Below are 72089 nucleotides of genomic sequence, written 5' to 3'. Positions count from 1 at the left end.
TCTTGATGAAGTCCCAAAAGTTCATTTTTGCTTTTGTTTCACTAGCTTTTGGAGATGTATCTTGAAAGAAGTTGCTGTGGGCGATGTCAAAGAGGTTACTGCCTATGTTCTCCTCTAGGATTTTGATGGATTCCTGTCTCACATTGAGGTCTTTCATCCACTTTGAGTTTATCTTTGTGAATGGTGTTAGAGAATGGTCTAGTTTCATTCTTCTGCATGTGGCTGTCCAATTTTCCCAGCACCATTTATTGAAGAGACTGTCTTTTTTCCATTGCATGTTTTTTCCTGCTTTGTCAAAGATTATTTGACCATAGAGTTGAGGGTCCATATCTGGGTTCTCTATTCTGTTCCATTGGTCTATATGTCTGTTTTTGTGCCAGGACCATGCTGTCTTGGTGATCACAGCTTTGTAATATAGCTTGAAATCGGGCAACGTGATGCCCCCAGCTTTGTTTTTCTTTTTCAACATTTCCTTGGTGATTCGGGGTCTTTTCTGATTCCATACAAATTTTAGGATTGTTTGTTCCAGCACATTGAAAAATGTCATTGGAATTTTGATTGGGATGGCACTGAAGGTATAGATTGCTCTGGGTAGCATAGACATTTTAGCAATGTTTATTCTTCTGATCCATGAGCATGGAATATTTTTCCATCTTTCTGTGTCTTCTTCAATTTCTTTCATGAGTGTTTTGTAGTTCCTAGAGTATAGATCCTTTACCTCTTTGGTTAGGTTTATTCTGAGGTATCTTATGGTTTTGGTGCTATTGTAAATGGAATCATTTCTCTAATTTCTCTTTCTACAGTTGCGTTGTTAGTGTATAAGAAAGCAACGGATTTCTGTGCATTGATTTTGTATCCTGCCACATTACTGAATTACTGGATGAGTTGTAGTAATTTGGGGGTGGAGTCTTTTGGGTTTTCCACATAAAGTATCATGTCGTCTGCAAAAAGAGAGAGTTTGACTTCTTCTCTGCCAATTTGAATACCTTTTATTTCTTTTTGTTGTCTGATTGCTGTTGCTAGGACTTCTAGTACTATGTTGAACAACAGTGGTGAAAGTGGGCATCCTTGACGTGTTCCTGATCTTAAGGGAAAGGCTCTCAGCTTTTCCCCATTGAGGATGATATTCACTGTAGGTTTTTCATAGATGGATTTTATGAACTTGAGGAATGTTCCCTCTATCCCTATACTCTGGAGAGTTTTAATCAGGAAAGGATGTTGTATTTTGTCAAATGCTTTTTCTGCATCAATTGAGAGGACCATATGGTTCTCCTCCCTCCTCTTATTAATGTGTTCTATCACATTGATTGATTTGCGAATGTTGAACCACCCTTGCATCCCGGGGATAAATCTCACTTGGTCGTGGTGGATGATCCTTTTAATGTACTGTTGGATCCTATTAGCTAGGATTTTGTTGAGGATTTTGGAATCCATATTAATCAGGGATATTGGTCTGAAAGTCTCCTTTTTGATGGGGTCTTTGCCTGGTTTGGGGGTTAAGGTCATGCTGGCCTCATTGAATGAGTTTGGAAGTTTTCCTTCGGTTTCTATTTTTTGAAACAGCTTCAGGAGAATAGGTATTATTTCTTCTTTGAATGTTTGGTAGAATTCCCCAGGGAATCCATCAGGCCCTGGACTCTTGTTTTTTGGGAGGTTTTTGATCACTGCTTCAATCTCGTTACTGGCTATTGGCCTATTCAAGTTCTCAATTTCTTCCTGTTTCAGTCTTGGCAGCTTATAGGTTTCCAGGAAGGCCTCCATTTCATCCAGATTGCTCAGTTTATTGGCATATAGTTGTTGATAATAATTTCTAATAATTGTTTCTATTTCCTTGGTGTTAGTCATGATCTCTCCCCTTTCATTCATAATTTTATTAATTAGGGTCTTTTCTCTTTTCTTTTGGATAAGTCTGGCCAGTGGTTTATCGATTTTATTAATTCTTTCAAAGAACCAACTTCTAGTTTCATTGATCTGATCTACTGTGTTTCTGGTTTCTAATTCATTGATTTCTGATCTAATTTTAATTATTTATCTTCAAATGCATGGCTTAGGCATCGTTTGTTGCTTCTTCTCTAGTTCTTTAAGGTGTAGAATTAGTTGGTGAATTCGGGATTTTTCTGGTTTTTTGAGTGAGGCTTGGATGGCTATGTATTTCCCCCTTAGGATCGCCTTTGCAGTATCCCATAGGTTTTGGACCGATGTGTTTTCATTCTCATTGATTTCCATGAGTTGTTTAAGTTCTTCCTTGATTTCCTGGTTGACCCAAACATTCTTGAGCAGAGTGGTCTTTAGCTTCCAAGTGTTTGAATTTCTTCCAAATTTTTTCTTGTGATTGAGTTCCAGTTTTAGAGCATTGTGGTTGAGAATTTGCAGGGAATAATCTCAGTCTTTTGGTATCGGTTGAGACCTGATTTGTGACCCAGTATAAGGTCTCTTCTGGAGAAAGTTCCATGTGTGCTTGAGAAGAATGAGTATTCTGTTGTTTTAGGGTGGAATGTTCTGTAAATATCTATGAGGTCCATCTGGTCCAATGTATCATTCAAAGCTCTTGTTTCCTTGTTGATTTTCTGCTTAGATGATCTGTCCATTGCTGAGAGTGGAGTCTTGAGGTCTCCTACAATTAACGTATTGTTATCAATATGACTCTTTATTTTGGTTAACAGTTGCCTTATGTAGATGGCTGCTCCCATGTTGGGGGCATAGATATTTACAATTGTTAGTTCTTCTTGTTGCATAGACCCTTTAAGAATGATATAGTGTCCTTCTGTGTCTCTTATTACAGACTTCGGTTTAAAATCTAATTTGTGTGATATAAGAATTGCTACCCCAGCTTTCTTTTGAGGTCCGCTGGCATGGAAGATGGATCTCCATCCCTTCACTTTCAGTCTGGATGTATCTTTAGGTTCAAAATGAGTCTCTTGTATCAGCATATGGATGGGTCCTGTCTTTTTATCCAATCTGCAACCCTGTGTCATTTTATGGGAGTGTTTACGCCATTCACATTGAGAGTGATTATTGAAAGATATGAATTAATTGTCATCATGTTGCCTGTGAAGATGATGTTTTTATAGATTGTCCCAGTAAATTTCTGTTGTAGATCACTCTTGGGGTCTTTCTCCTTTTATAGAATCCCCCTTAATATTTCTTGTCGGGCCAGCTTAGTGGTCACATATTCTTTCAGTTTCTGCTGGTCGTGGAAGCTCTGCATCTCTCCATCCATTCTAAATGAAAGCCTTGCCGGATAAAGTATTCTTGGCTGCATGTTCTTCTCATTTAGTACCCTGAATATGTCTTGCCAGGCCTTTCTGGCTTGCCAGGTCTCTGTGGATAGGTCTGATGTTATTCTGATATTCCTCCCTCTGTACATAAGGAATCTCTTCCCTCTAACTGCCCTTAAGATGGTTTCCTTGGTTCTAAGATTTGCAAGCTTTACTATTACATGCCGGGGTGTTGGCCTGTTTTCCTTGATCTTAGGAGGGGTCCTCTCTGCCTCTAGAATGCGAATGTTTGTTTCATTCTCCAGATTAGGGAAGTTCTCAGCTACGATTTGCTCAAATACATCCTCTAGTCCTCTCTCTCTCTCCACTCCCTCCGGGATTCCAATTATTCTGACATTGGAATGCTTCATGGTGTCACTTATTTCTCTGATTCTATTTTCATGGATTCTGAGTTGTTTTTCCCTGGCCTCCTCTTTTCCCTTTTTATCTATTATATTGTCTTCCAGGTCGCTTATTTGCTCTTCTGCCTCAGTTACCCTAGCTGTTAGATTATCTAGATTGGATTGGATCTCATTGATAGCATTTTTAAGCTCTGCCAATTCACCTTTCATTTCTGCCCCTAGAGACTCTGTGTTGCCATTAATTGATTTCTCCATTCTAGCCATTGTCTTCACAATTGCTAGCCTGAATTCCATCTCCGACATCTGGGTTGTATCTGCATCCATTTGTAAATCTGCAGCATAAGTCATAATCTCTGAGTCTTTTCTGTTTTGGGGGCTCCTCCTCCTAGTCATTCTGTTCATGGGTGTTTGAGGGAATGTACAGAGTCCAAATTATTGACCAGAACTCAAGCAAGATGCACCTGTTTTCTTGGGACCTTAGGGTTGCTGGCCTCTTGTTTTCCCAGCCTGTCTTCTGTGGGAGGGGCCTGCCACGCTGTTACTCTGGCAACCCTGTTTGGGCGAAGTTGCCCTGCACCCCTGTGGCAGGGGATGGGCTCAGTGGGAATCAGTTTTGGGGGCTTTTGTTCTCTGGCAGTTTTCCCTGGCAGCTTTCCACGTCTCTTTCTCGAGTCAGAGCAGAAGAGACCATTTCCAACCCTCTGCCTCAGAGCAGACAGACCACAGTCTGTTCTTCAGTGAGCTCTGCAGGCCACGCTGTCTCCGTTTCTGTCCGTGCTGCTATAAACTGCAGCGTCCTGGGTTGTGCACGCCTCCGCAGCATCCCCAGTCCTGCCTCCAGGTCAGGGCATGTCTCTGCCCTCTGTGCTTCGTAAAACCACCAGCCGCTCCCAGTTCGCGTGTGAGCGACCCCGCTGCTCTGGGTTTCCGTCCTGGGGGCTGCCCTGAAGTCCTTTCCCCACCGCTACCAGTCTGCGAGTCTGTGCCTGTCCCCAGCGCGTGAGGCTGTCGCTCACCAGTGGTGTAGGATCCCCACAGCCAGGCACCCTCCTGGTGCCATTTATCCTCCGATATCTGCCCGCGGAATCATGGCTCCCCACTTCCTACTTCAAAACCAACTACCTGTGATATTCTGTTTGTAGAGATCCAGATCTTCTTACATCTCAGGCTGGTTTTGTGGGTGCTCAGAGTGGTCTGGTAGATATCCAGCTCAATTCCAGGAACCAGTTGAAATAGGGTCCCCTACTCCTCAGCCATCTTTCCCCCTCCGAGCATCATTGTATAGAATAAATAGTCAGCACTCTTCAAGAGTATCAAAGTCATGAAAATCAGTGAAATATGGAAGAAATTATCCCAGAGCAGAGAAGGTCTAGGAAGCAAGAAACTATGCACAGATGCAACACATGCTCTAGATTGGATCTTGTACCAGTAGAAGGACATTTAGTAGGATGTCTGACAAAATATGAATAAGATCTGCAAATAAAATGTTAATTTCCTGGTTTTGATCATTACTCTCTAGTTATATGTTAATATTTTAGGACGCTGTATGAAGGGTATATGAGAATTCCTTGGGTTCAGTTTGCAACTTTCTTGGTAAGTCTGAAGTTATTTCAAAGTGAAAAGTTAAATAAAAAGTTTAAGAGAATAAAGCAAGTTTAAAATTAATGTAATCAATATGGGTGCCTGGGTAGCTCAGTCGGTTAAAGCGTTTGCCTTTGGCTCATGTCATGATCCCGGAGTCCCAGGATCAAGCCTGCATCAGACTCCCTGCTCAGTGGGGTGTCTGCTTCTCCCTGTGGCCCTCCCCCATCTCATGCTCCCACTTGCTCTCTCAAATAAATAAATAAATAAATAAATATCTTTAAAATTAATGTAATCCATATGATCTGACCTTTATAAAAAGAAAATACCCATTAAATATACTAAAGTATAGTTAACACATGAGTATTCAAGCACATGAGTATTTAAGGAGACTACAAACTCCACCAGTAACACTAGCTTCATGAAGAGACTGTGTTCGGATGGAGACAGAGAGAGGAGATGGGAAGGGAAAGGAGAGATTAGTCACTTTTTCTCTAAACACTTTCTGAGTAAAGGACTAATAAAATCCATTCTCCTTCTCTAAGGACAGATTTACTTTGGACTAACTTTCCAACTCTGTTCCAATGGAAATCTTACAAAGGTGGTGTGGCATATAAACTCTCAGGTGGCCTCCAATTATCCCCACCTCCTGGTTTTCACACTCTTGTGTAATATCCTTCCACTGAGTATGGGCAAGACTTGCAACTTACTTATCATCATGTAACACTATAAATTTCCCCAGAAACACTGCTTTAGCTCCATCCCACAGATTTTGATGTTATGTTCATTTTTCATTCCGTTCAAAATATGAAAATATTTTCCTTCATACATCCTATTGGTAATAAATAAATAATAGATTGGAATAAATAACTAATTTCTTTTTAGCCAAGAAATTTTTTGAAATGTACTATTTAATTTCTAAGTACCTGAAAATTTTCTGGTTATATTTTGTTATTAATTTTTAGTTTAACACAAATATGGTCAGAGAATATATATAATTTGCACAATTTAAATTATACATTTGTTAAAATTTATGTTATGATGCATGAAAAAGTCTTTATTGATGAATGCTCATTTCCACTTGAAAATAATGTAGATTCTGCTATTGTTCAGTAAAGTATTCTGTGTCAATTATATCTATTTAGTTAAGAGTGATGTTCAGTTCTTCCACATACTGATTTTCTTCCCCCCAGTTGAATCCATTACTGATAGAGGTTTTAAAGTCTCCAATTATATTTGTGGATTTATTTACTTCTCCTCAATTCTCCTTGTTTTTGTTCCATATATTTTGAAGCTCTTTTTTACGTACACATATATTTAGGAATTTTGCACCTCTTAGTGAGTTGACAATTTTTTTTGTGTGACCTAATGTGATTTATACTAGAGAATGTTCCATGTGCAATTGAGAAGAATGTGTATTTTGCAGATTTGTGATAGAATATTTTGTACATATCATTTAAATCCATCTAGTCTAATGTGTTGTTCAAGGAAAATATTTCCTTATTAATTATTTGTCTGGATGATCTATCCACAGATCGTAAGTGGACTGTTAAAGTCCTCTACTATTATTGTATTAATGTTTCCCCTTTTGCATCTGTTAATATTTGATTTATATAATTAGGTGCTCCTATGTTGAGTCCATGATTATTTATAAGGGTTCCATTCTCTTGTTAGATGGATGCCTTTATTGTCATGTAACATAATTGTTTGTTACACCCTTTGTTTTATTTTTTAAAATTTATTTACTATTTAAATTTTAGGCAGTTAACATACAGTGCAATATTGGTTTCTGGAGTAGAATTCAGTGATTCATCACTTACATAAAACACCCAGTGCTCATCACAACAAGTGCCCTCCTTAATACCCATCACCCATTTAGCCCATTTCCCATCCACCTCCTTCCATCAACCCTCAGTTTGTTGTATATCATTAAGAGTCTCTTATGGCTTTTTTCTCCTCTGTCCTGTTTTTCTTTTCTCCCTTCCCATATGTTCGTCTGTTTTCTTTCTTAAATTTCATATATGAGTGAGATCATATTTGTCTTTCTCTGACTGGCTTATTTCAATTAGCATAATACACTCTAGCTCCACTCATGTTGTTGAAAATGGCAAGATTTCATTCTTTTTGATGGCTGATTAATATTCTATTGCATATATATACACTTCTTCTTTATCCATTCATCAGTTAATGGACATTTGGGCTCTCTCCACAGTTTGGCTATTATTGATAATGCAGCTATAAACATCAGGGTGCATATATCCTTATGTTTTTGTATCCTTTGGGTAAATATCCAGTAGTACAATTGCTGGGTCATAGGGTAGTTCTATTTTTAAGTTTTTGAGGAACCTCCATACTGTCCTCCAGAGTGGCTGCACCAGTTTGCATTCCCACCAACAGTGCAAGAGGGTTCCCCTATCTCTGCATCCTCTCCTACATCTGTTGTTTCTTGTGTTGTTAATTTTAGCCATCCTGATAGCTAATGTGGTAGAAAAAAACAACATCCCATAGTGTGAGATGGAATCTCATCATGATTTTGATTTGTATTTCTCTGATGATGACTGATGTTGAGCATCTTTTCATGCGTCTGTTAGCCATCTGAATGTCTTTTTTGAAAAGTGTCTATTCATGGCTTCTGCCCATTTCTTAACTGGGTTATTTGTTTTTTGGGTGTTGAGCTTGATAAGTTCTTTGTACATTTTGGATACTAATCTTTTATCTGATATGTTATTTGCAAGTATCTTCTCCCATTCTGTAGGCTGCCTTGCCTTTTAGTTTTGTTGATTATTTCTTTTACTCTGCAGAAGGCTTTTATCTTGATGAAGTCCCAATAGTTCATTTTTGCTTTTGTTCCCCTTACCTGTGGTGACATGTCTAGCAAGACATTGCTATAGCTGAGGTCAAAGAGGTTTCTGCCTGTGTTCTCCTCTAGGATTTTGATGGCTTCCTGTCTCACATTAAGGTCTTTCATCCATACTGAATTTATTTTTGTGTATGGTGTAAGGAAGTGGTCCAGGTTCATTCTTCTGCATGTTGTTGCCTAGTTTTCAAACACCATTTGTTGAAGAGACTGTCTTTTGCCCATTGGATATTCTTTCCTGCTTTGTCAAAGATTAGTTGACCATGTAGTTGTGGATCCATTTCTGGGTTCTCTGTTCTGTTCCATTGATCTATATGTCTGTTTTTGTGCCAGTAACATACTGTCTTGATGACTACAGGTGTGTACTATAGTTGAAATCTGGAATCATGATGCCTCCAGTTGTTTTTCTTTTCAGAATTGCTTTGGCTATTTGGGGTCTTCTGTGGTTCCACACAACTTTTAGGATTGATTGTTCTAGCTCTTTGCAAAATGCTGGTGGTATTTTGATGGGGATTGCATTTTTAAAAATATTTTATTTATTTGACAGAGAGAGACAGCGAGAAAGGGAACAAAAGCAGGGGGAGTGGGAGAGGGAGAAGCAGACTTCCCACTGAGCAGGGAGCCTGATGCAGCTCTGAGATCACCCTGAGATCATGACCTGAGCCAAAGGCAGAGCCCAACAACTGAGCCACCCAGGCGCGCCGGGATTGCATTTCATGTGTAGATTGCTTTGGGTAATATAGACATTTTGACAATGTTTGTTCTTCCACTCCATAAACATGGAGTGCTTTTCCATTTCTTTGTGTCCTCTTCAGTTTTTTTCATAAGTGTTTTGTAGTTTTCAGAGTATAGATCTTTTACTTCTTTAGTTAGATTTATTCCTAGGTATCTTATTGGTTTTGGTGCAATTGCAAAGGGATCGATTCCTTGATTTCTTTTTCTGTTGCTCCATTATTGGTGCATAAAACTACAACAGATTTCTGCACATTGATTTTTATATCCTGTGCTGAATTCATATATGAGTTCTAGCAAATTTTTGGTGGAGTCTTTCAGATTTTCTACATAGAGTATCATGTCCCCCACGAATAGTGAAAGTTTGACTTCTTCCTTGCCAGTTTGGATGCATGTTATTCCTTTTTCTTGTCTGATTGCTGAGGCTAAGACTTCCAGTACTATGTTAAATAGTAATGGTGAGAATGGACATCCTTCTCTGACATCTGAATGTAGGGAAAAGGCTCTATTTTTCACCATTGAGGATGATATTGGTTGTGGGTCTTTGTATATGGCCTTTATGATGTTGAGTTATGTTCCATCTATCCCTACTTTGTTGAGGGTTTTTATCAGGAGAGGATGCTATATTTTCTCAAATGCTTTTTCTGCATCTATTGACAGGAACATTCGGTTCTTATCCTTTCTTTTATTAATATGGTGTATCACATTGATTGATTTAGGAATATTCAACCATCCCTGCAGCCCAGAAATAAATCCCACTTGATCTTGGTGAATAATTCTTTTAATGTACTGTTCAGTTCAATTTGCTAGTATTGTATTGAGAATTTTTGTATCCATATTCACCAGGGATTTTGGTCTTTTATTCTCCTTTTTACTGAGGTCTTTGTCTGGTTTTAGAATCAAGGTAATCCTGGCTTCTTAGAATGAGTTTGGAAGTTTTCCTTCCATTTCTATTTTTGGAACAGATTCAGAAGAATAGGTATTATTCTATAAAGGTATTATAGAATAACTTTATAGGTATTATTATATAAAGAAGATATATATATCTTCTTTTAAAATCTGTTAGAATTGCCCTTGGAAGCCAACCAGCCCAGGACATTTGTTTGTTGGGAGATTTTTTATTACTGATCCAATTTCTTGGCTGGTTATGGGTCTGTTCAAATTTTCTATTTCTTCCTGTTTCAGTTTGGTAGTTTGTAAGTTTCTAGGAAGTTGTCCATTTCCTCCAGTTTGCCCAGTTTGTTGGCATATAACTTCTCATAGTGTTCTCTTATAATTCATGCATTTCTGTGGTGTTGGTTGTGCTCTCTATCATTTGTGATTTTATATATTAGGGTCCTTTCTCTTCTTTTTGATAAGTCCAGCTATGGGTTATCTATTTTATTCTTATGAAAAACCAGCTCTTTTTTGTTAACCTGTTCTACTGGGGTTTTTGTTTGTTTGTTTGTTTCTATATTATTTATTTCTGCTCTAATCTTTATTATTTCCACTCTAATCTTTATTATTTCCCTTCTTCTGGTGGCTTTAGTCTTTGTGTGTGTGTGTGTGTATGTGTTCCTTTTTTAGCTCCTTAGATGTTAGGTTAGGTTGTGTATTTGAGACTTTTCTTGCTTCTTGAGGTAGGACTGCACTGCAATATACTTCCTTTTTGGACATCTTTTGATGCATCCCAGAGGTTTTGGGATGTCATGCTTTCATTTTTATTTGCTTCTATGTATTTTTTTAAATTCTTTTTAATTTCCTGGTTAACTCGTTCATTCTTTAGTAGGATGTTCTTTAACCTCCATGTATTTGAGGTCTTTCCAAATTTTTTCTTGTGGTTGACTTCCAGTTTCATAGGGTTGTGATCTGAAAATATGCATGGTATGATCTCAATCTTTTTGTACTTGATGAGAGCTGATTTGCAACCCAGTATGTGATCTCTTCTACAGAATGTTATATGTGTACTCAAGAAGAATGTGTATTCTGCTGCTTTAGGATGAAATGTTCTGAATATATCTGCTAAGTCCATCTGGTCCAGTGTGTCATTCAAAGCCATTGTTTCCTTGTTGGTTTTCTGCTTAGATGATTTGTCCATTGTTGTAAATGGGGTGTTAACATTCCCTACTATTATTGTATTATCATCAGTTATCATTATGATAATACAATGAGTTTGTTTGTTATTAATTGATTTTTATATTTGGGTGCTCCCAAGTTGGTGGCATAAATATTTACAATTGTTAGATATTCTTGATGGATAGACCCCTTAATTATGATATAATGCCCTTCTTCACCTCTTGTTACAGTCTGTTTTAAAATCTAGTTTGTCTGATATAAGTTTGGCAACTCTGGCTTTCTTATGACATCCATTAGCCTTATAGATGATTCTCCATCCCCTCACTTTCAATCTGTAGATGTCTTTAGGTCTAAAATGAGTCTCCTGTAGGCAGCATATTGGTGGATTTTAATTTTGTTTATCCATTCTCATACCCTATGTCTTTTGAATGGCTCATTTAGTCCATTTACATTCAGAGTGATTACTAAGAGATATGAATTTATTGCCATTGTGTTACCTGTAGAGTTGGTGTTTCTGGTGATGTTCTCTGATTCTTCCTAGTTTTTGTTGCTTTTGGTCTTTTTCTCTCCACCCAAAGAGTCCCCCTTAAATTTCTTGCAAGGCTGGCTTAGTGGTCATGAACTCCTTTAGTTTTTATTTTTCTGGAAAACTCTTCATCTGTCCTTCTATTCTGAATGACAGCCTGACTAGATAAATAATTCTTAGCTGCATATTTTTCTCATTCAGTGTGCTGAATATTTCCTTCCACTCCTTTCTGGCTACCAAGACTCTGTGAACAGATCCACTGCAAACCTGATCTGTCTTCCCTTGTAGGAAGGACCTTTTTTGCCTTGCTGCCTTCAGGATTCTTGCCTTGTCTGTGTATTTTGTGAATTTGACTATGGCATGCTTTAATGATGGCCCACTTCTGTTGAATTTAATGGGAGTTCTCTGTGCTTCTTGAATTTTGGTGTCTGTGCCCTTCCCCAGATTGGTAAGTTTTCAGTTATAATCTGTTTGAATAAAACTTCTGCCCCTTTATCTCACTCTTCATCTTCTGAGACTCCTATGATATGAATGTTATTATATTTTACTAAGTCACTGAGTTCTCTGAGCCTACTTTCATGGTCCATTACTTTTCTTTCCCTCTTCTTTTCAGCTTCATTATTTTCCATTATTTCATCTTGTATATCACTAATTCACTCCTCTGTTCTGTCTATCCTCATTTTTATGGCCTCCATTTGTGTTTGCATCTTGGTTATAGCATTTTAAATTTCAGTCTGACTAGATTTTAGTTCTTTTATCTCTCTAGCAAAAGATGCCTTAGTGTCTTCTATGCTTTTTTCAAGCCCAGCTAGTATCCTTAAAATCATTGTTTTAAATTCTAGGTCAGACATTTTACTTTTCTCTGTATTGATTAAATCCCTGGCCAAGAGTTCTATCTCATGTGCTTTCTTTTGGGGTGAATTCCTCCATCTTGTCATTTTCTCCAGAAAAGAAAAGAAGAGAAAAAATAACATAAAAACAAAACAAAAATAATGAACAAACAAAAAACAAAAATGAAGCAAAAAAAAAAAATGCAAGGAAAAAAACACAACACAAGAAAACCAAAAAAATAAACCAAAACAAAACAAAACTAGATCCTTGGCATATTTTGGTCTGCTTGTTAAAAGAATCTAGATCCCCAAATAAAATAAATTAAAATGAAAGTAGACCAAAAAAATTAAAAATACATATGAAAAGTATATATGTGTGTGTATATATATATTTTTAAATTAATAATTAAAAAGGAATGGAAAATACAAGAAAATAAATGAAAAAAATAAAGAATAAATGTAAAAAGGAAGCCCAATCTTATTTCCTCTAGAGCTGAAGTTTTGCAGCACTTTAATCAATAAACTTGGTGTGATCTAGTTGTTTTAGCTGTTTGTGCTGGTCCTCTGGGGGAGGGGCCTACTGCGCTGATTCTCAGGATGACTTGTTTCAGTGGAGATGCTTCTCAAGGGTGGGGGAGACTCATAGTATGCACAGCTCCAGCATCCACTAGGTGGTGCTGTTTTCTCTTAAAGTCTTTCAGCAGTAATGGGTTGGATGAAAGTGGCTGCCCCCTGCTCTCTAGCCTCAGAGCTGAAAGATTCATGCCCCCATTCCAATGAGCCCTCACAGAAGAGCAATCAATCACCCAATTTGTTTCCCCAGTTTCCATCTGAACCCTGCCTTCACCCTGCTAGTGTCCCAGCCTTGTTATCTCAGGTGCATAACCGAGTTTCAAAACTCCAAATTTCAGGGATGCCTACAGCACAGACCCCCAGTGTTCCTCCAAGCGAGGGTCTCACCATGCCTGCTGGCCTATCCCAGGAAAGTTTTGCAGTTTATAGCAGAAAGCTGACACCAAGATCCTCTGCTCTCTACTAGCTTCCCAGATCCTATGCCTGGGAACAGTGCCACACCTTGGCGCCACCCATTCTTCCTATGACCCCAGGGATTCTCAGGCCACCCTGTCACTCCTGGGATTTTTGCCCCTCTTTGCCACCCGAGCACCTTTAATCCAGGCACAATCCCCATGGTAGTGAACTTTTAAAAGTTCAGATGTTGTGCTAGACGACTTCTAATGCTTTGTCGTAGCCTCCGTACACAGGCTCCCTCCCCAACACTACATCCACAGCTATGTCTCCTCCAGGTGAACTTCCACACCTCCTACCTTCCAAAAGGTGGCAGCTTTTCTACTTATAGACTTCCAGTTTTTGTTCTCTCAGATCTCTGATTGACTTCTTGGTTGTTCAGAATAATTTGACAACGATCTAGCTGTGTTTGAGGGACAAGACAAGCTCAGGGTCCTCCTACCCCTCTACCAGCTTAACTCCTCCAGTGAATTGACAATTTTATCATTATGTTATCTTTCTCTTTAAATATTCATAATTATCTTTGCTCTGAAGTGTATTTATCTTATATTAATATAGCTACTCTAACATTATTTTGATTAGCATTTCCACGCTATGTCATTTTCCATCCTTTTACTTGTAACTACCTATATCATTGTATCTCAAATTAGTTTCTTATAAACCACATTTAGTTTGGTCATGTTTCATTTGTTCATTTCTATGTTTTTAATCTGACAGTCTCTGTCTTTTTATTGTTGTAAAAAGCACATAACATAAAATTTTTCAGTGTACAGTACAGTAGCATAAATACATCTACATTGTTGTGTAACAGATCTCCCGAGCTTTTTCACCTTGCAAAACGCGAACTCTGTATCCATCAAATATCTCCCTTTCCCCCTCCTCCCATCCCTGTCAACCGCCATCCTACTTTCTATTTCTAAGACTTTGAGTACTTTAGATACCCCATACAAAGGGAATCTTTCGGTATTTCTTATGCCAATCTCTGTCTTTTAGTTGGGTGAGTTTAGGTCATTTCCACTTAATGCAATTATTGATATCTTTAGATTTGGGTGTACCATTTTTTAAATTTGTTTTATGTGTTTTTTCCTGTTTTTCCTTCCTTCATATCCCCAAATCCTGCCTTCGTTTGAGTTCTTAGAATATTGCTATTATTCCATTTTAATTCATCAGGTTTTTAAAAATAATATCTATTGGCATAGACTGCTTTAGGTGGTTACTAGGAAAATTACAATTTACATATTTAACATTCTATAGTCTAAATAGAATCAACACTTTACCATTTAAGTGGAATTTAGAAATCTTTCAACCACATGGATTCTTATACCCTCCTCCTCTTTATGTTATAATTATCTTATATATTATATCGGGATACACTGAAAAACCTCTGCAGATAATGTCACTATTTTTCTTTTCAACTGTCGAATGTATTTTTCAAGAACTCAAAAGCAGAATATGTACCAAGATATTTACCATTTCTCTTGCTTGTTATCCCCAATGTAACATTTTCTTCTGGTATCATTCCCTTTGTCTTTAAATACTTTCTTTAGCTAAAACAATAAAATAAAAAATAAAAATAAATTAATTTAAAAAATAAAAATAAATTAAGAAATAAAATAAGAAGAACAACAACAACAATAAAGAACTTCATTTAGCAATTCTTTTACAGCATATCTGGTGGCAACAAATTCTCTTAGATTTCCTTCATCTCAAAACACCTTCTCTTTACCTTCATTCCTAAAGGTACTTTTTGCTAAATACAGAATTTCAAGTTGACAGTAGGTCTTTTCTTTCAGCAATTGAAAATTATCATGCAACTGCCTTCTGTAGTTTCTGGTTAGAAACCCACAGTCATTCAAATTTTTCTTCCCCTACAGGTAATACACCTTTATTTTTCTGGTTGATTTCAATATTTTTTTTTTTTGTCTTTAGTTTTCAACAGTTTAATTATGTTTGGTCTGAGCATGGACTTTCTTTGGATGTATTCTTTTTAGGGTTTGTTCAGTTTCTTGAATCTGTAGGTTTATGTGGTTTGCCAAATTTAGGAAGTTTTCAGACATTATCTCTTTAAATACATTTTTTAGCACTGAACTCTTCATGCTTGTCCTTCTGATAATAAGAAGTTTTACCTTTTATTCTTCTACAGGTCCCTGAGGCTCTATTCATTGGTTTTAAGTCTTTTTTTTCTCTTTCTTTTCCATGTGGGATCATTTCTACTGATCTATTTTCACTTTCATGGACAATTTTATGTCATCTCTACTTAGGCTTTTGAGATCAGTCAGTGAGTGTTACATTTTAGTCACTGTATTTTTCAGTTCTAATATTTCCATTGGCTTCTTCTTTAAACTTCATTGCAGAGTCCTATGTTTCTATTCATTTTACAACTGCTTGTAATTGGTTGTTAGAATATTTTTAAATAATTGACTTAAAGTCTTTGTCAGATAACTTCAACATCTTTGTCAAGTGAGAGTTGATGTGTCTTGACTATCTTTTCCCAAGAGAATCAAGATTTTCCTGGTTCTTTATATACTGAGTAATTTTGAACTGGGATATCATGATTTCAGACTCTGAGTCTTTTTAAACATCCTTTTGAAAATGCTCATTTCTTTATTTTAGCAAGAAATGGACCGGATTCAGCTCAGGCCATATGTTCCATCCCATCTTCTATAGGCTGCAGTTTCAATGTCAGTGCAGTTTTCAAAACCTTTGCAAAGCTATTCAGATCTGTCCCATGTGTGCACCACCCAGTGGTAGTCTGCATTGGGCCAGAAATCTTTCTGGTAATTCAGTTTTCAAAGTCTTGATTGTGCCGATTAAGATCTGATCCAGTCATGCATAGTTTGGGAGTACATCTTTGAGTTATTGAACAAATTAATGGGATCTCTTTCCTCCAGTTCCCTCTCATCAAAATCTCCCCAATACATCTCATGTCTCCAAAGTGCCTCTTTTAGGTTCTGTGGCCAGAAGCATGGGGTCTTAGTTACTCTTCTCTGCTGCTCACTTTTGTGACTGGACCAAGAAGCAAGAGAACCAGAGGATAGAAAACATGGTAAACACACCACTGATTTGGTGGTACTTCAAATTCTGGTCTTCTTTCCAATCGTCCTGCTTGATTCACAGTGCAGGATCCTCTCATGGCTGCCCCATCCATTCTGTTTTATACTCATTTTCAGTGAGGGAGACAGGGTAGAACATGTTTTCCCCCCGTGCCTGAAACTAGTTCCTATAGTTATTTAATTACTTCTTTATTTTTGTATATCACCTACATCCAATCTTGGACCTCTAGTTTTTGAACACTTTCTGGTCTTGACTCACTTTCCTTCTTCCCTAGTCAAAGCCCAATACTCAGTCACTGTATTATTAAATTACTTGCATACCTTTGGGTTGTAACTACCTTGCCTAGGCCCATTCTGAGTTCAAAGGGCAGAATCACTGAGGTTTGGGGGAGGGGGAAATGCCTAATAACTATTTTCCTGCATCAATTACTCAGAGTATCAGCAAGATAATGATGGCAACATTTTATGGTTTCCCACAAGCATGAAAGTTTCACAGAAAAGTATTTTCAAGTTGAACTAAACAATTAAAAAACTCCCTGAAGAATTGATTATCTGCTAATTTATCCCCACTGGAGTCACTGGTAGGCTAGGAAATGAATTTGTTACTTCTTATTATAAGCCCAATGCACAGAGAATTTCTTTGTGGTAGCTACTTAACTCATGGTGTGCAGGGATGACAAGGGTACCATGCAGCCCTGGAGAATTCCCTGATAATGCTCTATCAACAATTACCACTAACTAACTCTGAAGCCACTTCTGCTTATGGCTCTCAGAGCCAGCTGACACACCAAGTAAGCACAAATAAATAAATAAACTTCCTCTTGCCTGTCACCCTGACTCTTTATTCTTTCTATCCCTACTTCCTACAAACGGCTCCATTCTAATAAGCCCCTCACTTGAGACCACAATTTCCCACAGCATTGATTTGCTTATACTCTACTTTGCTCCTGGATGTAAAACAGTTTTATTTCCTTAGCTTCATTTCCCTCACTGATAATCTTCTTGAAAGATGGACTTACACTTACTGGAAAAGAATTAAAATGATGTCAAAGGAGTGAAATATTTCACTGGGTCTCAAAGTGTGGTCCGTACACCAGTAGCAATACATCACCTGGTAACTTGTTATGAATGCGAATTTGTGGGTACTACCTACACTGTCAGAAACTCCTGGGATGGGGCCCAGTAATCTGTGTTTTTACAAACTCTTAGGTGACACTGATGCATGCCAAAGTTTGGGAACTATTCCAACTAGGGAGTTAATGATCACCTGGCCATGGCATAATGAGGAGAAAAGTGTTTCAGATGTGGATTGCTTATCAAATTGGAAGGATCTATTGAATTGGTTTTCTACTGTGCTTGGAAGAAGACTTATTGCTAGCACCCTGAGTGGTTCAGTGGGGTATAGGAGGGGAGGCAAAATATAAATGTTGAGTCAGATAGGCTGACAATGACAAAAGCCTTCATTCCCTCTCCACCTACCTGCTCCATCTGTTAGCCTGGATATTAATCTCTCCACCTACTGATAATATTTTGACAATTATCCCCAGTGGCATTTTTCTAATAAAAATTCACTCGTTATTTTTCCAGCATTTTTCTCCTTCAATGGTCCTGGGGGTAATTGACAAACACAGTTTTAATGACTAGGCTTCACAAATACAGCATTATCATGCTCTCTCTATATTACTTCAATAATGTACTTACACTTCTTGGCTTGCTTTTTGCAGTTCCTATCACATAAATTTGGATTCAACAACAAAAAAAAAGATTTTGTTGATGTATAGTTATTTCAGCATTATAAATAATCTGAAAGCTGAATCATCTCAGTAACACATGACACCATCTGAATTTTACAATTTAACCATTCTTATTTGTGTGAAATATTATTGCAGTTGGTTTTAATTTATATTTCCCTCATCATTAAGTACCCTGAATATTTTAATATAATACCAGCCATTTGTGTAATATCTTTTTGTGAAGGGACTCTGCAAATATTTTACCCAGTTTTCTTTTGTTCCATTGTTTTTTCCTTACTGATTTGTAGATTTGTTAGATTAAAAATAGCTTCTCCCACACTGTGACTTGCCCTTTCATTTCCTCAATGCTGTCTTGCAGTTAATAGAGATACTTAGTACCATTGTTTTTATGGTAAATTCTTTTGTCTTGGTCAAGAAATTTTTTACTTTCTCCCAAACACATTAAGATATTCTGCCATGTTTTCTTTTAGATGATTGTTATACTATTTACATTTAGATCTACAGTTCATCTTCTGCATTTCTTTTCTTTTTTCCTCTTTTAACTTTTTTTTTTTTTTTGTATGGTATAAAGAAAGGGTCAGGTTGTATTTTCTCCATTTGAATACCCACTGGCTATAACACCATCTACATTTATTGAAGGACTATCACTTCCCTACTGCATTAGACTGTCATCTTTGTCATAAATCTGCTGATGTATATTTTATTGCTAAGTCAAATAATCAGACAAAGAAACAAAAATACTGTATTATCTCATTTGTATGTGAAATCTAAAAACATCTAACTCATAGAAACTTACAGTGAAATGGTAGTTGTCAGGGGCTGAGTGGTGGGGGAAATGGAGAGATATTGGTCAAAGGGTGTGAACTTCCAGTTATGAAATGAGTAAGTTATGAGGATCCAAAGTATAGGAAGGTGACTATAGTTAACAATACTGTATTGTACACTTGAAAATTGCTATGAGAGTAGAGTTTTTAATATTTTTACCATAACAACAAAATGGTAATTATGTGAAGTGAAGGATGTGCTGGTTAACCTTACTGTGGTAAACATTTCATAATATGTGGGTGTATCAAATCATCACTTTGTACACCTTACACTTACACCATGTTATATGTCAATTATATCCCAATAAGGTAGGGAAAAAAGAGAATATTCTGCTGCATGAAACTTTTTGGAAATTTTGGAAACTCTTTTCACACCTTATGAAAGAGTGCATAAGATTTGTATCATTCCTCTCCTAAACAAAGCACTGAGATGTACCACAAGAAAGTGTTACAGTCACTAAGGACCCTGTGTCACTGAAAAATGGAAGGATAGAAATTAAGAGTATAAAGAACACCATTTAGTAGAAGGCCATAAAGTTGTAGACATGAAGAATGTGGCTTGAGGGTCAATGAGAAACCAGTGGAAACAGGATCCAAACACCCAGATGCTGAAGTTCCTAGGGTTGCCTGAATCTAGAATCACTCTCCACCTTCAGTGTCCTTGACAGCCAGGCCTATTGTGACTCCTGTTTCAGGATTTCTATGAATGAGATGCTACTTGTGAAATAAAACCCCCTCATTGACTATGATTGATAGGATTTCCATTCTTTTCAAGACGAAGAGTCAAACTAAGATGGGTATGAGGAGAAAGCAGAGCTGAACCCACCCAGCTCCTCTATTTTTGGCTGAATGTATCTTTCCCCAACAGCAGACCTGATAGACAAAGGTGAGGCATGCTTTCAGAAGAAGCCAGCCCTCTGAGGATGCAGCAGGTGTTCACCCTGGCAGTATGCCTCTTGTTCAGTCTGAGCACGGTCTCCCCCACTATGCCTGCACTGGCCACTTTCCTTCCCTGCCTTGTGGATTGCCTGACCTCCCTCCCAACTAAGGAAAAAGAGGCTGATAGATACCTCCATCCAATGCTGAGCAGTCCAGTCATACTGGGAGGCTGAAGAATTCCAAGTTATTTCCTCTGGTTCCTCAGAATTCTTCTTAGGAGCTTTATCTCCAAGAAAATAAGCTTTGTCCCCAAGCAGTGATAAGTGCTGGATAAGAAAACGGAATTTGATTGTGTTGTCAGTCCAGAGAACGTCTCCCTCTACCAATATCTTACAAAAGCTCTGATCAGCTGAGATCCCCAGAGTCACATGTGTGAAAAGAGATCAGTCTGGTTTACAGAATCTTAGGAATCTTGGACAGCAACCAATATAATACTAATTATTGGTGAGGTGATGTCTCAAGCCCAGCCAAAAGGATCCCATTTCCTGAAAGGGGATTATATAATTAGTTTTCTCTCCATTGCACAGCATTCATCTTCTCCTCTAAGTAGTTCCCCTCTATTAAGAGTAAAACTGCTTCATGTTGGGGCGCCTGGGTGGCTCAGTTGGTTAAGCGACTGCCTTCGGCTCAGGTCATGATCCTGGAGTCCCAGGATCGAGTCCCGCATCGGGCTCCCTGCTCGGCAGGGAGTCTGCTTCGTCCTCTGACCCTCTCCCCTCTCATGTGTTCTCTCTCTCATTCTCTCTCTCTCAAATAAATAAATAAAATCTTTAAAAAAAAAAAAAAACTGCTTCATGTAATAAGCTGTAAGGGTGTTATCAGAAGAGGCATGAACTTAAAAAGATGAACTTTGTCCCCATTTCAAAGGAGTTTATTTTGTGGGGGAGAGGTTTTTGAGGGCTCTTCCATGCTTTGTGTAAAATATTGACCTTGCAAAATGTAACATTCACCATTTCATTTTGGAAAGGTACTGAGATAAAGATACTTAAGAATCTTATGCTAAGGGGCGCCTGGGTGGCTCAGTCGGTTAAGTGTCTTGCCTTCGGCTCAGGTCATGATCCCGGAGTGCTGGGATCTAGCCCTGCGTTGGGCTCCCTGCTCAGCAGGGAGTCTGCTTCGTCCTCTGCCCCTCCCCCCCACCACTCGTGGGCTCTAGCTATCTCTCTCTCTCTCTCCAATAAATAAATAAAAAATCTTTAAAAAAAAAAAAAGAATCTTGTGCTAAAAACACTACTAAGAACCATACGTGTTGTTCCCAATACCTGGAGCATCTACACATCAGAGGTGAAACAAGCACAAGAAATCCTAATAGGAAAGTAGTAGTAGTGAAGGATCCAGATCCTTGCAAAGTAGTTTCACTTCTGAGATTTATAGATAGCTTTTCTACCTCTTTGTATCCCACCCACATAACTAAACTTAATTAATCATTATTTATATATATTAGGAGGTTCATTAAAAAGGAAAATATTTCTTTTTTCCATGCATGAATAAAAAAGAAAACAAAGAAGCCCAGATAGGATAAATTACTCTATACCTTCAGTTTTGCCTCGTGGTCCCAAGTTGGAAGTTACTAATACTACCATGCTTTTCTCACATGGAGAGATAGGTATTGGGTGTGATATTAATGAGACATCTAGATTGGAATTGATGTGTTCCAGGTTCCCAATGGCATTGTTGCCTTATTTTTATGGAAATTCCATGAGGGAAAATGGTTCTCAAAGTATTATTAGTGTACCAAGAGCTCCAACCTCAGCCTAGGGTTTGGCCTAGTGAGTGCTTCTCTCCATCCTGATCCCCACATCCTGTTCAAATTAGCATCCCGTACTCCCTCTCCCACAATATCATAGACAACAGATTTACCTTTCCTCAGGCCTTAACTTAGCCTTCTTCCTTAGGGATATAATACTAGAAGTTGGAACCTTTCTAGGAACAGACCACATTAACAAGATCCACTATAAACCAAAATACTCTTATTATCTAAATCATGAATGTATGTGTAGCCTAATTTGTCAAGAGTGGCTGAGGGATAGTGCGGCAAAATAATCATATTCTGCAGAGGAGAAACCATAAGCTGATGTTTGATTTATCCTTCCATGTTTGATAATCATAAATACAACTTTAAGAACTATCCCTTTTCTTACTCTAACTGGCTAACTAAAAACTCAAAGCACAGGACATGTTGGAAATGTCCAAGATAAATGAGATCTCAAGGTCATTAAAAAAAAAATAAAGAAATAGTGGGTATTGGAGAGCCACAAGGGCACTATCCAGAAAAGAGAAACTATAGGCCAAGGACAATTTGAAATATTTCTTGGCGCCAGCTCAACACCTTTTATGCTAGATGCAGTGTAGAGTTAGTACAGCCAATTTCTTTGAGGGTCCACTTTCTAAGCCTTGCCATCAAACCACAGGACAGGCCCTCTCCTTCCACCTTCCCACCATCATGTTGGTGTTGGGACTCACTCAGGTATGAAAGGTATTTCTGCACCATGAAGCTACCACTGAATAAAATTAAAACCCCATGCAAATGAGCCTTTATCTGGGCATTAAAATCTATAAATAGTCTCACTTTGCTCTAGCTTCTATAACTCATCTCCCATTATTGTTTATTTTCCCTCACTTCCAGGTTTGGCCTGGATTGAAAGCAGAGTGTGTGATGGACAGATGTTATAAAAGTGATTTTGTATGGAGTGCCTGCATGGCTCAGTTGTTTAAGCATCTGACTCTTGATTTTGGCTCAGGTCATCATCTCAAAGTCAGGGAATCAGAGCCTCCTGTCACTTACTGCCTACCCCCCTTCCCACCTTCAAGCGCACACGCTCTCTCTTTTTCTCTGTCTCAAAAATGGGGGATTTTGTCTATTTCTGGGAAGGTGGGACCCACATGGAAACTCATGAAAGTTTCTATATTTGCCTTGACCTTCTAAGATCAATATTAATCTGGGCAGATTCAGGCAGAACAAATTTCCAAACAGCTCCCATATGTACCAGGGTTGACTACAAACAGTTTGGGAGGTAAGTACTCTTCTATGGCTTGTGATGGGAAGCCAGAAGTCACAGAAGAATGGGTCTCCCTGGCCAGAGCAGCCTAGCTGAGATACCCAGTAAAAGCAGCTTTCCAGGCCAATGGTTGCTATGGATACAGCTTCTCCACTCTCAGGCTCACATCTCCTCTTTTGCATCTAGAAAGAATCTGGGTTCCATTTCCCATATTCTTTTTTATTTCTTATTTATTTATTTATTTATTTATTTATTTGACAGAGAGAGAGACAGCGAGAGTGGGAACACAAGCAGGGGGAATGGGAGGGGGAGAAGCAGGCTTCCCTCGGAAGAGGGAGCTCGACACAGGGCTCAATCCCAGGACCCTGGGATCATGACCTGAGCCGAAGGCAGATGCTTAGCAACTGAGCCACCCAGGAGCTCCTCCCATATTCTTTTTTAAAAGAGAGGCCTGCCAGGTTAGAGATGTTACAGAAACCACCTAGCATTCCCCCTTCTTCCCTGAAGAGGAAAAAATGTGTGCTTTCCTTTTTCAAGAAGATTGCTGGGCACAATGAAATTTTTTTATATGAAAATATGCAATGAAAAGAATCATAACGTTGGTGAAAGCGTAAATATAAATAGACCAGGAAAGGCAGACTTCTCCAGTATCTTCCCAAAAGACTCATGAAATCTAGAATATAATCCAGCTCTTTCTCACCATAAAATCTGTTCATTAACAACTATGCTCTGGCCTCAGTGCATACATCACATGTAGAAAACTGTAGTCTGGACTTTTACCTCAAATCAGTAGCAATATTCAACTTGGGATTTTAAAAACCCTTGGGAAATTGTCATATAATTTCCTTCAAAAATCTTGGCAGAGAACAGTGTGGACATCTGGGAGTCAGCATCACCACACACAAGCTAAGATAACTATAAGTTTTGCACCAGTAAATCTTATCCTCAACAGTGTGACCAATTAGCTATCCCCAGGATACTAGCCATGCCCTTACTTTCTGTCCCTGTCTCTTCAGCATCTAATAAGGTTTGGGGGCTTACACACTCTGCTCACTGGCTGAGTTCATCCTGCTTCCCAACCGTACATTCTGGTGGGAAAAATATCACAGAGCTTCAAACTTGCATGACACCAGCTTCTCATTGTTGATGCATTAAAACAAGGATGCTTCTCCACATGGAAAGGTGAGGATGTGATGGAGGAACATAGTGCTGTAGAAGGAGACTTGGAGCAGGTATACCCATGACATGAAGCCCTAAACACAAGGACCACTGCCTCAGCAACACCCAGGGCTAAACCTATAAGAAGATACCTGTTCCCATTAAGGGTATAGGAGGTGACAGCTATGTTGCATGTTAGGTGGGCTTCTATCCACTGGGGGAGGCAGAGCCAGAGCTTTCTCAGAACCGTAAGTTGTCTGGAAGTCCAGCTCTAGCCCGGAATTGGAGGCAGTGAAATATGGTTGTTTTAATCCATTTGATCCTTTCTGGGGTTTCAGTGGTCAAGGCTGCCCTGTAGCCTTGCTGTGCTATGAAACATTTGGGCTTCCTCAGCCAGAACACTGGCAGCATGGGCTGCATATTCACCCCACTCTGGGACAACAGCCTGTGATAAATGAGTTTCCTTCTCCTCTCCTTTCCACTCAGCCCAGAGCAAGCTCTTGATTTCTTAGAAGACAATAGCTGCAGGGGAAAGAAGCCCCATGAGGTGACTCATGTGTATGCTGGGCCTCATAGACCGTGGTGGCTTGGTGGACTTACTGGGGTCCACTGGCACAGAAGCAGAGGCTTCTTCAGGCTGTGCCACTCAGGGGTGAGCAGTTTGTTCATGAGTAGCACTTTATAGGACCTGGCTCTCACTAACCCACTCCCACAGTGGGTTAGTGAGAGTGACACATTCCACATTGCTGACCTTTAGCCTAGTATTGAGATACTAGAGCCAAACAGCATGGTGAGAGAAATCACTGATTGAGAGATCTGAGGAAAGCAAAATGTTCACTGAGCTTCGATGTAAGAGTGAGTGCATGAATGCCAGGTGCCCAGCACATACACCTAACTGAGCTAATTCCTATGACCTAATGTCGCTCCCACCTCCATCACAGGACAGCATGAACCCTGGGTGGGGTGGTGGTAAATCCTGGATTTACAAATTATGTCACGTGGTAGAGAAGCTCCCAATGTCTCTGATCTCCTGTCTCTTGTATAAAATGCTTGTGCTAATGTAGATGCTCCCTAAGCCTCATGCCATTCCCCAGGTCTCTAACTCATCAGTGATACTAACTAAGTGTAGAAACAATTAAAATAAAGCTAATTGTTCACTTCAAGTTTAAAGATCATCAACAATACATTTATTTCCCTTTTAAAGTATTTTGACACTGCATTTGGAAACAGCAGGGGCTCTGGAGCTGGAAGATCTAGGTAAAGTGCCAGCTATGTGAACTAAACTCTCTGGAACTCTCAAAGCCTCAGTTTCTGCTTCTTTATAAGAAGCGGTTCATGGTTATTGTGAAGAGGAATAGAAATACTGAATTTCAGTGACCAGCATAGTACCAAGCATAAGTCCTCAACAAATGATGGTGATCACAATTTGCACCACAGAATGTTTTGCATTATTAAAAAGGATATCCAAGGAGAATATTACTAACATAATTGTTATGTTTACAAATTGATAATATTATTAAAAAGAAAATGTTGTATAACTAGAAAAATGTCACTACTTCTGCTGACTAATGATGATCTACTAAGCATTATATTAATGATCATAACATTATAATGAGACTCTGAGGAACACATAGGAAACATTGGCATCATATGCCAAGTGAGTTACATGCTTTACCTTACTTAATTCTCACAAGAACATGAACAGGTAGATCCTATCATCTTCATTCTATAGAGGGTGAAAGTAAAGTTCAAAAAGGCTAACTTTCCAAAAATGACCCATCTCTCATGAGTTAGAACTCACTATTGAACTAATACTGAACTCAGGTCCTTCTGATTCAAGAACCAATTGGCTAATCCACTTTACTATCTGCCTCTCCACCTTCTCTGATAGTCAAATAACTTAATCATATGCTCCTCTAAAACCTTTGTGTTTCCTGATGTCTTCTTCATTGTAGGTTAAGACCAGCAGTGATGCTGCTGTGGAAAGACATGCCCATGGAAATGGGGAATGTTACAAATGTCCAAGAATTCACTTTGGAGGGGTTTCCTGCCATCCAGCACCTGGGAAAGGTCCTCTTCCTGGTGTACCTGCTGGCTTACCTGGCATCCATTGCAGGCAATGCTGTCATAGTCACCATCACCTGTGCTGACTCCCGGCTCCACACACCTATGTACTTTTTCCTCAGCACTTTCTCCTTCTTGAAGTGTGGTATCATAAGTGCTGTTATTCCTAAGTTGCTGGTCATCTTTCTCTTAGGCAGACAAACCATTTCCTTTCTTGCTTGTTTGATACAAGCTTTTGTCTTTTTATTTCTGGGAGCAGCAGGTTTTCTCCTCATAGCAGTGATGTCTCTGGATCGGTATCTGGCCATTTGCAAGCCTCTGCATTACCTGACCATCATGGACCTGAAGACTTGCTTCCTCCTGGTCACTGCCTGCTTCGCTTTGGCCTTCCCTCTCATCACTGGTCTGGTAGTAAAGGTTTCCCAGTTACCCTTCTGTAGCCCCCATGTCATCCCCCACTTCTTCTGTGACCTTGGCCCCCTGATTCATCTCTCCTGTTCTGACTTCAGGTCTGTTGATATGTTGGCCTTTGTCCTCACTTCCTTTATCCTTTTGACATCCCTTATCATAACCATCATTGCCTACGGCAACATAATAGTCACGATCATGCGACTCCCATCAGCAAAGGAGAAACAGAAAGCTTTCTCCACCTGCTCTTCTCACCTCATAGTCCTCTCTCTGATGTATGGCAGCTGTGTGTTTATATATGTGAAACCAAAGCAAAGGAACAGGCTGGTCTCCAACAGGGAGGCCGCCCTTGTGAACACAGTGGTGACCCCGCTGCTCAACCCTGTCATCTACACTCTGCGGAACAAGCAGGTCCACAGGGCTCTGAGGGAGACAATGTGCAGAATGAAAATATCAAGATATAAATCACATGGCCCTGGAGTGGAAGGCCTAGAGAACCATTTGTCTTCATTCTGGCCAATGTAGCAGTCCACAGAGTTGTAGTGTAAGGTCTCTGGCAGACTTCACTTGACCCTGCACATCCTTAGCGAAATGGAAATCTGTTTTTCAAGGCCACATCTTACCTTGAGTGCATGGCTAGCTTCTTCCTAAATATTCCACATATTGATGATAATGATTAATTGCAAAATTCTTTACTAAATTTTTCTTCTCCCCTCTGATAAACCATGTGCTTGAAATTTCTAAAATTTAGTAAATTTATACATTTACTATTTCACTTCTCTCTACCCATGAACACGGCTGAACAGAATTAATAAATATTTACCAAAAGTCATTTATATATTCAAACGACAGAAGGTTGTAAAAAGGCTGTGGAATGTAGGAAATAATGGAAATAGTACCAATGCTTGGGTCCACATTCCCTCCATGCCTAGACCAAGGAAATAATGGTCATAGTACCCTTCACCTTGGAATACATTTGGTTTGCATCAGGTGTGCTCTTAAATGCTGTTCTTGGCCCTTAGCTTAGCTACATATGTATGTACCAATCCCATGCTGGAGAAACAGAATTGTTCTCAGTCTTAGAGAACAAAATTCTAAGGAGAGGGAATAATCATAGCATCCCATGGCTGACCAATACTCCTAGTTCCTAAATTATTTATTCTAGCTCCAGCCTCTCAGATGCACAATGCACACTTCTGATTGGTTCCTATCTTAAAGTTCTTACCACAGAATGCTTGTGTATATCAGTGGATGGGAGCACTTATTTCATATTTCTTTAATTTCTTCCAAAGATTTAAGTTGGGGAAACTGAAGTTATTTGCTTATCTTCTTCACATTACTGATGAAAATAAACAAATAAGATTTTTCCTCATTGACTGGTGTTATCATCTATAAGGTTATCTTCTGATTGATAACCTACTTTAAAACCAGCATTGTCATGATCTCAATCCTTAAACTTTGTGTACCTTTATTTTCCAGCAGGGTATGTATATTTTTTCTTCAGAAAAAACATCTTTAAAAAGATTAAGAACAGGGTAGAGGAGTTAAGGTGGCAGAGTAGTAGGGGGACCCTGAGCTTGCCTAGTGCTTCTTTTTTTTTTTTTAAAGATTTTATTTATTTATTTGAGAGAGAGAATGAGAGACAGAGAGCACGAGAGGGAAGCGGGTCAGAGGGAGAAGCAGACCCCCCGCTGAGCAGGGAGCCCGATGTGGGACTCGATCCCGGGACTCCAGGATCATGACCTGAGCCGAAGGCAGTCGCTTAACCAACTGAGCCACCCAGGCGCCCCTTGCCTAGTGCTTCTAACACAGCTAGATCAACATCCAACTATTTTGAACAACTATCAATTTGATCTGAGGATTAAGAAAATTATCTGCACAGTTGAAGGGATAGAACATGGCAGATGGGAGTTCAGAGTCCTGAATTAGGGGAGAGGAAAGCTGCAGGCTTCAAAGGTGAGGGAACTCTTTTCATGGAGCAAACTCTGGAAGAGGGGAAGAGCAGGAGAGAGCACAATGGGTAGGGATCGCACAATAAGGCTTGGTGAGGAGATTCCCTGTGTTGCAGTGGAAGAGATTACTCCCCTTCCCAGAGTACATTTGGAAGAGTGTATTTTGCCTCTTCAAGGACAAAAGGCCAGGTGGGAGCCATTGAGCGGTGCTCAACAGCAGGGACAGAGGTGTGCATAGAGGGCAGATAACCTTGTAGCAGATTTTCACTGTGAGCCACAATAGGCTTAAACCACAGTATGCATGCTGAGTGGCTGCTTTTCTGGAACAGAACTGTGCAGAGAGCAGAGACATGGGCCGGCTGCAGATAACCTGGCCACTGCCTCTCAATGTCTGCCACAATAGATTCAAGCTTCCATGCAACTGCTTTTCTGGGACAGAATGGAGTAGGGGACTGAGTCACATGCAGACAGCAGATAACTTGGTTGCAGCTTTTTGCTATGCATCACAATAAACTCTAGCCTCTGTGTGAGCATTGTACGACTGCTTTTCTTGGACAGGACAGTGCTGGGCACACCACGAGGCTCTCCTCCAGGGGAGGTGAGTGAGTCCACACCTTGCCAGAACCTTTAAAACTTGGATTTTTGAATCCCAGACACCAGCCACAGATAAAATACAGGAGATCTGTGGCACTGGGCTCACCAATGGACCAGGAACAGATAGGTTAAGGGCAGGGAACTGACAAAAGCCCAGGACAGAGAAGGTTGTTTGCTTTTCTGAGAGGACTGCCTGAACAGTGGTGGCCAGGAGTTCCCCTCCCCAGGGACCAGATGGCAGGATGACACCAAAGTCCTCCTACCCTTTCCAACCTCCCCTCACTGCACAGTTGGACTTCAGAGAGGAACGCAATGCCTCCAGTGGAGGCTAGATTTCCCTACACTAAACCCACCCCCCAGTACCTGGCAGGGACATCTTTACAAGGCAAGTCAGCTTCTGAGCTATCCCAGCAGGCCTCTCCCTCGGAAGACCAACACAGGCCCCCCGCATGTACCAAGTCTACTGATTAAGAGTGCTCCAAAACATAAGGCTCTGTTGGAAATAGGACCGGGCTTGCTTCTCCCTTTTTTTTCTTTTTTTTTTCCTTAATTTTTAAAATTTTTTTCTTTTTCTTTTTTTATCTTTTATTTTATATATATTTGTCTTTTTTTGGTATCAGGCTTGTAATTTTTTGTTCGTTTGTTGGTTTGTTTGTTTCCTTCTCTTATTGTTCGGCTCAGGCTTCCTATTTTTTTTTGTCCTTTCTTCTTTCCATATTCCTTTTTCCTTCTTTCTTTCTTATTCTCTGGAATCAGACTTAAAAGTTTTTTGTTTGTTTGTTTGTTGGCATTTTTGTTCGTTTTCCTTTTGTCTTGGATCAGACTTTTTCTTTTTTCTTTTCTGGGCTTATCTTAACAAAGAAATGAAAGCACATCTAGTTAAAGGTCCAAACACTCCCCAATATAAGCAAGGAGGATCTCTCTAGAGGACAGACCAATGGGAAAGAACAGCCAAAACACAACAGCAGAGTATATACAGCATACACCAGAAACACTTCCCAAGGTTTTTGTTGTTGTTGTTGTTTCTTTTTCTTTCTTCTTTTCTTTTCTGGACAAAATGATAAGAGAGAGAAATTCACTCCAAAAGAAAGAATAGGAGGTAGTACTCATAGTGAGGGATTTAATCAGTACAGAGATAAGTAAGATGTCTGAGCTAGAATTTAAAATAATGATTTTAAAGATACTAGCTGGGCTTGAAAAAAGCATAGAAGACATACAGTAATCCTTTACTGTAGCAATAAAAGAACTAAAATGTAGTCAGGCCAAAATTAAAAATACTATAACTGAGATGCCAAGTGGAGGCCATAAAAATGAGGGAAAATGAAGCAGAAGAGCAAATCAGTGATAAAGAAGAGAAAATTATGGAAAACAATGAAGCCGAAAAGAAGAGGGAAAGAAAACTATTAGATCACGAAGGTAGACTTTGGGAACTCAGCAATTCCATAAAGCAAAATAATATCTGTATTATATAAGTCCCAGAAAAAGAAGAGGGAAAAGGGGGCAGAAGGTTTATTTGAACAAATTAGAGCTGAGAACTTCCCTAATTTTGGGAAGGAAACAAGCATTCATGTCCAAGACGCACAGAGAACTCCCCTCAAAATCAACAAAAAAAGGTCAACACCTTGACATATTGTAATGAAACTTGCAAATGACAAAGATAAAGAGAAAATCCTGAAAGCAGCTCCGGGCAAGAGGTCCTTAACCTACAAGGGTAGACACATAAGGCTGGCAAAAAATCTGTCCACAGAGACCTGGCAGGCCAGAAAAACTGGCATGACATATTCAACATGCTAAATGGGAAAAATATGCAGCCAAGAACACTGTATCCAGCAAGGCTGTCATTAAGAATAGAAGGAGAGATAAAGAGTTTCCAAGACAAAAACTAAAGGAATTCATGAACACTAAACCAGCCCTTCAAGAAATACTAAAGGGGACCCTTTGAACACAGGAGAGAATAAAAGTAACAAAAACCAGAAGGGAACAGAGACAATGTACAGGAACAGCAACTTTACAGGAAATACAAGGACACTATTCACATCTTTCAATAATTACTCTGAATGTAAATGAACTACATGTTCCCAACAAAAGACATAGGGTATCAGAATGGATTAAAAAACAAGACCCATTAATATGCTGCTTAAAAGAGACTCATTTTAGACCCAAAGACACCTCCAGATTGAAAGTAAGAGGGTGAACCATTTATCATGCTAATGGACATCAAAAGAAAGCCATACTTAATATCAGAAAAACTAGATTTTAAGCCAAAGAATATAATAAGAGATGAAGAAGGACACTGTATCACAATAAAGGGGTCTATACAACAAGAAGCTTTAACAGTTGTAAATATTTATGCCTCTAACTCAAGAGCAGTCAAATATATAAATCAATTAATAACAAAATTGAAGAAACACATTGATAATAATACAATAACAGTAGGGGACTTTAACACCCTACTCACAGCAAGGGACAGATCATCTAAGCAGATCAACAAAGAAACGAGGGCTTTGAATGACACACTGGACCAGATGAACTTCACAGATACAGAGCATTTCATCCTAAAGCAACAGAAAACACATTCTTCTCGAGTGCACACGTAACATTCTCCAGAATAGATCATATACTGAGTGGGTCACAAATCAGGACTCAACTGGTACAAAAATACTGAGATCATACCATGCATATTTTCAGACCACAATGCTATGAAACTTAAAATCAGCCACAAGAAAAAAATCTGGAAAGACCACAAATACATGGGAGTTAAAGAACATTCTACTAAAGGATGACTGGGTCAACCAGGAAACTAAATAAGAATTTAAAAAATACATGGAAGCAAATGAAAATGAAAACATGACAGTTCAAAACCTTTGGGATGCAGCAAAAGCAGTCCTAAAGGGGAAATATGCAGCAATATAGACAATCCTCAAGAAGCAAGAAAAGCCTTAAATACATGACCTAACCTTACACCTAAAGGAACTGGAAAAAGAATAGCAAATAAAGCCTAAAAGCAGAAGGAGAAGAGAAATAATAAAGATTATATCAGAAATTAATGATATAGAAATCAAAAAAGTAGAACAGATCAATGAGTCTAGGTGCGGTTCTCTGAAAGAATTAACAAGATTGATAAACCCCTAGCCAGACTTATCAAAAAGAAAGAAGAAAGGACCCAAATAAATAAAATCATGAATGAAACAGGAGAGGTCACAACAAACAACACCAAAGAAATACAAACAGTTATAAGAGAATACTATAAAAAATTATATGCCAATAAATTAGTCAATCTGGAAGAAATGGATGCAGTCCTAGAAACATATAAACTACCAAAACTGAAACAGGCAGAAATAGAAAACATGAACAGAACCATAACCAGCAAAGAAATTGAATCAGTAATCAAAAATTTCCCAACAAATTAGAGTCCAGAGCCGGACAGATTCCCATGGGAATTCTACCAAACATTTAAAGAAGAATTAATACCTATTTTTCTGAAACTGTTCCCCAAAAAATAGAAATGGAAAGAAAACTTCCAAACTCATTCTATGAGGCAGCACTACCTTGACCCCAAAACAGAAAGATTCCACTAAAAGGAAAATTATAGTCCTATATCCTGGTGAACATGGATGCAAAAATGCTCAATAAAATACTAGCAAGTTGAATTCAACAGTACATTAAAAGAATTAGTCACCACAACCAAGTGGGAGTTATTCTTGGGCCATAGAGGTGGCTGAATATTTGCAAATCAATCAACATGATACACCACATTAATGAAAGAAAGGATAAAAATCATATAATCCTCTCAATTGATGCATAAAAAGCATTTGACAAAATACAGCATCCTTTCTTGATAAAAAATCTTCCACTAGGTAGGGATAGAGGGAACATACCTCAACATCATAAAAGCCATATATGAAAACCCACAGTAAATATCATCCTCAATGGGGAAAAACTGAGAGCTTTTCTCCTAAGGTCGGGAACATGACAGGGATGTCCACTCTTACCACTGTTGTTAACATAGTACTGGAAATCCTAGCCTCAGCAATCAGACAACAAAAAGAAATAAAAGGCATCCAAATTGGCAAAGAAGTCAAACTATCACTCTTTGTAGACTACATTATACTTTATATAGAAAACCCAAAAGACTCTACCCAAAAATTGCTAGAACTGTTACAGGAATTCAGCAAAGTTGCAGGATATAAACACAATGCACAGAACTCAGTTGCATTACTATACACTAACAATGAGGCAGAAGAAAGAGAAGTCAAGGAATCGATCCCATTTACTATTGCACCACAAACCATAAGATACCTAGGAATAAACCTAACCAAAGAGGCAAAGGATCTGTACTCTGCAAACTATAGAACACTCATGAAAGAAGTTGAGGAAGACACAAAGAAATGAAAAACAATCTTGTTAATGTTCTTCCATGGACTGGAAGAACAAATATTGTTAAAATGTCTATGCTACCCAGAGCAATCTACACATTCAATGCAATCCCTATCAAAATACCATCAACATTTTCCACAGAGCTAGAACAAATAATCCTAAAATTTGTATGGAACCAGAAAAGACCCCGAATAGCCAGAGGAATGTTGAAAAAGAAAAGCAAAGCTGGAGGCATCACAATTCTGGACTTCAAGCTGTATTACACAGCTGTAATCATCAAGACATAATGGTACTGGCACAAAAACAAATACATAGACCAATGGAGCAGAATAGAGAACCCAGAAATGGATCCTCAAGTCTATAGTCAACTAATCCTTGACAAAGCAGGAAAGAATATCCAAAGGGAAAAAAAAAGTCTCTTCAACAAATGGTGTTGGGAAAATTGGACCGCCACGTGCAGAAGAATGAAACTGGACCATTTCCTTACGCCATACACAAAAATAAACTCAAATGGATGAAAGAGCTAAATATGAGACAGGAATCCATCAAAATCCTAGAGGAAAACACAGTCAGCCACTTCGTTGGCCTTGGCTACAGCAGCTTCTTGCTAGATACATCTTCAAAGGCAAGGGAAACAAAAGCAAAAATGAACTATTGGGACTTCATTAAGATAAAAAGCTTTTGCATAGCAAAAAAAAGAAAACAAAAAACAAAAAAACAGTCGACAAAACTAAAAGGCAGCCTATGAAATGGGAGAAAATATTTGCAAATATCTTATCAGATAAACAGTGGGTATCCAAAATCTATAAAGAACTTATCAAACTCAACACCCAAAAAACAAAAATTCCAGTCAAGAAATGGGCAGAAGACACGAACGCATTTCTCCAAAGAAGACAAATAAATGGCCAACAGACACGTGAAAAAATGATCCACATCACTCTGCATCAGGGAAATACAAATCAAAACCACAATGAGATACCACCTCACACCACTCAAAATGACTAAAATGAACAACTCAGGAACAACAGATGTTAATGAGGATGCAGAGTAAGAGGAACCCTCTGACACTGTTAGTGGGAATGCAAATTGGTGCAGCCACTGTGGAAAACAGTATGGAGGTTCCTCAAAAATTTAAAAATAGAACTACCCTACCACCCAGCAATTGCACTACTAGGTATTTACCCAAAGGATACAAAAAAGTGATCCAAAGGGGCCCCTGCACCCCAATGTTCATAGCAGCAATGTCCACAATAGCCAAACTATGTAAAGAGCCCAGATGTCCATCGACAGATGAGTGGATAAAGAAGATGTGGAGTGTGTGTGTGTGTGTGTGTGTATAATATATGTGGTGTGTGTGTGTATATATATATGTAAAATATACAATGGAATATTACACAGCCATCAAAAAATGAAATATTGGAGGTGCTTGGTTGGCTCAGTCAGATAAATGGCTGCTTTCGGCTCAGGTTATGATCCCAGGGTCCTCAGGATCGAGCCCCACATTTGGCTCCCTGCTCAGCAGGGAGTCTGCTTCTGCACCTCCCTGCCCATCCCACTCATACTCTCTCTCTCTTAAATAAATAAATAAAATCTTTTAAAAAAAAGACTGTCTTTTAAAAAAATGAAATCTTGCCATTTGCAATGACATGGATGGAACTAGAGGGTTATTATGCTAAGCGAAGCAAGTCAGTCAGAGAAAGACAAATACCATATGATTTCACTCATACGTGGAACTTAAGAAACAAAATAGATGAACATAAGGGAAGCAAAAGAAAAATAAAATAAGATAAAAACAGAGAGAGAGGGGGCGCCTGGGTGGCTCAGATGGTTAAGCGTCTGCCTTCCACTCAGGTCATGATCCCAGGGTCCTGGGATCGAGCCCCACATCGGGCTCCTGGCTCAGCGAGGAGCCTGCTCCTCCCTATCCCTCTGCCTCTCTCCCTGCTCATGCTTTCTCTCTCTCTCTGTATCTCTGTGTCTCAAATGAATAAATAAAATCTTTAAAAAAAAAAAAAAAACAGAGAGGGAGGGAAACCATAAGAGACTCTTAACTATAGGAAACAACTGAAGGTTGCTGGGGGGAAGGTTGGTAGGGGGATGAAGTAATTGAGTGATGAGCATTAAAGAGGGCACTTGATATAATGAGCACGGGGTGTTATACGCAACTGATGAATCACTAAATTCTATCCCTGAAACTAATAATACACCATATGTTAACTAAATTGAATTAAAATAAAAAATTGAATAAAAATTAAAAAAACAAACAAAAGATGTTAGTTTAAAAAAAAAAAAGATTAACAACGGAAGAAACACATGGCGTTGGGGAGGATGTAAAGAAAGTGGAACCTTCTTACACTGTTGGTGGGAATGCAAACTGGTGCAGCCACTCTGGAAAACAGTTGGAGCTTCCTCAAAAAGTTAAAAATAGAACTACTCTACGATCCAACAATTGCATTACTAGGTAATTACCCAAAGAATACAAAATACTCATTTGAAGACACATGCACCCTGATGTTTATAGCAGCATTATCTACAATAGCCAAGTTATGGAAAGAGCCAAATGTATATTGACTGATGAATGGATAAAGATGTGGTATTTATAAACAAAGGAAATTTACTCAGCTATAAAAAAGAATAGTGCCATTTGCAATTACACGGATGGAGCTAGAAAGTATTATACTACACCAAATTAGTCAGTCAGAGAACATACCATGTGATTTCACTCATATGTAGAATTTAGAAACAAAACAAATGATCAAAAGGGAAGAAAAGAGAGAGGCAAACCAAGAAACAGAGTCTTAACTATAGAGAACAAACTGATGGTTACCAGAGGGGAGGTGGGGGGTGTGTGAAATAGGTGATGGGTATTAAGGAGTACACTTGTTGTGATGAGTACAGGGTGTTGTATGTAAGTGCTGAATCACTAAATTGTACACCTGAAACTAATATTACAGTGTATGTTAACTAACTGGAATATAAATAAAAACTGAAGAAAATAAAAAATAAAATGTTTAACACAATTTTTTGTTTGCTTTTAGCCAAAACCTGAGATTACATAATCTCAAATACATTTTTTGAAACATGATTAGATCCTACTTGTCCTCATGGTCCTATTACAAGGTTTAGATTTCATCTTATTGACAATGAAGTATCAAACATGCCCTAAAAAACCACAGATGATTAGCTGTACACATTGCATTAACAAGTCTGAAAAAGCCAAGATCAGAGTAGGAAAGTGGGTACAGACTCTGTTACCAGAATTGGAAGAAAGAGAATGATGGCTTAGGGAAGTGGCAGTGGGAATGGAATACAAGAGTACCAAAGTAGACTCTGAATCACTTGCACTGGACAAATCTGGTGTTGCCTTCAACTAACTGGTCAACTTCCAAAAACACGCAAGTCATCTTTTCCATAAAATATGGAGATTGAGCCAGATAATCTCTAGGGTCCACTTGAAAATACTCATGGACATAGCAACAAGATGCTGCAGGAACATGGAAATAATGTTCCACCCTGAGAGCTGAACAACTGAAGAGTGTATGGAAGTGGTTGAGGTTCAGTAATGTAGGAACAAATCTAGGACTTGTGGTCAAACTACTGAAAAGAGTGTGAGTCTCCCAACATTTTAGTTACCATTGGTAATTTATTATACTTAAACTAATTAAATGCATTTATATTACCTTGAGATAGACTATACTGGTTGTGTGAACTGACCAATAGAAAAATGAAGACCAGAAATCTAAAACTGGATTGTTGCCAGCCATAGATGGTACCCAGTGAAGGACAAACCCTAATGTGGAGATTAATGCACTAGACTCTGGTGCTGTAAAATTTTATTTAGACAAATTCCTTAAGCTAATTGTATGTTGAAGATACAAATTTTTAAAAACTTCCATGAAGTATGATTGACATATACATATTTAATGTATACAACTTGAATGTTTGCAGTTAAGTATACATCCTTGAAACCATCATCACCATCAATGACATGAACCTATCTATCACCTCCAACTATTTCTTCCCGTAATCTTTGTTGTTGATTTTTTGCCCTTACATGGTAGGTAAAAGCGCTTAATTTATCTACCATATTAGCAAAATTTTAAATAGGCAATAAAATATTGTTAATTGTAGGTCCTATGTTATACAGATTTCCAGAACTCATTTATTATGTATAACTGAAACTTTATCAATACCTTCCTATTTCCCCTTCCCCCCCCCCACCCCTGACAACCACCATTCTACTCTCTGCTTCTATGTATTTGATTAGATTCCACATGTGAATGAGATCATGCAGCGTTTGTCTTACTATGTTTGGCTTATTTTACTTAGAATAATATCCTCCAGGCATATACATGTTGGTGCAAGTGGCAGTTTCTTCTTTGTAAAGTCTGAATGATATTCCATAATATATATATGTCACATTTTCTTTATCCATTCTTCTTTACATGGACTTTTAGGTTATTTCCACATCTTGGCTACTGTGAAAAATGCTGCAATGAACATGGGAGTACAGATATCTCTTTAAGATACATATTTAAATTCTTTTGGATATATAACCAGAAGTGGGATTGCTGGATCAAATGGTAATTCTATTTTGAAATGTTTCAGGAAACACTAGATTGTTTATCAGAGTGACTGTATCAATTTACATTTTCATCAATAGTGTACAAGGGTTCCTTTTTTTTTTTCCCACATCCTTGCTAACAGTTCTTCCCTTTGTGGGAACTTGTAGTAATAGGCATGCAAAGAAGTGTGAGGTGATATCTCATTGTTGTTTTACTTGTATTTCCCTTAGTGATGTTTACATTTCCATTAGTGATAATGAGCATCTTTTCCTGTACCTGTTGGCGATTTATATGTCCTCTATGGAACAATGTCTATTCAGTTTCTCTGCCCATTTTTTAACAGTTTGAATTTCTTGGGATCTTTATATATTTTGGAGACTTCATAGAAAAGGTGATTTTGGAAGACACAAGAAAGTTTCCACTTGGACAATGAAAATGGAGGGCATTTCAAGTGGGTCAACAGCATTTGTGAAGCATGCAGCTATAACATCATGCTTCTATATGTTTACAAGATGGTGACGGAAAATAGAACAACATGAGCTGAAGGCATAGGCAGACTTTAAATAATAAGTAATGTCAAATACCTGTGCAGGAAGAGAGTTTTTCAGTAGTTGAATGGAAATAGAGACTTTCAAGGACGAAAATAGGAAGATATGTGGGTGCTATTATTAGCATATCTCAAGGACAATAGGGGACTCATTAGTATTAAAATGCTGGTAAGGCATGGTCAGATTGCATTAGAAAGATTTCTATGGTTTCAGGACATCTGGGTGGCTAAGTTGGTGAATTGTCTGCCTTCTCCGGTCATGATCCCAGGGTCCTAGGATGGAACCCACATCGGGCTCCCTGCTCAGCGGGGAGCCTGCTTTTCCCAATACCATTGCCTGCCACTCCCTCTGCTTGTTCTCTCTCTCAAATAAATAAATAAATAAAATCTTTTAAAAAATAAAAAAGAAAGATCTCTATGGTTTCAATAGGGGATGTGAAGGGCTTTCAGAGTAACTGGAGTCTACAGTTTTATTAAATGTTCTGCCACAAGCACAGTGTTCTCCAGCCTTCGATTCCTTGATACCATCTTCTCTGCAGCCCACACAACAACCACTTTCAGGGGAACAATAATGGCTCTGCCTGCCTTCTACCTTCCAGCCATCACACTATGCCTTTCATTAGTGGGATTCAATCTGGAACTCTGCTGGCAAGGGATTCTCTGAAATGTAGTTCCGGAGTGCCAGCAGCGGTGACCTAGAGGGTAGGATAGAGCAGCGTGGAAAGAATCGCTGCGACCTCTTCCCTCCCAACCCGCCAAAAAAGAAAATGAAACAAAATCCAGTGCAGGGTGCTCCAAGATAATACTGCATCCTTAAAACACCACTAAGTTTTAAGGTAAACAATCAATAAAAGAAAAAAAAGTTTTATAAATTAAAAATACAATAGCTGAAAGAAAGAAATCATGAGGACTGCTGGCAGATAAGTAATGGAGAAGTTTTAGAAAGTAAAATACAGACAGAAGGAGGTAGAAAATTTGTGGGGAGAGTAATTTGGTCCAGAATACCCAAATTCTGTTTATTAGGTATTTTGGAGGAGAGAACAGAGGAAAAAGATGGGAATAAATTTTTAAAAAATATTTTATTTATTTGAGAGAGAGAGAATGAGAGAGAGAGAGAGCATGAGATGGGGGAGGGTCAGAGGGAGAAGCAGACTCCCGGCTGAGCAGGGAGCCCAACGCAGGACTCGATCCCCAGACTCCAGGATCATGACCTGAGCCGAAGACAGTCACCCAACCAACTGAGCCACCCAGGTGCCCTGGGAATAAATTATGAAATTCACAAAAAGGCAATCACCAAATTGCCTGGATGAACAGCTCAATAAATTTTAAAAAGCTGGTATCTAGGCAGACATTATACAATTTTCAAACACCAAATATAAAGAAATCTTAAAATCTTTCCAGGTTAAAAAAAAATAAAAATACCTTTTCTGCAAAAGACCAAAGAATTCCATATATCAACTTCTTTTATAGCTTTTGTTATTGGAAGAAAGTGGGGTGTGGCTTTTAAGTTTTGGGTGAATGATTTTCCATGTAGAATCTTATAACCATTCAGCTATTGACAAAATGTTAAAACAAATTATACAACATTTAGGGAGGCCAGGAATCATAAAAGTTGCTTTTCATGCACCATCTCCCAGTTAAATTCTTGACAATTTTTTCCCATGAAATAAACAATCTCTCCCCTCAAAAAAAAAGTAAAAACTGTGCCTTTGTTTTGTCATCTGTGAAATAAAATGAGGATTGAGTAAATTCATACAAATAGTGCAATTTAAACAATGTCTCGGATGGATTTAGCAGTGGATCTACATATTTGCAGTTCTGAGAATAATGATGATGATGGTGATGGTGATGATAGGCCCCAAAATCCCTGGATATAAAGCAGGAAAAGAATTCCAAGAGTTTTGGGGAGAAAACCAAGATCAGATTTTTTAAACAGCAAACGAAGAATAAAACCAAAGTCACGATAAAAGGGGAGGGGTTTTTAGAAACTCCAGGAGGTTAAATCCCACATTAAATTAAAGAGTTTAATTTTCTATAGTGGCAATTCCAAATACCTCTTTGACATTATATACAAAGGTTTTTTAATTGCCAAGCAAATATTGTTTATAAAACTACTATTAATTTTTAGTTCTTGTACATTTTGAATAGAGAATATGAATTCTATAGTATCTGATTTATAAATTATTTTTAACTTATTGATACCTTCTTTATTCTTTAGTGTGGACCTTGGGCACATGCAAGGAAACTTTTTTCTCTTTATAGGATAAAGAATTCCTTCTTTAGAAAGTCTCTGTGGTTTCATCTCCTTAGTTTCTGTAGAAATGTGAATTTTCCTCTATATTTTTCTGGATTCATACTTCCATGTTATTTGTTGAATGTCATTGAAGCAGTCTCTGATGGATAAAAACCTGACCTAGAAGAAATATGAGCTAACAATTAACAGAGAACCCAATCTAATAAATGGAGGGTTTGTGGTGACCAGTATGTGGACATATATCTATTAATCCAAACTTCATCTATTACAGGCACAACCTGGAGAACACTTTCCAGGTACAAAAACCCTTCTTACACTTCAGAGAACATCCCTCTCAGTAAAACTTGTCAGCCAACGTTTATGTGGAAAATATTAGTATTTGTAACTCCAAAACTCAATACAACATAAAAACAAATTATATGCAAGAAAATACTCAAATTCAGTTACAAAGATGAATGTTCAAAAAACCACAGAATGTCAACAAAGTGGTAGGGGTTTGGGGCATTTTGTGGTACTAAGTAAGAACAGCCACATTAATGCAGAGAAAGCAATAGTTTGCCAAGAATCACATTAGTTTCTTGGATATCATGAAGTGAAGTTTTGAGTATTTTATACCCTAACATGATGATTACTATTTATACAGTGACATTTTTACTGTGTTTTAGAACATTGGTTGGTGGTTTGGAATGATTTAGTACAGATTATAGGGTGAGGAAGGCAAGTTAACTTTAAAGTTTTGCACTCATTTTTGTTTTTTTCTTTAACATGATATTTTATGCATTACTCATTATGTCATATATTATTGTGACTTTAAATGCATGTTTGATATTTAGTTATATTTCAGCAATTATTCAGCTATGTATTGCACAGTTGTAACTTGACCATGGTTAAATTGCCATGTTACTAAGATATTCTTTGATGGCATTAGGCCGGGGAACTCAGGAATACTACCTTGGCCTGGACACATTCTCCTCTCAGTTAACTTCCAAGGGAATATATGCACAAAGAAGTCCACCTACAACAATGATCACTGAATAGAGCAGAGCTATAGTACTATGCTGCTCATTTAATGCCTTTTATAGCCAGACTAACATTCTTAATGAAGCAGGGCTAAGGTAGCAAACAGGGTGCCTAGAAAATTAATATTCACTCTAACACTAATTCTTGACATCCTGAGAACCTAGACAAACATCATATTGAAGGAATAATTAAATCTAGATATTATGTATGAACCTTCTGGTTCTGAGTGACCACATCTAACTCAGGTAAACGGTTACTATATGCCTTACTATCCAGTTCTTTAATAAGGGGGAAATCAAATTAACTACAGCAACGGATCATTATAAGAATAATGAGATAAACTCAAATTAGCATAGTGTTATGCAGGTATTAAATTTTCCATAAAAGCAATTTTTCATTCATTCACTTAACCTTTCAATATATATTTATTGAGCATCTATACTTGCTTGGACTGTGCTAAGCAACCATCACCACCACACTTTCCATCATTATCTTCACCATCTTCTTCACCATCATTGTCACTATTACCATCATAATCCACTGATCATAAGGGTCTATCAGCATTGAAGGGCAGACAGATCAATTACCATGGAGGATTCAGAAAGGTAACTACAGATGAGGTTTTAACTAGATCAAAACTGAGAATGAGAAAACAAATATTTTGTGATAAAATAGTAACTGGACTATTCCAAATTGGTTGAATTATATGTTTTGCTACAAATTCTGTAGTCTCTTAAAATATATATATGTTACAATTTCTCCTTCATTTTGTTGCTGACAGTCATCCACAGGGACCTGGGAATTTGAGGACAGCACTGATAAAAACATGAGTATACTCCTCTGTGAGAGAGTCTAAGTTAATGCTTCCTTTGGTATGCAGCAGGCAGTCAGGAAAAAATAATGGAATACTGAATTTTACTATCACTCTCTACATATTTTTCTGAGAGGCATTAAAATATGATCTATTATACGGAAGACAAAATTAAGTTTTTCTTATACTTAGAAATTTAGAAATTGTAATAAATGACAACCCCACTGGAATGGCTAAATGTTAAAGGGTGGATAAAACTCAGGGTTTTATCTGCAATACTAATATTGCAGCTGGGAATATAAAATAATACAATCAGTTGGAGGACAATGTGGCCATATCTGATAAAATTAAATATACATCTACCATATAACTTAGCAATCTTACATTGACCTAAGAGCAATTAAAATGTATGTCCACAGTTGTATACAGTGTTTATAACAGCTTCATTTATAATGATGAGGGAGCAGAAGGCTTGCTGAGGACAAAGCACAAGCTGACACCCTGTAACCTCCCGGCCCCCCAACTCCTGAGTGGGACATGTGTGATATTCTTCCAGGAAACTCCCAACTGTCTTAATGTTAATACTTGCTAGAGGTACTAAACCACATCAATAATAGCGAAAAATAAAAACAACCAATTGTCCAGATAATGAAATACTACTTGATGTGGTTTTGGAATATAAGTGAGGTTCAGTGGGGTGGAGTCCGGAGCTGATGACTAAGAAAGAATTCTTGAGACGTCTTTGGTGCAAAATGGTGGTTTATTAAAGCACCGGGACAGGACCCATGGGCAAAAAGAGCTGCTGCACTGGGGTTGTGAGGGGTGGTTGATTATATACTCTGGGGTTGGGGGAGGTAAGGAAAAAAAGGGAGGTTTGGAAAGAACTTTCATATGTTAAAGAAGACTCACAGGATACCAGATGGCTTGCCATTGTCAAGTTAAGGTTGTTTTTTGCTCTAGCAAGGCATTAATATTAAGATAGTTGGGAACTTCCTGGAGGAACATTACACTCTGCCCTCTTAAAGTATCTGTCAATGGGCTGTAGGTTATAAGGACATTTGATTGTATCTACATTTCCTTCTGGAAGCTAGGTTATTGATAGAAATGCTTAGTTCTAGATTGCTAAGACATTTGTAAACTGAGAGAGACTCAGGTCTTGCAGAATATAGGTTAACTATTTGTTTTTCCTTTTCTTAGCTTTAGGACAGCCAGGAGTGCAGGAGGAATGTCACATATAATCCCATGGGGGAAGGTTGTGGGGTGTCAGCTTCTGCCTTGTCCTCAGCTTGCCTTCTGTTCCCTCATCACTACTCAATCATAGAAAGAATAAACTACTAATAAAATTAAATAAATGAATCTCAAAAACATCGTACTGAGAAGAGAAACCTGGCACTAATGAGTATATATTCGATTTCACTTATATGAAATTCCAGAAAAAGCAAAATGAATCTATAGTGAAATAAAACAGCATGGATTACCAGGGCCTGGGCACAGTGGTGGGGTTTGACAACAGGAACCAAAGAACTTTGCCCAATGATGAAAATGCTATATATTTTGAATGGGGTAAAAAAAAGATGAAAGGAGGGAGTATAAATAGGCAAGGATAAGTGATGCTGATTAACATGAGGAGACAGGGTTTCTACAATATAATAGAGGAAGGAAGAAATATGGAAACTGATGTAGCTTTGGAATGTTGGTGAGGTCCAGTGCAAATGGCCAAGAAAGAATTCTTTGGTGCAAAAAGGTAGTTATATTAAAGCACAGGGACAGGACCCATGGGCAGAAAGAGTTGCAGAACTGGGGCTGTGAGGAATCACTGATTATATACTTGGGAGTTGGGGGAGTTAAGGACAAAGGAAGGTGTCTAAAAGGACTTTTATATGGTAAAGAAGATTCTCAAGATGCTGGAGGCCTGGCTATTGTTAAGCTAAGGTTGTTTTTCCTTCTAGTAAGGCATGAACATTAAGACAGTTAGGAGCTTCCTGGAGGAATGTTATACTCTTCCTATCACAAGTCCTTCTCAATAAGCTGCAGGTCATAAAGAAATTTAACTTTGTTTACATTCCCTTCTGCCTCTGTTTCCCACATCACTCATGGAGGGGAAGGTGATGTTGAGGCTCCAGGAAGCTGAGTTATGAGTCTCTGAAAGTTAGGCTATCGATAAGAATGCTTTTGCCTTGTATATCACTAAGACATTGGTAAACTGATGGAGATTCATGTCCTGCAGGACTGTGATCTTTATCAGTTAACCATTTGTTTCTCACTTCCCTTAGTTTAGGGCAGCCAGGAGTGCCTGAGGAGTGTTACAATATCCCACCTTGTTGGGGGCAGGGCGGGGGGAGGGGTTAGCATGTCAATTTGTGCTCTGTCCTCAGCTTGCCTTCTGCTCCCTCATCAGAAATCAACAGGATTCACCATGTTGCTTCTTATTGCTTCCATGGTAACAATTTTGGAAATTAACAGCAGTGATGACCAGGATCTGTTAAGGACATAGCAACCACAGGCTTAGATCCCTCAGGTATGAAGGTCTATGTTACCCTAGAGGGCAAGCAAATGAAACCAGCAGTCATGCTGGCAAAGGGTGAAGAAAAACATACTAAATGAATGAACATGAAGGAGATGACAGAATATTTATTTGGCCTTGGTAATGTGGGGGGAAAAAGGCAAAAGAAAAATTAGATATCTTTACTACCTATAGCCCACTGACAAGTCCTTGAAATAGGCAGAGTGATGTTCCTCTAGGAACTCAGCTGCCTTGATGTTAATACTTTGCTAAGGGCAAAAGGCAATCTTAACCCAACCCCCAGGATCCTGTAAGTCTACTTTAACATAAAAATTCCTGGGACGCCTGGGTGGTTCAGTAGGTTAACTGCCTGCCTTTGGCTCAGGTCATGATCTGGTGGAACACCACATCAGGCTCCCTGCTCAGCGGGGAGTCTGCTTCTCCCTCTCCTACTCCCCCTGCTTGTGCTCATTCTCTCTATCAAATAAATAAATAAAAATGAATTAAAAAAAAACCCATAAAAATTCCTTTGGAAACTTCCTTTATCTCTACCCCCCAAGATTCATGTTGGCAATCATCCCCCAAGCATATGAACCACTGATATATATCTGAAGGGTCTCTTGTCTAAGGTTTTATTAGACAGTAATAAATGACCTTTTCGCAACAATAGCTAGCATCCTCAAGGTCCTAGAAACCTTGCTTCCAAAATGCCTTAGAGACTTATACTATCCCTAACCCCCTCCCAACTTGAAAGTATATAATGGGCCGCTCCTCATGACCCCATTGCAGCTCTTTCTGCCCATGGGTCCTGTCCCTGTGCTTTAATAAAACCACCTTTTTGCACCAAAGATGTCTCAAGAATTTTTTCTTGGCCATAGGCTTTGAACCCTAACATCTTTCTTACATCACTGGGACCAATGGCAGCAGCAGGGACTATGGCTCATCCACTTACCCTTCAGTTCTAAGTCAAGTTTTTTACTTTAAAAAATATGATGAACCACTACAGTGAAGAATAAGTAATAGGACAGGGTGAACTTAAGGTGATGTACAAGTATATCTAATTAGTGTAAAGGTGGATTAAGGAAGACACTGCTAGACCCCACCCATATTACTTTAGTATTCAATTTGTCAGGCAATTTGCAGGGTGTTTACTGCAAATTCCTGCAAACTCTGCCAGAGCACTATGTTCTGGGCCTAGGAGCACATTTTTCCATGCACAAGACAAGCAAGATGTGCTAGAAAAGGAACACTCCCACAAGCAATCACCAGCAAATGATGGGTAGAGAATTGCTATATACACATCCTATCTTCTTTTTTTCTGGGTTTGAGTAACTATGAAGAGTATTCTATACTATGACTCAGAATTCCCAGTGAGACTGGGCTCCAAGTTCCCAAAAGGGTAACTGGCTTGGTAATACACAATTCTTTTTTACTATATCATTTTCCCTCCTCCCTACTGGTCTTTCATGAAATCAACTCTCCAATAAACTACTTGTCTTCAAATCCTTTCTTCTGGGTGGGCTTCTGGGCTAACTCAAACTAAGACATTGAGGTTTCTTCTACTACCTAGTTTATTTCTCCAGAAATTCACACCTTCTGTGCAAATTGTATACATAGTAATAATGTGAAGGTTATTCTGTGAATCCACCCTCATAAGTTTTCATGGGCTGCAATATGAGGAATGCTTTTCACAAAGAAATGCCTTTCATTCCAAAATAACTTTGATTTCAAGTTCATTAAGAACTTCCTGTTCCACCAAGATGGAATAACCCTTTTCCCCCAGGTCTTTCCTCTTTAAAATAAAATACCCTGGGGGCGCCTGGGTGGGTCAGTCAGTTGAGCATTTGACTCTTGATTTCAGCTCAAGTCAGGATCTCAGTGTGCTGAGATAGAGAAGAGTTGGGCTCTGCACTCAGCAGGGAGTCTGCTTCTCCCTTCTCCTCTGGCGCTCCCTCCCCCCGTTTGCATGTGCACACACACTCTCTCTCTCTCTAAATAAAATTTAAAAATCTTAAAATAAATAAATAAATAAATAAATAAATAAATAAATAAAATAAATAAATCTTTTAAAAAATAAATAAAAAATAAAATAAAATACCCTGGTCAGGGGTGGGGGGCGACGATAGGTTGGAGGTGGAGTAGGAGGTCCCCAGGTTCATCTGGTTCCACAAACACAACTAAATAACTATCAAATCATCCTAAATACCCCAGAAACCAACCTGAAGACTGATAGAACAAACTCCATAAGAGGGTAGAGAAGAGGACACATCAAAGAAGGTAGGAAGTGTGGGGGACATGGCTTTGGGGAGAAAGAGATTGCAAGTGCTGCAGAGGAGAGTAAGTCTGGTCGTGGGGAAGGGTAAGAGAAAGTAGAGCACACAGAGGAATGCACAAGAACATTTCCCCAAAGCCAATGACTGGGAAAATGAGTGAGGCTGATTTTTGTGAGTTCTTGTAACCAGCTGGACTTAAAGCCTGGAGTTTTAAAGGTCTCGGGCTTGGCTGGAGGGCACTGCACTGCTTCTGGAGAAAAGGCAAGCAAACAACCCTGGAGTCAGATGGCACGGAAACAATGATTTGAAGAGTACCTGGGGCACACAGGTGGGAGATCTTTTGGTGCATGTCCCTGAAAGGCAGCAATCATGGGGATGCCTCTCCAGGAACAAAGGAGCTGGCTGGCAACATTTCCCTTACCAACCCCTCAGCATAAACACAAAGCCACCTGCAGGGAAACAACACATTACTGACACCAGTTACCTAACTTGCTTACACCAAGTCCCACACCCCTGCACTCTGGCTGGACTGCCCTTCTCAGTCAAGCTTGCTTCAACCCAGCATGGTGGGCACCTTTCTCAGAAGACAAGCAGAAACCCCTACCCAGACCACATCGTCCATCCAGAGAGTTCTGCAGAGCTTCAGTTCTGGTGGAAGGATATCAGGTCTCATTTCAGAAGCAGACCAGAGCACACCTAGTTAAAACTTGCCACATTCTGGCCAAGGACCAAACACTGCCCACAGCAGGCAAGGAGAGCCTCTGCAGACAAGTGTCACAGAGAATGAAGCCGTCAAATCACAACCACACAGCACACACCGAGGACACTCCCTGAAGAGCCAAGCCCTGGACATTACATGACCTCTTCTGCATATCCATTACTCTCCAGAGCAGGAAACATAACTGGCATTTCTAACAGAGAAAAGGCAGAGACCTATACAAAATGTCAAGATGGAGGAATTCATCCCAAATGAAAGAACAAGATAAGGCCATGGCCATATTTCTAAGCAAAACAGATATAAGTAACATGTCTAGTGGAGAACTTAAAGCAACAATCATAAAGATACTCACTGAGCTTGAGAAAAGAATGGAAGACTTCAGGGAGACACTTATCACAGAGATAGAAGAGTTAAAAAAGAATCAATCAGAAATTAAGAATGCCATAACTGAGATTGGAGACAGGCTTGATGCAATGAATAGCAGGCTGGAAGAAGTAGAAAATAAATTAGTGTTAAAGAAGACAAAATAATGGAAAATAAGGAAGCTGAAAAAAAGAGAAAGGAGAATTATGCAACAGAGGAATAGACTTAGGGAACTCAGTGACTCCATGAAACATAATAACATTCATATTACTGAAGTCACAGAAGAAGAGAGAGAAGGGAGGCAGAAATTTATTTGAGAAAATAATAGCTGAAAACTTCCCTAATTTGGGGAAGGAAACAGACATCTAGATCCAAGAGGCACAGAGAACTCCCATCAAAATCAATAAGACCAGGTCAACATATTGTAATTAAATTTGTAAAATACAGTGATAAAGAAAAAATCTTAAAAGCAGCAACACACAAGTCCTTAACTTACAAGGGAAGACCCATAAGGTTAGCTGCAGATTTCTCAACAGAAACTTGACAAGCCAGAAGACAATGGCATGATATACTCAACGTGCTAAATGGGAAAAATATGTAGCCAAGAATACTTTCTCCAGCAAGGCTATCATTCAGAATAGGAGAGTTAAAGAGTTTCCCAGACAAACCAAAACTAAAGGAATTTGTGACCACTAAACCAGCACTGCAGGAATATTAAAGGAGACTCTTTGAGTGGAAATGGAAGACCATAAGTGAAAAAGACAAGAAAGAATCTCCAGAAACAATGACCAAAAAAAGTAATAAAATGTCATTAAATACAAATCTATGTATAATTACTCTGAATGTAAATCGACTAAATGCTCCAACAAAAGACATAGGGTGTCAGAATGGATAAAAAAGCAAGACACATCTATATGCTACCTACAAGAGACTCATTTTTTTTTTAAAGATTTATTTATTTATTTGAGAGAGAGCAAGGGTAGAGGCAGAGGGAGAGAGAGAGAGAATCCTCAAGCAGACTCCCCACTGAGCATAGAGCCCTATGTGGGGCTTGATCCCAGGACCCCAATATCATGACCTGAGCCAAAATCTAAAGTCAGATGTTTAACCAACTGAGCCACCTAGGTGCTCCTACAAGAAACTCATTTTAGACCTAAAGACGCTTGCAGATTGAAAATGAGGGAATGGAGAAATATTTATCATGCAAATGGATGTCAAACTTGACAAACTTGATTATAAAACAGACTGTAACAAGAGCTTAAGAAGGACACTATATCATAATAAAGGAGACTATCCAACAACAAGATTTAACAACTGTAAATATTAAAAAAAAACCTAAATATTTATGCAACCAACATGGGAGCACCCAAATAAATAAAACAATAAATAATAAACATAAAGGGACTCATTAATAGTAATACAATAATACTAGGGAATATACAACTCCCTTACATCAGTGGACAGATCATCTAAACAGAAAATCAACAAGGAAACAATGGCTTTGAATGACACACTGACCAGATGGACTTAGTAGATGTATTCAGAACAATCTATCCTAAAGCAGCAGAATACATATTCTTCTCAAGTACACAAGGGACCGTCTCCAGAGTAGATCACATATTAGGTCACAAATCAGGCCTCAACCAATACCAAGAGTGAGATCATACCATGAACTTTTTCTGAGCACAAAGCTTTGAAACTGGAAGTCAACCACAAGAGAAAATTGAGAAACACCACAAATACATGGTGGTTAAACAACAAGACACTAACCAATGAATGGGTTAACCAGGAAATCAAAGAAAATATTAAAAATACATAGAAACAAATGAAAATGGGCATCTTGGCTCAGATGTCCATCAACAGATGAATGGATAAAAAAGATGCAGTATATATATATACAATGGAATATTACTCAGCCATCAGAAAGGATGAATACTTACCATTCACATCAATGTGGATGGAATGGGAGGGTATTATGCTGAGCTAAATAAGTCAATCAGAGAAAGACAATTATTATATGTTTTCACTCATATATGAAATATAAGAAACAGGGCAGAGGACCATAGGAGAAGGGAGAGAAAACAGAATGGGAAGTCATTAGAGAGGGATAAAAACCATGAGAGACTCATAACTATAGGAAACAAACTGAGGGTTGCTGGAGGGGAGATGGGTGGGGAGGATGCGGAATTGGGTGATAGGCATTAAGGGAGGCACATGATCTGGTGAGGACTGGGTATTATATGCAACTGATAAATTACTGAACACTATATCTGAAACTAGTGATGTACTATTGAATTTAAATTAAAAAAAAAAAAAGAAAATGAAAACACAATGGTCCAAAACCTTTGGGATGCAACCAAAGTGGTCTAAAAAGGGAAGTATATAGCAATATAGGCTTACCTCAAGAGGCAAGAAAAATCTCAAACAATCTAAACTTACAGCTAAAGGAGCTAGAAAAAGAACAACAAATGAAGCCTAAAGCCAGCAGAAAGAAGAAAATAATAAAGATTAGAGTAGATATAATGATATAGAAACCAAAATATAGAACAGATCAATGAAACCAGGAGCTGGTTCTTTGAAAAAATTAATACAACTGATAAACCCCTAGCAAAACTTATCAAAAAGAAAAAAGAAAGGGCCCAAATAAGTACAATCACAAACGAGAGAGGAGAAATAACAACCAGCACCACAGAAATACAATTATAAAATAATATTATTAAAACCTATATGCCAACCAATTGGACCACCCAGAAGAAATGGATAAATTCCTAGAAACATATAAACACCCAGAACTGAAAAGAAGTAGAAAACCTGAACAGACCAATAACCAGCAAAGAAATCGAATCAGTAATGAAAAATCTCCCAACAAACAAAAGTCCAGGACCAGATGGATTCACAGGAGAATCCTACCACACTTTTAAAGAAGAGTTAATACCTATTCTTTTCAAACTATTCCAAAACATAGAAGAAAAACATCCAAATTCATTCCATGAGGCCAGCATTACCTCATTACCCTGATACCAAAACTAGACAGACTCCACTAAAAAAGAGATCTACAGGCCAATATCCCTGATGAACATGGATGCAAAAATTATCAATAAAGTACTAGCAAATCAAATCCAAGAATACAGTAAAAGAATCATTCACCATGATCAAGTGGCAATTATTCCTGGGCTGCAAGGGTGATTTAATATTCAAAAATCAACCAAAATGATATACCACATTAATAAAAGAAAGGATAAGAACCATATGATCCTCTCAATAGATGCAGAAAAAGCATTTGACAAAGTATAATATCCATTCATGATAAAAACATGTAGGTTTAAAGGGGAACATACCTCAACATTATAAAGGTCATATACGAAAAACCCGCAGCTAATACCATCCTCAATGAGGAAAAAACGAGAGCTTTTCCCCTGATGTCAGGAACAAGACAAGTATGTCCACTCTCACCACTGTTATTTAACATAGTACTGGAAGTCCTGCCTCAGCAATCAGACAACAAAAAGAAATAAAAGGCATCCAAACTGGTGAGGAAGAAGTCAAACTTTCACTATTTCCAGATGACATGATACCCTATATAGAAAACCCAAAAGATTCCACCAAAACATTGCTAGAACTGATACATGAATTCAGTAAAGTCATGGGATATAAAATGAACATATAGAAATCTGTTGGCATTTCTAGACACCAATAATGAAGCAACAGAAAGAGAAATTAAGAAATCAATCCCCTTTAAAATGCAACAAAAATGATAAGGTGCCTAGGAATAAACCTAACCAAAGAAGTGAAAGACCTGTACTCTGAACACTATAAAATACTGATGAAAGCAATTGAAGAGGATACAAACAAATGGAAAAACATTCCATGCTCATGGATCAGAAGACCACATATTCTTCAAATGTCTATACTACCTGAAGCAATCTACACATTAAATACAATCCCTATCAAAATACCATCAGCATTCTTCACAGAAATAGAACAAACTATCCTAAAATTTGTAGGGAACCACAAAAGACTGCAAATAGCCAAAGGAAACTTGAAAAAGAAAAACAACTGGAAGCATCACAATTCCAGACTTCAAGTTATATTACAAAGCTGTGGTGATCAAAACAGCATGGTACTGGCACAAAAAATAGACATATAAATGAATGGAACAGAATAGAAAACCCAGAAAATGATCCCACAGCTATAAGGTCAGTTAATCTTCAACAAAGCAGGAAAGAATATCCAAAGGGAAAAAGGCAGTCCCTTCAACAAATGGTGTCGGGAAAACTGAGAAGCAACATAAAAAAGAATGAAACTGTACCGTTTTCTTACCCATACACAAAAATAAATTCAAAATGGATGAAAGACCTAAATGTGAAACATGAAACCATAAAAATCCTAGAAGAGAACACAGGCCATGACCTCTTTGATATCAACTATAGCTACTTTGGGGTTTTTTGGTTTTTTTGTTTTTATTTGACAGAGAGAGAGATAGCGAAAGCAGGAACACAAGCAGGGGGAGTGGGAGAGGGAGAAGCAGGCTTCCCGCCGAGCAGGAAGCCCGATGAGGGGCTCGATCCCAGGACCCTGGATCATGACCTGAGCCGAAGGCAGACGCTTAACGACTGAGCCACCCAGGCGCCCCTATAGCTACTTTGTTCTTGATATGTCTCCTGAGGCAAGGGAAACAAAAGCAAAAATGAACTATTGGGACTTGAAGATAAAAACGTTTTTGCACAGTGAATGAAACAATCAACAAAACTAAAAGACAAACTTCAGAATGGGAGAAGATATTTTATTTATTTTTGACTCTGGAAAGATTTTAAGATTTCTTTATATTTGGAGCTTATAAATCATATAATGTCATGTCTAGATACCAGCCTTTTTAATTTATTGAGCTTTTCATACAGGCAATTTGGAAACTGTCTTCTTTGTGTATTTAATAATGTATTCCCCTCTTTTTCCTCTATTCTTTCTTCCAAAATACCTAATAAACAGAATTTGGGTATTCTGGACCAAATTAGTCTCCCCACAAATTTTCTACTTCCTTTTCTGTATGTATTTTACCTTCTGAAACTTCTCAATTACTTATCTGCCAACAATCCTCATGATTTCTTTCTTTCAGCTAATATATTGTTACTTTATAAAAACTTTTTTCTTTTGTTGAATTGTTTACCTCAATACTTAGTGGTGTTTTAAGGATGCAGTATTATCTTGGAGCACCGTGTGCTGGATTTTGTGTTTCATTTTCTTTTTTGGCAGGTTGGGAGGGAAGAGGTCACAGTGGTTTTTTTTCACGCTGCTCTACCTTACCCTCTAGGTCACGGCTGCTGGCACTCCGGAACAACATTTCAGAGAATCCCTTGCCAGCAGAGTTCCAGATTGAATCCCACTAATGAAAGGCATAGTGTGATGGCTGGAAGGTAGAAGGCAGGGAGAGCCATTATTGTTCCCCTGAAAGTGGTTGTTGTGTGGGCTGCAGAGAAGATGGTATCAAGGAATCGAAGGCTGGAGAACACTGTGCTTGTGGCAGAACATTTAATAAAACTGTAGACTCCAGTTACTCTGAAAGCCACTTACATTCCCAAAGAAGCCATAGTGATCTTATTAATGCAAATCGGACCACACCTTACCAGCACTTTAACACTAATGAGTCCTCTATTGCCCTCTGTTGCCCTCAAGATAAGCTAAAAATAGCACCCACATATCCTCCTATTTGGGTTCCTGAAATATCAACTACTGAAAAACTGTATCCCTGCACATGGTATTTGACATCACTTAGAATTTAAACTCTGCCTATGCCTTCAGCTCATACTGTTCTATTTTTTTCATCTCACCATTACTGTAAGCATATGGAAACATGATGTTATAGCTGCATGCTTCACAAATGCTATTAACACTTGAAATGCCCTCCATTTTCATTACCCAAATGGAAAATTTATTGAGCCTTCCCAAAATCACCTGTTCTATGAAGTCTCCAAAATATACAAAGACACCAAAAAATCCAAACTATTAAAAATTGGGCAGAGAGACTGAATAACATAATTCCATAGAGGATAACCAAATAACCAAAAGGTACATGAAAAGTTGCTCACCATCACTAATGGAAATGCAAAGATCACTAAGGGAAAAATACAAGTAAAACCACAATTAGCTATCACTTCACACTTCTTTGGATGGCTTTACCAAAACAAAACAAAACAAAAAAGGATAAGAGGTTCAGCAAGGATATGGAGAAAAAGGAACCCTTGTACACTCTTGATGAAAATGTAAATTGGTGCAGCCACTCGAGTAAACAATATAGTGTTTCCTGAAACATTTCAAAATAAAATTACCATTTGATCCAGCATCCCACTTCAGGGTATATATCCAAAAGAATTGAAATATGGATCTCAAAGAGATATCTGTACTTCCATATTCACTATAGCATTTTCACAATAGCCAAGACGTGGAAATATAATAAAAGTCCAGGTAAAGAAGAATGGATAAAGAAAATGTGGCACACACACATATGGAATACCATTCAAATTTTATGAAGAAGGAAATCCTGCCACTTGCAACAACCTGGATATACCTGGAGGACATTAAGGAAATTAAGCCAGACATGGAAAGACAAACACTGCATGATCTCACTTATATGTGGAATCTAATCAAATAAATAGAAGCAGAGAGTAGAATTGTGGTTGTCAGGGGCTGGAGGGAAGGGGAAATAGGGAGGTATTGATCAAGATTCAGTTATGCATAATAAATGAATTCTGGAAATCTGTAAAACATAGGGCCTATGATTAACAATACTTTATTGCCTACTTAAAAATTTGCTAAGTGGGTATATCTTAAATGAAATGTTTTTACCTACCATGTAAGGGCAAAAAATCAACAATAATGGGGCCAGGAAGAAATTTTTGAAGGTGATAGGTAGGTTAATGGCATTGATAGTGATGACAGTTTCAAGGGTGTATACTTGTCTCAAACACAGCAAGTGGTATACATTAAATATCTACAGCTTTTTTTTATATCAATCATGTTGCAGAGAAGTGGTTTAAAAACTATGACTGGAAGTCTTTTCAACGTAGAATTAGTTTAGGGGATTTGTCTCAATAAAATGTTTTATAGCACCTTAATGTATTGCATTAATCTCCACATTAATTAGGGTTTATCCTTCACTGGGTACCATCTATGGCTAGTAACAACCAGCCTGGATTTATAGACTCAGTTTTGGATTTCTGGTCTTCATTTTTCTATTGGTCAAGTGCACTCTTCAATCAGTCCATCTCAAGGTAATATAAATGCTTTTAATTAGTTTAATTATAATAAATTATTATCCAATTGTGACTAAAACCTTGGGAGGCTCACACTCTTTTCAGTAGTTGACCACAAGTCTTAGATTTATTCCTACATTACTGAACTTCAACCACTTCCATACACTCTTCAGTTGTTCAGCTCTCAGGGTGGAACATTATTTCCATGTTCCTGCAGCATCTTGTTGCTATGTCCATGAGTATTTTCAAGTGGACCCTAGAGATTATCTGGCTCAATCTCCATATTTTATGGAAAAGATGACTTGCGTGTTTTTGGAAGTTGACCAGTTAGTTGAAGGCAACACCAGGCTTGTCCAGTGCAAGTGATTCAGAGTCTACTCTGGTACTTTTGCATTCCATTCCCACTGCCACTTCCCTAAGCCATCATTCTCTGTCTTCCAATTCCTGTACAGGGTCTGTAGCCACTTTCTTACTCTGAGCTTTGCTTTACCCAACTCTTTTTTATACAATGTGTACAGCGAATCATCTGTGATTTTTAGGGCATATTTGATACTTCTTCATTGACAATAAGATGAAATCTGAACTTTGAAGTAGAACCATCAAGGCCAATAGGATCTAACCATGTGTAGGATGTGTTTCATAAAATGTATTTGAAATTATCAGTGTTTAGGTTAAAAATAAGCAAAATAAAAAAATTGTAGATGCATCCAGGTGGCTCAGTCAGTTAAGCAACTGACTCTTGATTTCAGCTCAGGTCATGATCCTGGGGTCCTGGTTTTGTGCCCCTTGTGGGGCTCCACGCTCACCAGGGAGTCTGCTTCAGGATTCTCTCTCTCCCTCTCTCTCTGCCCTTCTCCCACTCATATGTGTGCTCTCTCTCAGATAAATAAATAAATCTTTTTTAAAAAATATGTTCATCTTTTTAACTTTTGTATATTTTTTTAAAGTTTTTATTTATATCTAGTCAGTTAAGATACACCATAATATTAATTTCAGGTGTACAATTTAGTGATTCAACACTTACATACAATACCCTGTGCTCATTACAAGTGCCCTCCTAAATTCCCATCACCTATTTTACCCAGCCCCCATCCTCCTTCTTCCCTCTGATAACCATCAGTTTGTTCTCTATAGTTAACAGTTTGTTTCTTGGTTTGCCTGCCTCTCTTTTGTCCCCCATGCCTGTTTATTTTATTTCTTAAAATCCACATGAGTGAAATCATATGGTATTTGTCTTTCTCTGACTTATTATGCTTAGCATAACACACTCTAGCTCCATCCACGTTGGTGCAAATGGCAAGATTTCATTCTCTTTATGGCTGAGTAATATTCCATTGTGTGTATGTATGTAAATATATATGCCATATCTTTTTTATCTATTCATTAGTTCATGAACATTAGGGCTCTTTCCATAATTTGGCTATTGTTGATAATGTTGCTGTAACATCAGGGCATATGTATCCCTTCAAATTACTATTTTTGTATTCTTTGGTGCAATTGCTGGATTGTAGAGTAGTTCTATTTTTAACTTTTTAGGAACCCCTATACTGTTCACTAAAGTAGCTGCACCAGTTTGCATTCCCACCAACAGTGTAAGAGTGTTCCCCTTTTTCCACATCCTCATCAATGTCTGTTGTTTCTTATGTTGTCAATCTTTTTAGAGATGTTCCTTCTGAAGAAAAAATAGACACGTTCTAGCTGGAAAATAGGTGCAAAAAGTATACAAAGTTTAAGGACTGAGATCATGGAAATGTTGGTTTTCAAAAGGTTATCAATCAAAAAATAATCCTAACAACACAAGTCTAACAGGAGAGATGTTTTGTTTATTTTCATTAATAATGTGAAGAAGATAAGCAAATAACTTAGATTCCTCCAACTTGAAACTTTGTAAGGAATTATAGAAATTTAATATAAGTGCTCCCTTCTACTGATATACACAAGCATTCTGTGGTAAAAGCTTTAGAATAGGAACCAATCATAAGTGTACATTATGCATCTGAGGGTCTGTAGCTAGAAAAAAATAATTTAGGAAATAGGAGCATTGCTCAGACATGGGCTGCTATGGTTATTCCTCTCTTTAGAGAATGGCCTAAGGCTGAAAACAATTCTGTTTCTCTCCAGCATGGGATTGATGCATACATATGTAGCTAACCTAAGGGCCGAGATCAGCATTTAAAAGCACACCTGATGCAAACCATATATATTCCAAGGTGAAAGGGACTATGACCATTATTTCCTTGGGATAGGCATGGAGGGAATGCAGACCCAAGCTTGGTACTATTTCCATTATTCCCTACATTCCACAGCCTAATATACAACTTTCTATCATTTGAATATCTAAATGACTTTTGGTAAATATTAATTCTGTTCAGCCATGTTCATGGATAGAGAGAAGTGAAATAAGTGTATGTTACTAAATTTTGGAAATTTCAAGCACATGGTTTATATCAGAGGGAAGAATAAAAATTCAGTAAAAGATTTTGCAATTAATCAATGTCATCAATACATGAATTATTTAGGGAGAAGATAGCTATGCACATCAAGGTAAAATGTGGCCTTGAAAAACAAATTCCTACTTTGCTAGGAATGTGCAGAGTTCAAGCAAGGTATGCCAGAGATCCTGCACTACAACTTTGTGGACTGCTACATTGGCCAGAATGAAGACAAATGGTTCTCTGAAGCCTTCCACTCCAAGGCCATGTGGTTTTTTTTATCTTGATATTTTCATTCTGCACATTGTCTCCCTCAGAGCCTGGTGGATCTGCTTGTTCCGTAGTGTATAGATGATGGGGTTGAGCAGTGGGGTCACCACTGTGTTCACAAGGGCAGCCTCCCTGTTGGAGTCCAGCCTGTTCGTTTGCTTTGGTTTCACATATATAAACACACAGCTGCCATACATCAGAGAGAGGACGATGAGGTGAGACGAGCAGGTGGAGAAAGCTTTCTGTTTCTCCTTTGCTGATGGGAGTTGCATGATCGTGACTATTATGTTGCTGTAGGCAATGATGGTTATGATAAGGGATGTCAAAAGGATAAAGGAAGTGAGGATAAAGGCCAACATATCAACAGACCTGAAGTCAGAACAGGAAAGATGAATCAGGGGGCCAAGGTCACAGAAGAAGTGGGGGATGACATGGGGGCTACAGAAGGGTAACTGGGAAACCTTTACTACCAGACCAGTGATGAGAGGGAAGGCCAAAGCGAAGCAGGCAGTGACCAGGAGGAAGCAAGTCTTCAGGTCCATGATGGTCAGGTAATGCAGAGGCTTGCAAATGGCCACGTACCGATCCAGAGACATCACTGCTATGAGGAAGAAAACTGCCGATCCCAGAAATAAAAAGACAAATGCTTGTATCAAACAGGCAAGAAAGGAAATGGTTTGCTTGCCTAAGAGAAAGATGACCAGCAACTTAGGAATAACAGCACTTATGACACCACACTCCATGAAGGAGAAAATGCTGAGGAAAAAGTACATAGGTGTGTGGAGCCAGGGTCAGCACAGGTGATGGTCATTATGACAGCATTGCCTGCAATGGATGCCACGTAAGCCAGCAGGTGCAACAGGAAGAGGATCTTTCCCAGGTGTTGGATGGCAGGAAACCCCTCCAAGATGAATTCTCAGACAGTTGTAACATTCCCCATTTCCATGGACATCTCATTCTACAACAGGATCACTGCTGGTCTTAACCTAAAATCAGTATGCAAAGGTTTCAGAGGATTAAGTTATTTGATTATTCAAAAGGGTGGCTAGGGTGATAGTAAAGTGGATTACCTAGTTGGATCTTGAATCAGTAGGACCTGAGTTCAGTACTAGTTCAATACTGTGTTCTAACTTCTGAGAGATGAGGCATCTTTGGAAAGTTAGTTAGCCTTTGTGAACTTCACTTTCACCCTCTGTAGAATGAAGATGATAGGATCTAACTGTTCATGTTCTTGTTAGAATAAGAGAAAGCATGTAACTCACCTGACATACGATGCCAATGTTTCCAATGTGTTCTTCAAAGGCTAATTGTAATGTTATGATCATTAATGTAATGCTTATACAGAGCATCATCAGTAGGCAGGGTTGTTGATATTTTCAGTTATAGAACATTATACTGTTTTAATAATACTACCAATTTCTAAGTAAACATAATAGTAATGCTAATATTATTCCCTTTTCAATATTCCTTTTAATAATGCAACACATTCTATGATACAAGTTGTCAAAATCATCGTGTATTGAGGACTTAAGCTTGGTACTATGCTGGTTACTGAAATTCAGTATTTCTATTACTCTTCACAATAATCATGAGACCCTTTTTCTACAGAAGCAGAAACTGAGCCTTAGAGAGCTCCAGAGATTTTAGGTCACATAGCTCGCACTTTAGCCCAAATGCCCAAATGAGAGCCCCTGCTGTTTACAATGTGGTAATAAAATATTTTTAAATGGAAAGAAATTTATTGTTGATGATTTCTCAAACTTAAGTGAAGATTAGCCTTATTTATCTTAATTGTTTCTATCCATACTTAGTATCACTGATGAGTTATTGATCTGTGGAATGACGTGGGTCTTAGAGAGGATCTACTTTAGCACAAGCATTTTATAGAAGAGACTGGAGACCAGAGGATTTAGGGGCTGCCTAAGAACATGACATAATTGTAAAGTCAGGATTTACCATCCCTGCACCCCCTCCAGGATTCATGCTGTCTTGTGAGGGAAGTAGGAATGACAACAGTTCATAGGATTAACCCACTTAGGGGCACTCATGCACTCACTCTTACATCAGTCCTCTCAATGAGTAACTTCTCTTACGATGGTTTTGGCTCTAGCATTTCAATACTAGGCTAAAAGTCTGCTGTGTGGAAGGCATCACTCTCACCAACCCACCCTGAGCCAGATCCTCTGAAGGGCTGCTCATGAAACCAAACTCCTCACCCCTGAGGGGCACAGCCTAAAGGAGCCTCTCCTGTTCCTGTTGACCCCTGTAAGTCCACCAAGTCACCAGGGTCCCTGAGGCCAGGTACACACAGGAGTCACCTTACGAGGGAGAGGACTTCCTCCTCTTGCATATACTGTCTTTCAAGAAATCAAGAGCTTCCTTTGGGCTGAGGGGAAAGGAGAGGAGAAGGAAACTCATTTGTCACAGGCTGTTGTCCCAGAGTGGGGTAAATATGCATCTCATGCTGCCAGTGTTCTGGATGACAAAGTCCTGTTTCCATAGCCCAGGATGTTTCATAGCACAACAAGTCTACATGGTAGCCTGGACCACTGAAGCTTCAGAAAGAAGCAGACAGACTAGAACAACCACATTTCACTGCCCCCAATTCTGAGCTACAGCTGGACTCTCAGACTACATAGGGTTCTGATGAATTGTCTGGCTCTGCCTCCCCCAGTGGGTAGAAGCCCACCTACCATGCAACATTGCTGTCTACCTTTGTATTCCAGTTAAGGGGAACCGGCACCTTCTCTTACGTGCAAGCCTAAGTGCTACTGAGACAAAGGTCCTGCTGCAGTGCTCCACATCATGGGTGCACCTGCTCCAAGATACCTCTTGCACTACACTGTGCTCCTCTACACTGTGCTTCTACAAGGAGAAGCATCCTTGTTTTTCTGCATCAACAATGAGAAGCTGCTGATACATAAGTCTGAGGCTCTTTGATATCTTTCCCAGAAGACTGTTTGATCACCCAAAAGAATGGACCCAGCCAGTGAGCAGAGAATGCAGGCCCCCAAACTTTATTAGATGCTGAAGAGATAGGGTCAGAAAGTAAAAGCACAGCCGGTCTCCTGGGGACAGCTAATTGGTCACTGTTGAGAACAAGTTACTGGCGCAACCCTTATATTTATCTCCCATCGTCTGTGGTGACACTGACTCCCAGATGTCCACACTGTTCTCTGCCAAGAGTTTTCAAGGAAATTATATGACAATTTCCCAGGAGTTTATAAAATCCCAAATTGAATGTTGCTACTGATTTGAGGTAAAAGTCCAGACTACAATTTTCTACATGATGTATGCACTGAGGTCAGAGCATAGTTGTTGCAAGGACAGATTTTTATGTTTGAAAGAGCTGGTTTATATCCTGGCTTTCATGAGGCTTTTGGGAAGCTACTGAGTGAGGAGGCCCACCTTTCTTGGTCAATCACTCTTTATGCTTCCACCAAGGTTATAATTCTTTCATTGCATATTTGCCTGTGAAGAATATTTTGTGTTCCCCAATCTCTTTGAAAAAGGAAAGCACACATCTTTTTCCTCTTAATGGAGTAAACAGAATGATAGGTGGTTTCTGTAACATCACTAACCAGGAAGGCCCCTCTCTTTTTAAATGAATCTGGGAAGTGGATCCCCAGATTCTTTCTAGATGCAGAAGAGGAAGAGATGTGAGCCTGAGGGTAGAGAAGCTGTATCCATAGCAACCATTGGCTTGGAAAGGTGCTTCTTCTCCTAGGTATCTCTGCTGGGCTGCTGTGGCAGTAGTGACCCATTATTCTGTGGTCTGGCTTCCACTGAAAGCCAGAGAAGGGGACTAAATTCCAAAGTGTGTTTGTAGGCAACCCTGAGGCATATGGTAGCTGAAAATATGTTCTGCCTGAATCTGCTCTCATCAGTATTGATGTTACATCGTCAAGGCAAATATTATAGAAATTTTTACGAGTCTTTATGTGGGTCCTACCTTCCCCAAAATAGACTAAATCATTTTTATAACATCTATCCATCTACTACTCGGCTTTCAGTCCAGGCCAAACCTGGACCTCATGGTCATGTTCTCAGTTGGAAGTGGGGGAAAATAAAGAGTAATGGTAGATGAGTTATAGAAGCTAGAGCAACATGAGACTATACATTTTGATGCTCAGATAAAGGCTCATTTGCATGGGGTTTTAATTTTATTCAGTGCTAGCTTTATGGTGCAGAAATACCTGTCATACCTGAATGAATCCCAATGCCAACATGATGGTGGGAAGGTGGGAGGAGAGGGCCTGGCATGTGGTTTGATGGAAAGGCTTACAAAGTGGACACTCAAAGAAATGGGCTGAACTAACTCTACATTGCATCTAGTGTAAGTGGTGGTGAGCTAGCACCAAGATATGTTTCAAATTGTCCTTAGCCTATAGTTTCTCTTTCCTGGATAGTGCCTTCATGTCTCACCAATACCCACTATTTCTTCCTGATTTTTTTAATGTAGTTGTAATAGTTTATTTTTGCTTTTTTTCCCTTGCCACAGAGACATATCTAGAAATAAATTGCTATGGCCAATGTCTAAGAGGATACTACCTGTGCTCTCCTGGGATTGTGTTGGTTTCCTGCCTCATATTTAGGTTTTTCATCCATTTTGAATTTATTTTTGTATATGGTGGAAGAAGGTGGTCCAGTTTCATTCTTTTCATGTTGCTGCCCAGTTTTCCCCAACATCATTTGTTGAAGGGACAGTCTTCCCTTTGGATATTCTTTCCTGCTTTGTCGAAGATTAACTGACCGTATAGCTGTGGGTTCATTTCTGGGTTTTCTATTCTGTTCCATTCATCTATGTGTCTATTTTTGTGCCAGTACCACACTGTTTTTAATATAACTTGTAATATGACTTAAAGTCTGGAACTGTGAGGGCTCCAGCTTTGCTTTGGTTTTTCATGATTGCTTTGGCTATTTGGGGTCTTTTGTGGTTCCATACAAATTTTAGGGTTGTTTGTTCTAGCTCTGTGAAAAATGCTGTTAGTATTTTGATAGGGGTTGCATTCAATGTGTAGATTGCTTTGGGTAGTATAGACATTTTAAGAATATTTGTTCTTCTGATTCATGAGCATGGAATGTCTTTCCATTTCTTTGTATCCTCTTCAATTTCTTTCATCAATGTTTTATAGTTTTCAGAGTACAAGTCTTTCACCTCTTTGGTTAGGTTTATTCCTAAGTATCTTATTGTTTTTGGTACAGCTGTAAATGAGATCTGTTCCCTGATTTATCTTTCTGCTACTTCACTATTGGTGTCTAGAAATGCCACAGATTTCTGTACATTGATTTTGTATCCTGTGACATTACTGAATTCATGTATCAGTTCTAGCAAATTTTTGGTGGAATCTTTTGGGTTTTCTGTATAGAATATCATGTCACTTGCAAATAGTGAAAGTTTAACTTCCCTGCCAATATGGATGCCTAGGCTGAGGCAGGATTTCCAGTACTATGTTAAATAATAATGGTGAGAGTGGACTTCCTTGTCTTGCTCCTGACTGTAGAGGAAAAGCTCTCAGTTTTTCCTCACTGAGGATGGTATTAGCTGTGGGTTTTTCATATATGGCCTTTCTAATGCTGATATATGTTCCCCTCTAAACCTACATGTTGAGGGTTTTCACCATGAATGGATATTATACTTGTCAAATGCTTTTTCTGCATCTATTGAGAGGATCATATGGTTCTTATACTTTCTTTGTATAAGTGGTGTAACACACTGATTGATTTTTGAATACTGAACCACCCTTGCAGCCCAGGAATAATTGCCACTTGATCATGGTGAATGATTCTTTTAATGTGCTGTTGGATTTGGTTTGCTAGTATTTTATTGAGAATATTTTTTATTATGTTCAGTTAGCCAACATAGAGTATTTTTGTATCTATGTTCATCGGGGATATTGGTCTGTAGTTCTCTTTTTTAATGGAGTCTTTGTCTAGTTTTGGTATCAGGGTAATGCTGGCCTCATGGAATGAATTTGGATGTTTTCCATCTTTTTTTTTTTTTTAATAGTTTGAGAAGAATAGGTATTAACTCTTCTTTAAATGTTTGGTAGATTTTGCCTGTGAAGCTGTCTGGCCCTTATGGCCTTTCATATATCCCAGACAGGGTGCTGCAGAAGTCTCCAACTCAGAACCACCAGATTTTTTGAAATAACTCCAAAAGAAAAAAAAAAAAAAAAAAAACCTGTTCCCCCTAACTGAAAAACTGTTATTAGGCCATTAACAGAATTTTTGCCAATACTAATCCTATTCCAGTCAAACATCAATAGAAAAACCATACCTTCTTCTAGTGGTTGAACAGGGATTTTATCTTCCCTACCCATTCATGATAAAAAATAAAAATAAACTCTCAATAAGCTAGGAGTAGAGGGGAACTACCTCAACTTAATAAAGAGTATATACAAAAAACTTAGAGGTAACATCATACTTAATGTTAAAAGACTGAATGTTTCCCCTCTAAGATAAGGAACAAGACAACTCTGGAAGTTTAGCCTCTGCAGTAAGGCAAGAAAAAGAAATAAAATGCATACAGATCAGAAAGGAAGATATAAAACCATCCCTATTGGCAGATGATATGAAAACTTAAAAAACCCCAAACAACCTACAAAAATAGTCCTAGAATTAATAAGTGATTTCAGTAAGGTCATAGGTCACAAAATCAACACCAAAAAAAATCACATTTTTATATACTAACTATAAATTTGTGGAAACCTAAATTAAAAATACATTACCACTTGCAGTAACTCCAAAGGAAATATGTGGATATAAATCTAAAAAAATATGCACAGAATCGATATGTGGAGAGCTATACAACTGTGATGAAAGAAATCAAAGAAGGCTAGATAAATGGGGAAACAAAGTGTGCATGAATTGGAAGACTCAGCATAGTTAAGATGTCAGTTCTCTTCAAATTGACAAACAGGTTTCATACAATTTCTAACAAAATCCCAGCAAAGTTTTTCAAGTAAACTCTATGCCCAACATGGGGGTTGAACTTATAACCCCAAGATCAAGAGTTCCATGATCTACCAACTAAACCAGCCACCCTCCCTACACCCAGCAAAGTTTTTGTAGACACAGACAAACTTATTCTAAAATTTGTATGGAAAGGCACAGGTCCTTAATCTTTGAAAAAGAATAAAGTAGGAGTAGTGACTCTATTCAACATTAAATCTTATTATATAGTTATAGTAATCAGACAGTGTGGTGTGAAGGAGGGATAAACACATAGATTAATGGAACAGAATAGATAAACCAGAAATAGACCTACACAAATATGTCCAACTGATTTTTGACAAAAGGTACAAAAGTAATTCAGTGGAGGAAAGATAGTTTTTTCAACAAATGGTGCCAGAGCAATTAGACATCCACATGCAAAAACAAAAAAGAGAGAGAGAGAGGAGGAGGAGAACAACAACAACAAAAGAAAACCTCAACCTAAGTCTGACAACTTAAAACAAACAAACAATAAAAACTAATTCAAAATGGATCTCAGACAAACATAAAACACAAAATTATTAATAATATTTAGGAAAAAAATAGGAAATCTGCAGGATCTAGGGCTAGGCAGAGATGTCTTAGACTTGACAACAAAGTATGATCCATAAATGAAAAACTGGAAATTAGACCACATCAAAATTTAGAAAACTTTTGTTCTGTGAAAGTATATGTAAAGAGTATAAAATGACAAGCTACAGACTGGGAGAAAATATTTGCAACCCACATTTCTGACAAAAGACTAATATCTGGAACATATAAAGACCTCTCAAAACTCAACAGTAAAAAAAAAATCCAGTTGGAATATGGGCAAAGGACATGAACAGACATTTCACCTAAAAGGTATAAAAATGCCATTGAAGCAAATGAAAGACATTCAACATCATTAGTCACCAGGGAAATGCAAATTAAAACAACAATGAGATGTTATTATACACTTAACAGAATGGCTATAAACATAGTGATAAGACCAAATATTTTTGAGGATGCAGAGAAACTGGACCACCTGTATATTGCTAGTGGGAATATAAATTGGTACAAGTGCTCTCAAAAATTGACAGTTTCTTATAAAACTAAACATGCAACTACCATACAACCCAGCAATTACACATTTGGGTGCTCATCCCAAAAAAATGAAAACCTGTGTTCACACAAAAACCTGTACACAAACATGAATGTTCACAGCAGCTTTACTTGTAAAAGCCAAAAACTGGAATCAGCCCATATGCCCTTTTGCAGGTGAATAAACACATCATACCATCCACACCATTGCCTACTATTCAGCAATAAAAAGGGATGAAATATTGATATATGCAATAGTTTAGATGAATCTCAAGGGAATTGTGCTGAGTAAAAGAAAGAATCAAAAGATTACATATTGTATGATTCCATTTGTATAACAGTTTTGAAATGAGAACATTTTAGAAACTGAGGATGTGGGATGCCTAGCTGGCTCAGCTGGTAGAGCATGTGACTCTTGATCTCCAGGTGGTGAGTTCAAGCCCCACATTAAACAGAGCTTAGTTTTTAAAAAGCAAAGCAAAGCAAAGGGAAGAAACTGAGGACATTTGCTCAGGGGTGGGAGGGTGAAGTAAGTGTAGCTCTAAAAAGACAAGAGGAAGGATCTTTGTGGTGTTTGAAAAGTCCAATATCTTTACTGTGGTGGTAGATATATGAACCAAGACATGTGATAAAACTGTATAGAGGTAAACACACACATACACACACACGAGTATAAGTAATACTGGAGAAATCTGAAAAAGACTGGTGGATTATGTTAGTCAGTATGCTGACTGTGATATTAAACTATAATTTTGCAAAATGTTATCATTGCAGGAAAATGAGCAAAGTGTACACAGATCCTACTTCTTACAACTGCATGTGAATCTATAATTATTTCAATAAAAATTTCAATTAAAGAAGAAAAGGATAGTTTGGGAGGTTTGAGTGATGGTGTTTCATAAAAAGTAATACATTCCCTGATTTTTAAAAAAATGGATGTTTAGGGGTGCCTGGGTGGCTCAGTCAGTTAAGTGTCTGCCTTCAGCTCAGGTCATGATCCCAGGGTCCTAGGATCGACTCCCATGTTGGGCTTCCCACTCGGCAGGAAGCCGGCTTCTCCCTCTCCCTCTGCCTGCCACTTCCCCTGCTTGTGCTCTCTCCCTCTGTCAAATTAAAAAATCTTTTTAAAAAAATGGATGTTTCATTCTAATCACAGTGAAACAAAAATCGTAATGCCAAAGGCTCATGAAAATGCAAAGAAACTCATGCACTGCTAAGGGGAATGTAAAATGTATAATCACTCTGGAAAACAGTTTGTCAGATTCTTACAAAACTAAAGGTGCAACTATCATACAAGCCAGCAATTGTGTTCTTAGGATTTATTCCAGGGAAATGAAATCTTATATTCATACAAAAACTTATACATGAATATTCAGAGCAGCTTTATTTGTAATAGCTAAAAACTGGAAACGGGACATCAGGAAGATGGCAGGATAGGAGACCTTTCCCTCTCCTCCCACAGACACCCTGAATAAACAGCTACACACAGATCAATTCCCTCTGAAAGATATCCAGAAACTAGCTGAGACACTCCTACACTACCAGGCAACTGAGAAAATAGCCACATCAAAATAGATGGGAAAAGCTGAGACACACTCTCACCATAAACCCCATCCTACACAGCACCTTACAATCAGGTGGGAACCCCCAACCCCCAGCTTTTCCCAGAAGAGCAAAGGGTTTACACCACACATCTAGTGCTTCAACTTATAGGGTTGACAACCAAAGGATTGGCTCCTAACTTGCTGGTTTCTAGGAGCTGACAGGCCTATCATAGACTAAAATCAGAGACTGGTATTAAAGCAGCACACAAAAACTTTCCTCGGGTATTCCCCCAGATCAGCATAGAGCAAGCAGGCAAAAATGGCCAGCTCTAAGTTTCTCCCTAGAAGGTATTAGACTATACATCGAAAGTCTTAACTTTCCTAGCTGCTACCTTGAGGGTCTGGCTTCTAACTAGCCTGCATCTGGGAGCTGACAGACAGAAAATCACTACTCTCCTAGAAGTCTGAATAAGCCAGTGGCCACTTTCTGTAGCTCCTTTTCGCCTGGCTTGCTCCAGAGGTAGAATGAAGACTCCAACTAACCTTCCTGTCTCTGAGAGCCAATCGGCCCAGCATTCATTAGGCCCTTGAGGGTGACAGACAGTAAAGCAACAGTTTTAAAGAGTGTGTGGTCTGAATGAGAGTGCAGCCAATGGCCACAGGGCCTCTTCCCAACTCAGGGTACAGTGAGTAGGGGATTCCCTCTCTCAGCTGCTCACTGAGAGAAGGAATTGGACCACACATCTAGCCTTCCCCACTTTTCTGGCTTCTGCTAAGAACGACTAGCTTCTATCCTACCTCAGAGACTAACAGGGTTTGGCATACTCTAGTCTCCTGGGGCATACTAAAAACAAAGATAGTGGTTTGGATGAGCACAAAGGTTTGAGAAGTACCCAGAATCTCTGTCTGAGCTGATCGATGAGGTTCATCACCTACACTAGCCTGGCTCATGAGGCTGGGCTGCGAAAATTGGCAGAGGTGGCTATTTTATCTAAGGCACAGAAACCAGAAACACAGGGAACTCCTGCTTTTAGATTAGGCTCAGAAATTATCTTCTTTGGAGAATGAAGGGACATAGACACAGCTGTCTTTGGAAGATCATAACCCCCAGGACACTTTATAATCAAACCATTCCCAGGCAAAAAAAAATAAATCTAAATCACCCAATATTTTTTGACAGTCTAAGATTCTTCCTATTCAGATTATGCCTTGAATATAAGTGATCCTCAAATCAAGTAGGAAAGGAATATATGCACTCAAATCAGACATATTGAAAGTCAAATGCACAGCATGCACATGGTATGTCAGATGTGATAGGAACTACTTCCCATTAGGGCCAATTGTCTTCAGGTGGGGAGTGCTTCCTCCATGAACCTACAAGCACAATAACTGACCCAATTTTAATCCATTTTAAAATTATCAATGTACTCAATTTCCTTTTAAACTTTCCTAATTATGAGTTTTGTTAGTTTTTGCTGCATAAAATGTCAACCATAATTTAGCTTAACTTGGAAGACAGTGGCAGCTCCCACACCTAAAGTCACATTAGGAGAAAACATCTCTTACATGTAGGGAGAGAATCTGGTAGTGGGATCACCTACCTTTCAGCAACCTACTGGGGTCAGAGCTTGGCAACATCAATTACAGGGGGAAAATTTGAACAAATTTAAAAGTTTTGAGGTGTCTGGGTGGCTCATTCAGTTAAGAGTCTGCCTTCAACCTGGGTGGCTCAGTTGGTTAAGCGACTGCCTTCGGCTCAGGTCATGATCCCAGAGTCCTGGGATCGAGTCCCACATCAGGCTCCCTCTCAGTGGGGAGCCTGCTTCTCTCTCTGCCTCTGCTTGCCATTCCCCCTGCTTGTGCTCTTTCTCTCTGTTAAATAACGAAAATCTTTAAAAAAAAAAAAAAGAGTCTGCCTTCAGCTCAGGTCATGATCCCTGGGATCAAGCCCTGCATTGGGCTACCTGCTCAGCAGAGAGCCTGCTTCTCCATCTCCTCCCCACTCATGCTCTCTCTCACTATCTCTGTCTCTCTTGCTCTCGCAAATAAAATCTTTAAAAAATTTTTTGAAGTTTTGCATTTTATTTATATTCCAAGAAAGAGTTAAAGACAATTTTATTAATAATATTAGACATAGCTGGAAGATGACAAAATCAAAGTGCCCATCCTAACCACATGGAGTTACACTAAGCTATTTATACCTCTAAAACCAATAGACCCAAAGAGAGAACCAGCTTACTACTGGTTCATTTACATAAAAGATTCAATTAATGAAATACAATTAATTTTCATTAGGCTATAATATTATGACTTTATATAATTTTCAGAACAATTTGTTTCTAAAATTTCAAACCCTGAATATATAAAATGGTAATGGTTTCTATCTATTTTTTCTTAGGCATATGAAAACTCAAGCATAAGAATGTACCATGAACAGTAATTATTACTATCTGATTGGCAACTTTTTTATTCTCAGCTTAAAGACATCGTATTATGTGATTTATGTATACTAGGCTCTCCATAAATGTTGTTTGAATTGAATTCATAAAAGACCACTGAGTAGAAAATCAAGGAAGATATTCTTTAGCACAATATAGAGAACTAAGAGGAATTTTCAAATAGTGAAAAGTACGGTATTGCAAAGTAAAATTGTACCCATCCAGATGAAAATTAGCATAAGCAAGATCACCATATGTAGAATTCTATAGAAAAGATTTCTGCAATCATGGGAAATTGAACTAGAAGATCCACTTACCTTCCAAAGCTCTGTTTCTGCAACCTCATCCTGGACAGAGCATCCCTCAGAGCCTGATGGACCTGCTTGTTCCGCAGAGTGTAGATGACAGGGTTGAGCAGCGGGGTCACCACCGTGTTCACAAGGGCAGCCTCCCTGTTGGAGTCCAGCCTGCTCCTTTGCTTTGGTTTCACGTATATAAACACACAGCTGCTGTACATCAGAGAGAGGACAATGAGGTGAGACGAACAGGTGGAGAAAGCTTTCTTTTTCTCTTTGGCTGACGGGAGTTGCAGGATTGTGAGTACTATGTTGCCGTAGGCAATGATGGTTATGATAAGGGATGTCAAAAGGATAAACAAGGCAAGGACAAAGGCCAACATATCAACAGACCTGGTGTCAGAACAGGAGAGATGAATCAGGGGGCCAAGGTCACAGAGAAAGTGAGGGATGACATGGGGGCCACAGAAGGATAACTGGAAAACCTTTACTACCAGACCAGTGATAAGAGTGAAGGCCAAAGCACAGCAGGCAGTGACCAAGAGGAAGCAAGTCTTCGGGTTCATGATGGTCAGGTAATGCAGAGGCTTGCAAATGGCCAGGTACCGATCCAAGGACATCACAGCCATGAGGAATAAAATTATTGACCCAAAAAACAGAAAAGAAAAGGCTTGTATGAGACAAGCAGTAAAGGAAATTGTTTGCCTTCCTGAAAGAAAGATGGACAGCAGTTTAGGAATAACTGTGGTGATAAAACAGCATTCAGAGAAGGAGAAAATGCTGAGTAAAATATACATTGGTGTCTGGAGGCGATAGTCAACCCAAGTAATGATGATGATCACCACATTTCCTGTGATAGAGGCCAGGTATGCCAGCAGATGCACCAGGAAGAAGATGTTCCCCAGGTACTGGACGGCAGGAAACCCTTCCAGAATGAATTCTTGGATTGTTGTCTCATTCCTCACCTCCATAGTGAGCTCCATTTCTCTGTCATCAATTCTGTTGGATCTGTTAAACAGAAAACACTATCACCAAAGAATAAAAAGTTTAATTGATGGACTATTAAAAAAAATAAATACTACTTGCAGCTACAATTCTGAATGAGGAATCACTTTATATCATTTAAATGCCGTATTATAAGTTATTTTGAACTTTTTCTATTTTAAAATTATAAAAAGTGAAGGTTTATTGTTTATTTTTGAAAATAATTTTTAATGTGCAACTTAACTTTTCTAGAATATAGTATATTGGAATAATAGTCCATAAGGTAAATGATGTAAAATAAAAATTATTGTTTACAGATAACATATAAAACCAACAGATAACAATGAAAGCTGTCATCCCACAGAGAGTATTTTTATAGGATCAAATGTTAATTTCTATACTTCAGGTAGCATATGCA

The 72089-nt window shown here is 38.5% G+C and overlaps 1 protein-coding gene and 1 pseudogene across 1 annotated transcript; one reads left to right on the top strand and one right to left on the bottom strand.

The window, feature by feature from the left end:
* The first annotated feature begins 25924 nt into the window (after positions 1–25924).
* LOC123847092 (olfactory receptor 6C75-like) lies at positions 25925–26950 on the top strand. Its single transcript, XM_045879203.2, has one exon. The coding sequence runs from the start codon at positions 25925–25927 to the stop codon at positions 26948–26950; it is 1026 nt and encodes a 341-aa protein (XP_045735159.2).
* Positions 26951–58359: 31409 nt separating this feature from the next.
* On the bottom strand, positions 58360–59300 carry LOC123847091 (olfactory receptor 6E1-like; annotated as a pseudogene).
* Between the last annotated feature and the right edge of the window lie 12789 nt (positions 59301–72089).

This window comes from Mirounga angustirostris, unplaced genomic scaffold, assembly GCF_029215605.1.
Source record: "Mirounga angustirostris isolate CCGP_5_RB_7025 unplaced genomic scaffold, mMirAng1.0.hap1 SCAF_6, whole genome shotgun sequence".
NCBI lineage: Eukaryota > Metazoa > Chordata > Mammalia > Carnivora > Phocidae > Mirounga > Mirounga angustirostris.
The sequence above is the reverse complement of the archived record's forward strand: the minus strand, read 5'-3'. Positions and strand labels throughout refer to the sequence as shown.

Bases quoted from the DNA above. Each gene is read 5' to 3' on its own strand.
- LOC123847092 (XM_045879203.2), top strand. From the start codon at position 25,925: ATGCTGCTGTGGAAAGACATGCCCATGGAAATGGGGAATGTTACAAAT.